Source organism: Coptis chinensis, chromosome 9, assembly GCF_015680905.1.
Source record: "Coptis chinensis isolate HL-2020 chromosome 9, ASM1568090v1, whole genome shotgun sequence".
Classification (NCBI taxonomy): Eukaryota; Viridiplantae; Streptophyta; class Magnoliopsida; order Ranunculales; family Ranunculaceae; genus Coptis; species Coptis chinensis.
In genome coordinates, this window is record NC_141464.1 from 71,193,487 (window position 1) to 71,265,318 (window position 71,832).

Below are 71,832 nucleotides of genomic sequence, written 5' to 3' on the forward strand. Positions count from 1 at the left end.
CACTACCAACTTGCATATTGCTGATTTTCCTTGGATGAAATCCTGAAATCTTATAAAATATGCAAATTTCATCTAAAACCTAATAATCCATCAGAGACACTTTTGTAGTTTCCGTATTGAAAGACGGGTTTTCTTGGGTGATTGTCTGATGGACTGATGGAATTATATGAGTATTTAGTGGAAGGATGCCCTTATGCTGATCATATGTTGTACTTTGTCTTAGTGCTACTATGTGTTCTATATAAAAGGTCCTGCTCACATATGTTATTGGTGAGTGGTGACCCACTTAGGAAGACTAACTTGATTTCCTAAACCATGAAATCGTTGAACTCTTTAACCACGGAAAAACAGTAGCTTGCTAACTGAGTAACATTCGATATTTTAAGAACCTTTCTATTTTCCCATGGAGACATCGGGTATTTATAGTTGTTTTTTCCTCTTTTATTCTTAAAGTATAAGATGGGGTCCTTCTTAATTTTGGGTTACACTTTCGTGTTGGTCAAGCAAGAAATGCAAGGAAGAGCTTCTCAAGCCTGGAGGGGGACCATCTCACCTTAGTGAATGTATTTTGGTCCTCCGCAGAGTTCTTGGAGAAGAGAAAATGTCAGGAAGTAAGGATAAAACAGCTGAAAGAAGCCTAAGCAAGTGGTGCAAGGACAATTTCATCAATGGTCGTTCTCTGAGGCATGCTCGAGACGTTCACAGGTTAGCTTACGATAGGGAAAGTCATTTCTCAACTTCTTCTGTATGCCTGAGAAGTAATAGACAGAAGGCTCGAATTATTTTATGCCTACGCCTTGGAAAGTGGATTATGTCCAATCATCTTTGGTGTATATGTTGTAAATTGCATTTGACAGACCTTACTAAGAACCCATTTTTCATATAAGTTATACCTGATGATATTTTACGGTTTCCATCTGTCGTTTTTCATCCTTATGCACACAGTTTTCGTTCTTGCAGTTAAATAAGAGGGCACGCTGAACAGATGGGTTTGCGTATTACTTCATGTGGAGATGAAATGCTTCAATTCCGAAGATGCCTTGCTGCTTCCTTTTTCCTCAATGCAGCTATGAAACAGCCAGATGGTTCTTACAGGTCTAACTTCACATGATCTTATGCAATTGACAACTGAATTTATATTAACCTACACTTGTGACTTTGGATTTATCCCATATAGATGTTACTTGTTACTTGATGGAGCGAAATGCTTATCGGAGCTCTTTGTTCTTACTCTTAATAATTATTTCTAATATGTCAACCTCATATTGACGTTGCTGTGCCAGGGTACGGGCTAGTGGTCAGATAGTGCGGATTCATCCTTCTTCGGTGTTATTCCGGACAAAGGCATATTGCATAATATTCAATGAACTGGTTCGAACAAATGATGATTACATCCGCAACATAACAATGATAGATCAATTGTGGTTACCTGTTGGCACCTGAATTCTCTGCTGCTCCGAATTAAGATATATGGTATAATGGAACAGGTAAGAACCAGCCTTTGATAGAGCAACCTGGTTTCTTGCATATTTTCTTTCATCATGCTGTAGATTCCGTAATATATAATGTCTATTTAGACTGCCTGCGGCTAAAGAAAGTGCACAGGTGCACATTCTGACAAATAAAACAACCAGTAATAATAAAAAAAACACGGAAAGAAATAAGAAGAGACAGAACTTCGAGGAGTACCTAAAGCTATCTGCTAAAAAAATGTGACGGTATCAGTTTCAAATTCTTGGCTTATTTATTAAACATGGTTATTTGACCTCAAACATTTCATTTGCATTTCTTCAATATAGTAAATATATTTCATCGGTGTCATGCGCAGTTTTCACTGCACTTGTTCAGGTGACTTCCTGAAACATATTTTTTGATGGAGTTTTGACCACTAATGGTTTCCTGAAGTAATCAGCTCAGAGTGTGATTGTGGTCCTTCATGGTGCCATTCTCGCTTTGAAAATACTTTACAGGGCTCTTAGGAGCACCAGGAGTCAGCACACATAATACACATGTCAAACATAGAACGCAAATGAAGAGTTTCTACAACCTTTAATTATTGGATTGAGGATGGCAATGTCCGGTTTCCAAAATAAAGGCCAAAATGGTCGCCCGAGGGAAGACTTACTCCATTAGTTTGTGGAACTTTGCAGAATGGGTCAAGTAGAAAGTATTCTATATGCTACAACTTTCTGATTGCTTGGCTGATATCTACTCGTCTTCCATAAAACGTTGTTATATAAGTGATTTCCTTTGTCTGGTTAGTAGTTACTGTGCTGGATTGCTGGAACTTGTTATAAAAGAAACTTAGATTATCACTTTGGGAGAAGAATTTCCAGCAAACAACTCAATTCTTTGTTTCTTAGTTTTCTTCTTAATCTATAAACAGATACATGAATGGCTTATATAGCCTTTAAAGAACACTCTAGATACTAGAAACCACATTAACTATATCACACATTTTAATTAGACTTTTCATTATCCTAGATACAATTAAACTTTCACCAAGACTCTTTGACTTCTAGAAATTTGGTTTAGTTTTCCAACAATGCCTCCCGTAAACCAAATTTGCTTTTGATTCCCAAACTCTCGAGGTTTTGTTTGAACGCCTGTCCACCAAGTGCTTTCGTAAAGATATCTGCCAGCTGCTCATTTGTCTTGCAATACTCCATACGTATTTCACCTTCGTTCACAAGTTCCCTTAAGAAATGAAACCTAATCCAGATGTGCTTTGTCCTGCCATGAAGAACTGGATTCTTCATGATTGAAATTGTAGAGTTGTTATCACAAAATAGAGTTGTTGCATCCTTTTGCTTGTGCTTAAGGCTTTCCAAAATTCCTCTCAACCAAAGGAGTTGACATCCAGCACTAGACGCAACAATGTATTCTACTTCCATAGTAGAAAGCGCTACAGTTGGTTGCCTCTTCGAGTTCCATGAGATAACTCCACTTCCAAGATTAAAGGCGTAACGTGAAGTGCTCTTGCTATCATCAATGCTTCTTGCCAAGTCGCTATCTGTCACAGCCCGATTTTCTAAACAATTAAAATAAATGAATATTTGAAATATAAATATCTCAAACATCACTATGTTCAATTAGGGGTGGGAATTTGGCCCTAACGACCCTAACCCGGCCCTGACCGACCCGACCCTAAGCCCTATAAAGCCCTCACAACTAAAGCCCTCAGAGAGTTTAGGGCCGGCCCGGCCCTAATGCCTTCTAGGGCAGGGCTAGGGCTAAGATTCTAAAACATAGGCCCGACCCTAACCAAGCCCTAACCAAGCCCTAACCGGCTCTGTTTCACACTTTCACTATAAATACACATACTATAATTGTCCAACTCTTTGTTAAATATTTTCAATTAAAATAACATTGTCCTTTGTAATTTATCACTTACACCCAAGAGTACTTTCAATAACTTGTCTTATATAACAAAAATTGTCAACTTAACGACCATGAAGAACAATGAGCACTAGCCTAATAAAAATAAGACTTTTTATTCCTTTGATCATCAAGTCAAAGTCCATAACTTATTATTCTCAATTTCTTTTCTCACTTATTTCTTATAAATTATATTTTTATTCACATCCAAGCCAAGTCTAAAACTAAAGATTTCCTTCCACACCATTAAAAGCAAAATCTGAGCGGACATTTGTAACATAGAAACCAAAAACAACCTTTGTCGGAGGAAAAATGACATTTGTAATCTCAAACCTTTCTCCATCACTTGTTCAAAAGCCAATATTTTCATTTCCATATACAAAGCTTGAATCACTTTTAAATTAGAAGAAAGGTAATATTATATTTGTTTGAATCTATTATAGAAATAATTTATGATATTACAAATAGTTTAACAACTTCCATGACCCTTAACCAAAACTATTATGTTTCTTCTTTATATATATTACTTCTTCCTTTAAAATGATAATATAATTATTTGTCTATGTATTTCAATTTAAAATGTAATTTTAGTGAGGTTTGAGTACAAGGAATAACAAATTCCGAACTCTCGATGTACTTCAGTTCATTAGATTGTGGATGTGCATTTTAAAATTTTGGACTTATACAAGATTATTACTAGATTGGTTGGACTTTGAGTTTGTAGATTATTGTACATTTTGTAATATAAATGAGTTTAAAACCCGATGTAGTAAATATATATATATATATATATATATATATATATATATATATATATATATATATATATATATAGGCCGACCTAAAAAGCCTTTAAAGAGGGCTTAGGGTAGGGTAAGGGAACTTGAGGTTTAGACTTGTGACCGGCCCGACCGACCACTATGTTGACTTTAGGGCGGGCCGACCGACCCTAATATTTGAAGGGCTTTAAATGTTTAGGGCCGGGGGGCTATGACTTGACCCATTGCCCACCCCTATGTTCAATTGTCTAAAACCCAGGGCTATGATGGGGTGGATACAACACATGTCAAAACCTAAAACCACATCATAAAGAATCTTAACAACAAAAATCATCTCCAAAATTCTCTTTATTACTTTATAAAAGTCTATCTTCCTTCCCGATAAAACATCAAACCACTCTAAGAATAGCAGGTCTTCAACATCATTATTTTCATGTCATATGAAAAGAAAACTACGTTATTACATACTTCCAAAAGATCGGACCTAATAAAATAACCTCCCGGACTGCTCCAGGCAAGAATCCAAATCACACTCCGTAGTTCCACTGCCTTCCACCTGTGTTTCCAAGAACACACCCACGTTGCCAAAACAAAGCAAACATGGGTCAACAAAATGGAATTTGCTGGTATGAGTAGATTAACCACATAAAACCATTTCAAAACTTTTCTTATCCAACTAACATTTTAACTCTATCATAACCTAATCATTCTCAGCTTGAAAGACAGGTAGTTCCGTCATCTCAACCGGCATAGTTCTTCCCAAGCAAAACTTCCATTATCTTAACTCATTTTAATAACTCGTTTTAATCTCTAAATACTTGAATTAAAACTTACCAATATCCACTACTTTATAAGGGTAGGACCGCGTCCCTGCACAAAAATGTTATTAAGTCCTACCCTCCTGCAAAAGAAAGTTAGAACTTCTATATAACATATGTAGATATTATATTAGGTATTCAAAAGTAACCCAAACACTCGCATAAGCAAAAAATACAACTAACCCGCAAGGCGAATACCTTAGTTCCTCTCTAGTGCAGTCCAAACAATCTAGTCATTCATGACACATTCAATGAATACCCGGGTCATTCATGGCACATTCAATGAATACCCATAGATAACGCAAATGGGCCATTTATGACACATTTAATAAATGCCCACCTAACATATGACATCAACAGTCATAAAACTCAATTCCAAAACTTTAGGCGTGGAGAGTTCTAAAAGGTTGCGGTAAATTGTTTACGCATTATTAAACTTTATTGTATATAACATTTCAGAGAACAAATGAGTATCTTGATAAATGTATTTTTGGTTTACGCGTTATTAGTTTCATGGATGTCTAAGTGTCATAACGTTGCGTATCATAAAATACTGCAAAATCACATAGTAGTTAATACACGTACACATGTATATATAGAAAGGTCTTAGCCTAAAGCCAAGCATGCTAATAGCCCTAGACCTATCCAAATAGATCGAATCATAATCCGAGTTAAAAGGTCAAATTGGGTCAACTGGTCAAAATCAACTCAGTCAAATCGGCGGATCAATGATCGACTCTAGTCAAAACCCCAAAGACTAAGGCCCAAAGGGTTTAGTCTTTCACAGGCCCAATCTAACATAACTTTAGCCCAAACTGAAATGTCAAAATTCAAAACACTTAAGCCCAGCCACTAGGTTCGGCCCAAGCACAAGCCCAGGCCCAAACCAAAGAAAATTAGAAACTGGCCCAACAAAACAAAATAGAACTGGTCCAAGCTTAACAAAAATGGTCTGGCCCAACAACTAGAACTAAAGCCCAACCATCTAAAATAGAATCCGGGCCCAAACAAAACAACCAAGGCCCAAAGACTGAACTCGGCCCAAGCCCAGCCGGTCAACAGTCCTTCTTCTCCACCAATTCTCTCCTCCACCAACCACCAAATCGCGGCCACCCACTCCTCACGTCATCAAACCGATTTTATCCCAACTCCAAAACCAAACAACATTAACAAAGGCAACAACCTCAAAAGATAAAATCCAAACTTCACCAAAATAGATCTACAAATTTCGACCACCATTAATGGTTTCCGCCACCTTTCAACAGTCCCCATCCAAATTCCAACCTTCAAACATACATCAACAACCCACAACATCAACCAAAAACAGTTCAAACACGAAAATAAATACAAATCTCAAAACCTTCATTAACCGCGGTAATGGCGATGCGCCATTGCGATTTCTCAAGCTCCTCGCGGCACCTTCAAGTGTTAACAACCTCGCCCAAACAACAACATCCTAACCGTCCCAACAACAAGTTCCAAGCAAACCATGGGGACGTTTTCTCTATTTCGTTTTGGCGACGCCATTAGCGCCTGTTCAAAGCGTGAACAGAGCTTCCACAGGCGATTCTAAACCCACATCAAAACAAAACAACATAATCTATGGGCAGTACAATTCATGGGCTAGCGCCTCCATGAACAGGTTCATAGCTTCAACAGTTTAAACAAAACAGAAAAAATATGTTTTCTTTATCTTGGCAAAGACGCCATTTACGGCCTCGAGTTCGCGAGTCCAACAGAGTTTCAAAAGATAGTTTAACCAATTTTAATGATGACGGGCCGATTAATAATAACGAATAATGAATCGAAAACATGGGCAGAAATCTTTAACGAAGAAAATTTATCGTGAAATAGAAAACTAATCTACTCACCTGCAGCGCTCTCCGATTATCAGCCATCTACCAGAAAAACCTTCATTTTCTTCTTTTAATAAAACCCTTTCTTTTTTTCTGTATAAAATTTTTCTGTGTTTTTCTCCAAAAACTCTACGTGAGAAAACTCACCGAAAAACAAGGACAACCCTTATCTATTTACCTATGGGCTTTTATCCGTAAGCTGATAGTTATCCTATATTATTTTATCTATTATCTATTATTATTATTAGGAAAATAAAGAATAAAATACGGGGTGTTATACTATCCGTATAGCCAACAAGATTAATCGGAACATCAACTTGATAGAAAATGCCATAGTCTACGGTCCCTTTGACATATCGCAATATTCTTTTAGCTGCTTCCCAATGATTTGAGTAAGGCTTTTCCATGAATCTGCTCACTATACTTACTGCATACATTATATCAGGTCTTGTGGCCGTCAAGTACATAAGATTTCCCACCAAACTACGGAACATGGTGGAGTTAACAAGCTTTCCTTCACCATCTTTACTCAATTTCAGACCTGCTACACATGGAGATGAAACTGGATTTGCATTCTCTATCTTAAACTTCTTCAAGACTTCTTTTGCATAACTCTCTTGAGAAATGAAGATACCTTTCTTGAATTGATGAACCTCAATACCAAGAAAGTGATGTAGCTCTCCTAAATCTATCATCTCAAACTCCTTCATCATGGAAAGCTAGCTTAAATTCTTTTAACATCTCCATATTATTTCCAGTGAAAATGAGATCATCAACATAAAGACTTACAACAATGAAGCTTTCATCTGATCTTCCTTTTGTGTAGAGAGTATGCTCATAAGGACATTTCTTAAATCCACTCTTCTCAAAGTACGAATTGATCCGACTGTACCAAGCTCTTGGTGATTGTTTAAGCCCATATAGTGCTTTCTTCAATTTGTAAACTTTACCTTCTTCTCCTTTCTTAACAAAACCAGGAGGTTGCTCGAGATAAACCTCTTCTTTTAGAACTCCATTTAAGAACGCCGACTTCACATCCATTTGGAATATTTTCCAATTGTTTTGAGCTGCAAGAGAAATCATTAGTCTGACGGTCTCAAGTCTGGAAACAGGGGCAAATACTTCAGTATAATCTTCTCCCTCCTTTTGTTTGTATCCCTTCGCCATAACCCTTGCCTTGTACTTGTTGATAAAGCCATCTGGATTCTTCTTTATTTTGTATACCCATTTCACTCCAATGGGAATCTTGTGTGGAGACAGATCTGTGAGCTCCCAAGTGTCATTCTTCTCAATGGACTTTATCTCCTCTATCATTGCTTGCTCCCATGTTTCTTCTTTACTTGCGTCATCAAATGAAATTGGATCCTCTCCCACAAAGAAAGCAAAGTAAACAACATCATCTAGTTCAACTTGCTCAGTCATGTCGTAAAGTTCTCGTATACTTCTCATTTTTCGGGGAGGACTTTCATAGTTATCATCCCTTGATGAAGTCGGGGGTGCACTTTTTGTGTGAGAGCCAACTTCTTCACTTTCTAGCATAGGAAAATCAGTTGTACTTGTACCACCATTATAGGCAGAAGTTTCATCGAACCGAACATCCTGACTGATCACTATCTTTTTAGTTACTGGATTGTATAGCTTGTAGGCCGTGCTCCTCTCACTATAGCCAATAAATATACACTTTTCTGCCTTGTCATTGAGCTTGCTCCTTTCTGCATCAGGAACGTGTGTGTAAGCAACACTCCCAAAAATTTGTAAGTGTTGAACACTTGGCTTCAGTCCATACCATGCCTCATGAGGTGTGTTGTCCATCAAGCTCTTCGTCGGTGATCTGTTTATCAAATAAATAGCACATGAAACAGCTTTAACCCATAATACTTTGTCCAACTTCTTCCTACTAAGCATATACCTCGTCATGTCCATGATAATGCGGTTCTTTCTTTCACAAACACCATTCTGTTGTGGTGTATATCGAGCTGTCAATTGGTGTCTTATTCCATGATCTCTACAATATATTTCAAATTCAGTCGGAAGATATTCGCCACCCCAATCAATTCTCAATGATTGTATACGCAAACCAGAAAAATTTTCAACTTCAGCTTTGAAATCCTTAAAGGCTTGAAAGGCATCTGATTTTTCTTTAAGAAAATAAACCCACACTTTCCTTGAATAATCATCAATGAAGGAGATAAAATATCGATTACCTCCGTGAGATGTAACTCGCATTTGACCGCAGAAATCTGAATGAACAAGTTGTAGTGGCTTCTGTGCTTGCCAAGTGGACTGCGAAAGGAATGGAGATCTATGAAGCTTGCCAATCTGACAATCTTCACAAACATCATCTGTAAAGAGAAATTTGAGGCAGTCCTTTGACCCATCGCCCGTTGATAACTGCTTCAAGCTTCCATAGTTCAAGTGCCCAAACCTATCATGCCATAGCTTCGAGTTCCCATTATCAACACTAGTGAAGCAAGACAAATTCGAGGTCTGAAGTTTTAGAGGGAACAAATTATTTTCAACAACGCCAATCTTTGCAACAAGCTGACTTTTCTTTGACAAGAAACAAGCATTGTCTCGGAAATGGATATCAAATCTTTTCCTTAAAAGATGACCTGCACTTAGAAGATTACTTTTTAACCTCGGGACGTAGTAAACATCAGCCATCGTCTCGATGCTCCCTGACTTTGCTTTGAAACATATTTCACCAACTCCTTCGATTTTGTATGCTTTATTATTACCAATCTTTACTTGGCCACAATCAGATTTTGTTAAGCTTGTAAACAAATTCTTGTTTCCTGTCATATGTTTGCTAGCACCGCTATCAAGATACCACACATCATCCAAGTCATCACCATGACAAGCAAGCAACAAAGTGTCTTGAATACTTCTTTCTTCATGTTTCGTTTCATGTACATAACTTTTGCCTCATTACGCTTGTCTTCCTCTTGCTTATGCCAACACTTTCGTTGATAGTGTGTCTGGTTTGTGGCAATAGTAGCATTCAAAGTAGCCACGACCCCTGCCTCTTTGATTTCCACGACCTCTACCTCTTTGGAAGAATCTGGAGTTATGATTTTCTTCTCCTTCATCTTGGTTATTGCTTGAACGACCTCTTTCCTCTCCCACAAAAAATTTGAACCTCGTCCTCTATAGCCGACCTCTTCCCGTCCACGACTATGAGAAGAGCCACAGCCTCCCATGACATTGGATTTGAGAGTCCGTCGGGTTGAGAAGGAGGGGAGGGTTCCTCGATTAATTCTGACTTCTTGGGCCTTCAAAGTACCTTGCAACTCTTCAAGAGAGTGTGGACAGATCTCTTGACTCTTCGATAGCAACCACAACATAATCAAACTTTGGGGGCAAACTACATGAGAATTTTTCAATAACCCTTTCATCTTCTATGATTTCTCCATTCGATGCCATTTGGTTTACAATTGAAGTTACTTTTGTGAAGTACTCGTAATACTTTCTTGATCTTTCATTTCTAATTTTTCAAACTCCGATCTTAAGGTTTGAAGTCGAACTTTTTTCACCTTTTCTTCTCCTTTGTATGCTGTTTGGATGACCTCCCAAGCTTGCTTTGCATTTCTGGCTTTGGCAATTCTCTCATACACCGGCATTTCGATTGCTTGATAAATCTGGAAAAGTGCCTTGCTGTCCTTCTTCCTATTCTCATTCAAAATGTTTCTTGGTCCTTCCTCCAAATTTACTTCATTTTCAGGCTCATTGTACCCTACTTCAACAATATTCTACAACTCCATTGATTTTAATAGCACCTTCATATTGTTGCTCCAATAATCATAGTTTTCTCCATTGAAACGGGTAATGAGAGAACCCATGTTACTTGTGTTTGCCATCTACACAAGATTGTTTCAGCTCCGATACCACTTTGTTATAAAAGAAACTTAGATTATCACTTTGGGAGAAGAATTTCCAGCAAACAACTCAATTCTTTGTTTCTTAGTTTTCTTCTTAATCTATAAACAGATACATGAATGACTTATATAGCCTTTAAAGAAGACTCTAGATACTAGAAACCACATTAACTATATCACACATTTTAATTAGACTTTTCATTATCCTAGATACAATTAAACTTTCACCAAGACTCTTTGACTTCTAGAAATTTGGTTTAGTTTTCCAACAGAACTGATATACTATGGCAAATTGTGAGAATCGTATTGTTCAGAATGTAGCAACATTATTTCTTGTAGAATGTAAGTTAACGTTTTGGAAAAGAAAGAAATAGAAACTCTTTATAACGTTGTGTCAAGTGGTTTTGGGGTCTTCTTTTAGGAGTTCAAATTTGCAAGAAGGTTGAGTAATGAGAAAAAATGTCAGTGTGGTTGCAACTTTTACAGCTATTTGGTCTACTAATTTGGTCAACTTTCTGTTGAAGAATGCAATAGCCTTGTAGTCTACCATTTCTTCTTCGACATTATGCGCTGATCCAAAGAAGCAATTAGAGTTGCTAAACTGTTAATAATTCTTCATAGGGGCTCAACCGCTCAATGTTTAATGAAATTAACTCCTCCTATATCATTAGGCTCGCCAGATGCAAACTCAAACCTGTTTTTCCAATAAATATTAGTTAAAATTTTCCATGTTATGATCCCTTTTTCTTAAGAACTGAAAACGACGTATTATGCCCAACTTGGAAATAATTCAGGTTTTGAGAGAGCTTTGATGACATCCCTGTTGTCTCCTACAATGCCAAAATGGCTGCTACTTCAGTTGCCAAGAGTTCAGCCCTTTTTAGAACTCCCTGCTTTGAACTCTCTGACCATCCTGCAGAATTTTGCCTTCCTTGTATCGTCTAATATCCCATGCAGATCCCTTAACCAGCAGACCTGTCATAAAGCAGCATCAAAATTTACATTAGTAACTGAACTTGAGTCTGATAAAAAAAAATTAAAATCATTAGATGCGGATTAGATCTTTTCTCAAGAAGTGTAGCCGAACGAAACACCCTAATGCAGTAATGCCCATACGTTGTGTTGGTTGGGTTTGACCGAGTTCGTATGGACGAATTGCCTACATATAAAGTTCACTCTGCTAGGAGGGAGACATGAATCAGGTCAGACGTAGTTCTTCATCCTCTTTATATAGGCAAGGTGCCTGCGCCTCCTGCTTTCGCGCGTCTGGTCATGTTCAGGTCGCTGTTTCATTGGCAAACCATGATGGCGAGTTAATGAGAAGCATGCCCAAAGCTTCGGTCTTGAATACTATAATAAAGACATATGTTTCAAGCCGTTATGGAATGGGATGAGCGAGAGATGTGGAGGTCGCTTTTGGGCGAGATCAATCAGGCATATCGAGTCACTTTGAAGCGAGCTCGCATGACGAACACCTGAGATCGGTTGGAGATCGCTTGGTTAGTCAAATCATTTGCCTGAGTTGACTCACTATGAAGCGAGCTCTGAGGACAAGGATCGGAGGTCGGTTTGTAGTTTATGCTTATGCTGGACACGTGCTTGATATTCATTAGATGTGAATATTATTCCCTCACATAGCCCCATCTCAGTAGGTCACTTTGTACGATGGAGCGATCTCTTGAGAGAGAATGATAGCACGTGTGAGGATGCGAGCGGTTTGTGAGCAGAAATAGAAACTGCCTCATTTTGTGGAATTCAAAAAGACGCTACATAAAGGGACGTGTCAGTCTAGGGTTTTAGCGTAATCATGACATGCGTTGGGAACTGAAAGGTTTTTTCTTGGACAAAACCGCATCTAGAGAATTGGAGAGGTACCGTTTTTCATTTTTCAGAACTTGCGAAAGGTTTAGGGTATCCAGGTTAGTCTCTCTGCCATTTTCGCTTTCTTTTCTTGCTTTGAAGGTTCTTTCTTTGTAGTCTTGTTTAGATCGTTTGTTTTGTAACAAGAGAGAGAAAGAAAGTAAACACGTCTGATTCAGATGACACCCGTTCTAATGAGGTAATAGAGGAGTCGCTAGGGTTTGAGAGTGAGGAGGAGGTGGTAAAATCCAATTATGTAATTGTTGTAGCAAGTAGTTCTGGTCGTGATGAGGTTTCTGTGTCCAATGGGTTGCCCCCTAAAATTGTGGACAAAAAAGCTATGAATAGTTTTGTAAAGTTAAGGGAAGCTAGTGGTATAACCGTTAGCGAACTAGCAATTCACGACCTGAACTCTGTAGATAACATTTTTAGTACGAAGTTCGTTCCTAGAGAATATGTGGTTGTTGTTTGTGAGGGACAGCTGAGGGCTGGGATGAGGTTACCGTTCTCCTGGTTAACCTGTGATTTTTTGAATTTTTGTGAGAAAGCGCCCTACCAGTTCATTGGCAATACGCGGCGTTTGTTGAGGGTATTCAACCTGTTGAATGAGAGTGGCGAGTATCGCATTGAGGTCATTGATATCGTGGAGCACTTTGCTTTGAAGCAGTATGGGGCCAATAATTTTAGTTTACAGATGCTGACGAAGAAGTTGAGCATTTTGGATAGGGTTAGTAATGAACCCCAGGAGAAGAGGTCGTTGCTGGTGGTTGGAAATTATTGTGCCCCTGCATTTAGTATTTAAACTAGTGTTTGTAATTTTGCTAGTATGTTTCTATTTTCTTTGTTGTGTGATTGAAACATATGCGCTATACTGAACTGACTTGTGATCTTGTTGTCTTGCAGAGGTCGCTATTTCCAGATGAACTAAGCGTGGAGTGATTGAGAAGTTTGCCAAGCTAAGTCGAGCTCAGAAGCAGCAAGGTTGGCCGAAGTAGTGAACTACTTTGTGGAAAGGGGAGGTCGGGAAATTCGGCTGAAGAGGAGGAATCAAAAGAAGCAAGTTCGTGGTCTAATAGACAGTGAGTTGTCAACTGAGTCAATAATGGAGAGGGGAAACGGTGACCTTGTTACAAAGGAGGAGAGGAATAAGAACCGTGGTGGGTATGGTCGTTCTGTGGGGGAAGCTGGGACCTCTGGGTCCGGGGGTGGGTCGGTGAGGCGACCTGTCCAAGGAGGAGGTGGTGGTTTGGGGGTCGCTCCACAAGAGAGGACGAGGGAGGGCTCTCCTCTGGACCTAGAGGAGATCGGGTTCGTGCTTCGTCGACCAAGCAGCCTGGCCAAGCGAAAGGTAGATGCACCTAATCCTAGGGGCGCCAAGGTGGCTAGGATCGTGGACCGCTCTACTGGGAGTGGTTCTGGTGCTCTGCCCGAGCGAACTGGGGGTAAGGGGGTGAGGAGTTCGCGGTCTAAGGGCGGACTCGATCTGGCCATACCCGATCTGGAGAGTTTTGAGAAGGGTTTTTCTTTGACTGGTGCTGGTGTAGGCGGTAAAGTTAAGGGGAAGGTCCCTGCCGTTGAAGTAGGCAAGACGACCTCCCAGAAAGGTGGAGGGGATGATCTGGAGCGGAACCTTGTATACGTCAACCCGAAGTCTGGCAAGAAGCATCTGGTGAAAAAGTTAGATTGTAGTTATAAATCTACGCCTATTGCTGCATGCTTGCTTGATGGTGTTGTTCTGGACGGTGACCGTAGAGACTTGGATGGGAAAGAACTTGATAAAAATTTGAGGGTGATGGATTTGGCCCACTGTTTGGTACGTCTTTAAACTTTTGTTGTAGTTGGTTTTCTATGTAAGTAGTTGTTTAACGCTTGTTGTCTTTATGTAGCTTCTAGCTGGTTATCAGAAGCTGAAACAAATGGCTCAGATAAGCGAATTTGAGAAGGGCGAGTTGGAGAAACTGAAAGACAAACTGGTTAATGTGAGGAACGTTCAGATGGCAGAAAAGAAGGAGTTGGATGAGCTTAAGAGAGTGCACAACGATGTCATTTTGGAGAAACTTACCATGAGCGGCTCGGTTGCAGAGCTTGAGGAGAAGATAGCTTTTGTAACTGAGTACGCTAAAACATGGAAAGCAGTTGCTCGGTGGGCTCAGCAGGCCTATGATGGTTTGGGCCAAGACTATGACGAACTGGAGCAGATGCATTTTCAGTTGAAAGAAGAGCATGAAAGTGGGGCTCTAGGTACACTAGTGATCAACGTACCTGGAGATGCTAGTAATGCTCCATCTGCCATTATTGTTGTCCCTGCTGAGCGAACTGAGGAGGTTGTCACTACTCTTGCTACTGTCATTCTTCCCTGTGATGTTGATGTTGCTACTCTTGATGAACTGGACCCGTTGCAAATTGAGTCTTTGACCAACTTTGCTTGATTCCTTCCACATCTTTGAAATTTGTGATGTTTTTTTATTGTTCTTTGAATTTGTAATGTTGTTTGGAAGTGGTGGAGATACAATAGAGCTGGTTTCCTGGGCTTGCATGGGCAGTTCGTTTTGTTTTAAATTGTGGTGGCATGGGCCGGATACATTAAAAGCTGATAACCTGGGGGTAACTTGGGCAATTTGCTTTATTTATTGAGTAATTTTTTAGAATTGAACGAACTGGTTTCGAAGTCGTTCAGCAGTTCATTTTCTACATTTATAAAATGCATGCGTATTCGCTTCCTTCCTTTTCCTCATGTCTTGAATGCAATTTGCCTGATGTTGTGATATCTGCATTTGACTTGAACTTAGAAGTGTTTGTTTTGCAAAATCAATGAGATTGTGGTTCGTAGAGAGTCTTGGGCTCGAGTGAACGAGTTATTGCGCAACTCTTAGGGCTGGCGTGAGTGTTTTTCTCGGAGTTGACTGTAGAATTGTAGGTCTCCAACTAGTGAGAAATACTGAGGCTATGTGGCTTGTGAGCTCGAGTGAGCATTTTGTCATAGAAAACGTTTTAGCTCTGGAGAGCATTTTAGTTCACGTAAGCATTTTACTCTTAGAAGTACTTTGAACTTTGTAGCCCTGGAGCTAGGGGACTGGAGCTCAAGTGAGCGTTCTGGTATGAAGAACGTTTTAGCTCTAAAGAGTGTTTTAGTTTGAGTGAGTATGTTGCTCTTAGAGAACGTTCTTCACTGAGTTGACCCTAGAATTGTGGGTCTTCAACTAGTGAGAAGTGTTGGAGCTAAGAAGCCCTTGAGCTCGAGTGCGCGTTTTAGGTTGAGTAAGCGTGTTGCTCTCTAAGAGCATTCTTACTGAGTTGACCCTAGAATTGTAGGTCTCCAACTAGTAAGAAATATTAAGGCTATGTAGCCTGTGAGCTCGAGTGAGCGTTTAGTAATGGAAAATGTTTAAGCTCTAGAGAGCGTTTTAGTTCACGTGAGTGTTTTGCTCTTAGAGAGTGAGCTGTGTGTATGTTTGTTAACATTGAGAGACTGTTGTGCATTAATGCAAGCAAAAACTATATGTACAATGTTTAGAGTAAGAACTCATGCAAATGGAATTTTTTATTCATAAAATTTCTTTAACAAGAAAGTATTCCAAGGACATGGTAATGTTTGGCCGTCTTGCATTTTGATCCAATATGCTCAATGACTCATTCCACTATGTAAGGGTCTTCCCATGTTGGTGTCAGTTTCGAGTCATCCTTAGTCTTTTTCAAAACTAGGTTGTCAGGTTGGAAACTTCGAGGGTTTACTCGCTTGTTGTATGTCTTCCTCAGAGTTTGATGGTAGGATGCCACTTGAATGGCTACTAGGTTGCGGCGTTATTCCAGTAAGTCGATCTCTCGAGCAAGGATGGAATCGTTCTAACCAGTTTCAACGATCTCAGAGCGAGTTGTTGTAATTGTCAGCTCGGACGGAATGACGACCTCAGTGTCGTAACATAGTGAGAACGATGATTCCGACCAACACAGATAATTTGGAATATGTCATATATGATACTTAACAACCACCTCATCAGCCTCCATAGCCACCACCACATCCGCCTCCACAGCCACTCCCCCCCCCCACGACGATGTTTGTGATGCTTATCTGGATCATGAGCTTCACGGCCACATGCCAAGATAACCATTGATATTATTGAGATAGATGCAACAATCATGCAAAGCAAAAGCAAGGTCCCTAGAACTTGAGACAAGGAATTCCCACCACCTCCAATACTAATTACATGAAGAATCCTAGCCATCTGTACTTTGGTTAACGATTTCTAGCCATAGCCAGTTAGGTATATATATAAGCCTAATTGTCTTCTTTTATTTATTGAAACACGTTAATGACAGTTTTCCACGAAATTCCATTCACCGACTTTGAACTTTTCATCTAGCTGAATTTGGCTAGCTGATGCCTGATTGAGTGTTAAACAAAGAAGCAATCAAGGCCCGTATTTGCTCGGTTGCTCCTATGAATTTGAGTTGAGTTGACTTGAGCTTATCCATAATTCATTTGCAATACAAACTATACATAATAAATGAAAAAATGACAGTTTTTAAATAGAGTACGTGGGGGTATAATGCCGAAAAAAAAATAATGTCCATTATGATCTAAAGGGTTGCAAGGGTGGTACGCTTCCAAAATTCATAGTTCCATGTAAGTATCTCGGTTTACCTTTGGGTGTCAGTTTTAGACATTTAGTAACAATGCAAGGAACGAAGTCTGGACCACCACCATTTATCGGTTTAAACTTCTCTCTAAAGGTGTCGAGCCTTCCTATTGTTAAGTGTCTGCGGCTAATCTCTGGTTATGTCTCGAGTTCATTACTTGGAAATTAAAATTCAAAAACATGAAATATTGTCCATAAATTACTGATTGATTGTGTGTGTGTGTTTTTTTTAGGGTTAGTTTGACTTACTCCCCCATTACTAGTTGCAATTAGTGTTACCCCCCATTTTCAAAAATATTAGTAATACCCCCCACTACTTTTTTCATATGAAGAATCATCACAGTTGGATCTTACAAATGGGTGGGGAGGTTATCACTAATATTTTTGGAAATGGGGGGGTAACACTAATTACAACTAGTAGGGGGGTTAAGTCAAACTAAACTCATTGGATGCAAGTGCCTTCGAGGTTCAACTCCTCGCATTCCCTTTTTTTTTTAAAGAATGCAATAGAAGCCATTAGAGTTGCTAAACTGTTAATAATTCTTCATAGGGGCTCAACCGCTCAATGTTTAATGAAATTGACTCCTCCTATATCATTGAGCTCGCCAGATGCAAACTCAAACCTGTTTTTCCAATAAATATTAGTTAAAATTTGCCATGTTCTGATCCCTTTTTCTTAAGAACTGAAAACGACGTATTATGCCCAACTTGGAAATAATTCAGGTTTTGAGAGTGCTTTGATGACATCCCTGTTGTCTCCTACAATGCCAAAACTGCTGCCACTTCAGTTGCCAAGAGTTCAGCCCTCTTTAGAACTCCCTGCTTTGAACTCTCTGACCATCCTGCATAATGTTGCCTTCCTTGTATCGTCTAATAGCCCATGCAGATCCCTTATCCAGAAGACCTGTCATAAAGCAGCATCAAAATTTACATTAGTAACTGAACTTGAGTCTGATTAAAATCATTAGATGCAGATTAGATTTTTTCTCAAGAAGTGTAGCCGAACGAAACACCCTTGATGCAGTAATGCCCATACGGATTTAGCCCATCTACCAATTAGGCCTTGTACAGAGTTCATAACTATGGTAATACAGTTTACCACCTACACTTGCACAGAGTTCATAACTACAGTAATACAGTTTGCCACCCCCTATATACTTCAGGGGAATTAGAAATTTAAGGATGATATTCATATTTCAATTTTCACTGTTGTTGCATGCGCATGTGTGATCCTTGGTCATGATTATTTTAGAGGCGATTTATATAGTGAGATAAACCACATTGTCATGGATGCCAATATTTCGACGAGAAAATCTAGAAAAGGACAGTTGTTTCATGGAAAGAAGGAAGATGAGCGTGAAAATGAGATCAGTTGCTTGCCTGACAATATTCTGCATTACATCCTCTCTTTTCTCTCTACAAAGTTTGCAGTTCGTACAAGCATATTTGTAGAATTTAACACCTAAATAAATAGACAAGACACAATAATTTATAGTGGTTCGGTGCCAATGCGGCGACCTACGTCCACGGGAGAAGAAAGGTTTTTTATTTTGCTTGAGATAATAGGAGTTTAGGTTACAGAGAGTTTATATAGCACAACATGAGTGCATATTCGTGTTTATATGTTTCTATAAAGGATTGCAGACTTTCCTTTATAGAAAACATAAGAATCTGATAAATCTCTGCAAACACCGACTAGGGCGCACTCGGCTCCAACTAGTTTTAGCCAAGGGCCGAGGCATCTTGCCTTTCTTCTCCCACACTCCCCCTCAAGTTGGTGCGAAGATATCCAGCGAACCCAACTTGGAGAGAATATCATGGAACTTGGAAGTTGGAAGTCCCTTGGTAAAAATGTCTGCAAGTTGTTGGTCACTTCGAACAAAGGAGGTAGTGACAATGTTGGACTGTACTTTTTCACGCACAAAGTGACAGTCAATTTCGATATGCTTAGTTCTCTCATGAAACACTGGATTTGCCGCAATGTGCATAGCAGCTTGATTATCACAGTAAAGTGTAGTTGGCATATGCAACCCAAAACACAAATCCTTCAGAAGAGCGTGAAGCCATATGATTTCACTGGTGGTGGAAGCCATAGCCCTGTACTCAGCTTCTACACTAGAACGAGCCACTACATTCTGTTTCTTGCTCTTCCAAGTGACTAAATTACCTCCCACAAAGGTACAATAACCGGAAGTAGACCTCCGATCAACTGGACATCGCCCAATCGGCATCCTGGTACGCAGTTAATAGATGTTGGCCCATTTTTCCGCATCCAAATACCTCGCACGGTGACCCTTTCGATATCGAAGATTCTAGAAACTGCATTCATATGTGGAGTCCTTGGAGCATGCATAAAACGACTAACCAAGCTCACTGCATAAGAAATATCTGGTTAGGTAATAGTTAAATATATTAGTTTACCAACTAATCGCTGATACTAACCAATGTCAGTAAGAAGATCACCAGTGTTGTCCAACTTGGCTCCACTATCAGTTAGAGAATCAGATGGTTTTACCCCCAGCTTTCCTGCTTCACTCAAAATATCCAACACATACTTTCTTTGATTCATAAATATACCTTTTTTTGAATAAGCAATTTCGATCCCAAGAAAGTACTTCATAATACCCAGATCCTTGATGGCAAACTTCTTGTGCAGTAACTCCTTGAGCTTAGAAATCTCGATAAGGTCATCACCTGTGATAACTATATCATCAACATAAATAAGAACTATAACCAAGCCTGTCCTGCTAGATTTAACAAATAAGGAAGGATCAACATCACTTCGCTTAAGACCAGTCATAGCTAGAATAGAACTGATCTTGGCATACCACGCTCGTGGAGATTGTTTAAGTCCATAGATAGCCTTTTTTAACTTGCATACTAATCCGACCTTAGTCTCCTTCGGATGTCCAGGTGGGATGCTCATATACACTTCTTCTTTAAGATCTCCGTGTAAGAATGCATTTTTCACATCCATCTGAAATAATTTCCAGTCTTGATTCACAGCTAGAGATACAAGAACTCTAAACGTATTCATCTTTGCAATTGGTGCAAAGGTCTCCTTATAGTCCTGACCATACGTTTGGGTGAATCCCCTTGCAACAAGTCGAGCTTTAGACCTCTCTAATGAACCATCACTGTTGAACTTATTTCTGAACACCCACCGACAATCAACAGTTTTCTTTCCATACGGTAGCATAACAATATCCCAAGTGTTATTCTCGTCTAGAGCACGAAGTTCTTCTTGCATCACCTTTCTCCATACTGGACGAGAGTTAGCTTCTCTAAAGTTCTTGGGTTCTTGCACGTCATCAACTGTACTTAGGAAAGCATGATGAGATGAAGTGATATTAGCATACGTTATATACTCCTGTAGAGGATATGTAACGTTATGCAAAGAATAAAAAATTCCCGTGAGTTTTGGAGGATGCCTTTCTCTATCGATTTATAGTAATCCTTGAGAGTTACCGGAGGTCGTTTCTCGCTCGATTGTCTAGAAACCGGAGGAGCTGGAGGGTCGGAGAATCACCGAGCGCACCTTGCGGTTTTGCTCGATCTCGCAAGTTTACTGCGCCCACCGAAAGCACACATGCGCCCCATCTACTGGAAGTCGTGGATCACTTTGCTCAATCTGCAAGCGCACCTTTGCCCCATCTACTGGAAGTCGTGGATCACTTTGCTCAATCTATAAAGCGCTTCACCCGAGCGCACTGCGCCCCATCTACTGGAAGTCGTGGATTACCAGGCACTCGCCAAGGCCGCCCCGCAGCTGCACCGCACTTTGCTTCATGGCGCCCAATTCTTTAGTGGCGAATCGTACCTTCACCAACCATTGGGGACGGGGGCAATGCCTTCACCAACCGGCTGGAAGAGGAGCCAACTCAGCCGTAATAATAATGGGAGAGGTGCCAAATCTGCCAAACACTCCGACAGGACCGATTCGGGCATAGTGAATCATGAAAGAAGGCTTCAGATTCCACAAAGCGGACATCACGAGAGACAACTAATTTCCTTGTCACAGGACTGTAACATATGTAGCCTTTCTGTGTGGTGGAATAACTAACAAACACACATTGAGTAGCCCGAGCATCAAATTTATCTCGATGAATGGCTTGCTGATGCACATAACAGACACACCCAAACACTCGCAGGTGAGAGAGATCCAGCGGCCTGGCTTTGAGCACTTCCAATGGTGATTTAAAACCAAGGACCCGAGTGGGAAGACGATTAATCAAATATGCAGCAGTTAAGACGCCATGAGACCAGTAGTGCTTAGGAACATTCATGCCCAACATAAGAGCACGAGTGGTCTCCAAAAGGTGTTTGTTCTCTCTTTCAGCCACGCCATTCTGTTGAGGTGTGCCAACACAACTAGTTTGATGAATTATCCCCTGGCTACGAAGATACTCAGGTAACATACCTTTACAAAACTCAGTGCCATTGTCATATCTAAACATCTTGATATTAGCACCAAACTGGTTAGTAATCATAGTATGAAAATCCTTGAATACAGTCACAACCTCAGTTTTCGATTTCAATAAATATAACCATGTAGCACGAGATTTATCATCAATGAACAACACAAAATACTTATAGCCATCATAGGAATTAATGGGAGCAGGTCCCCATAAATCAGAATGAATTAACTCAAACAACTTATTTGACACAGAATTCGAGTGTGGAAAAGATAACCGAGTTTGTTTAGAAAATTGACAAACATCACAAACATCATCAGAGTTTAAAGAAACATGCGGAAACAAATTTGAAAGGACATGACTAGATGGATGCCCAAGTCTTTTATGCAAAATACGACTCTCAAGTAAATCACTAGCTTGATACGCCTTTTTATGCGACTTCAACAAGTAGAGTCCATTAGAATAAATTCCTTCACCAATCGTCCTCTTCGACTTTCGATCCTGAAATATGACAGAGTTAGGAGAAAAAATGACATCACAATTTAACGAATTGGTAAGTTTTCCAACAGATAGAAGTTAAACAGGGAATGACGGAACGACTAGAGCATCACTCTTGAGATTTTTATCAAAAAAATTCACTTGACCACTACCTAGAATGGGAACTGCGGAACCATTTGCTATGGAAATATTATGTTTTCCAGGTTTGGACACAAAATTATGGATGAGGCAGGCAGTTAGCCATATGATCAAGAGTCCTTAATCAATTATCCATGAGTTCTTGTTTTTACGGCATAGTAAAATAGGCATGTAAATTACCTGACACATGAGTTGAGGCAAACTGACCTTTGCTAGAAGACATGGACTTAGTGAGTTGTTGGAGAATTTGACTCAACTGATGACTAATATCTGAGTTGGACATTGATGTCTCGGCAACAGCGGCATGCTCTTTCTTGGACAATTCCTTTTCCTTCTTAAGATGTGGATATAATTTCCAACAACGGTCCTTGGTGTACCAGTTCTTTCCACAATGATCACAGTGAGATGGTTCCCTTTTTCCTTTACCCTTTTCAAATCCCTGTGACTTCTTCCTAAAATCGTTTTCTGCAAACAATACAGTAGATTCAGAGATTGAGGACTTTACCTCGGAGTTCATGGTTTTCTTTCTTGTTTCCTCCCTTTGAATAGTTGCACAAACAGCAGCAAGTGATGGAAGAGTTCTTTCCATTAGAATGTTGCTTTCCAGATTTTCATATTCTGGTTAAGACTACGAAATACTGTGAAGATTTTATCCTCCTCAGCCCATTTCAATAGAGTCTTCGCATTAGTGGTGTGGGGACGGTAAATGTTTAACTCATCCCACAATTTCTTCAAATTCCCAAGGTGTTCTGTAAAAGTTTTCTCACCTTGTTGCAAAACACCGATTGCGAGTTGAAGTTCAAACACACGGGCAGAATTATTCTGGTTTCCGTATAAATCTTCAATTGAATCCCACATCTCCTTCGCAGAATCAGAGAAAGTAAAAATCCCAACAATAGTAGACTCCATAGAATTTAGTAACCAAGATCGAACAAGCTGATCATTGGAAACCCAATTCTCATATTCGGCATCATCAATGGCAGGACATACCTTTGCACCATTAATGAACCCCAATTTCCTCTTTCCACCAAGCGATAGAGAAACCGCTCTAGACCAAGGTATGTAGTTTGTTCCATTCAAAAGAACTGATGACAGCTTCCAACCAGGATTAGAATCAATCTCTGTAGTAACAGCCGACTTTGGGTTTGGATTTGGATCTGGCATAATGTATTGTGTTTATCTAGATTGATTTAGAGAGAGATTATGAGCTCCGCTCTGATACCATGTAGAATTTAACACCTAAATAAATAGACAAGACACAATAATTTATAGTGGTTCGGTGCCAATGCGGCGACCTACGTCCACGGGAGAAGAAAGGTTTTTTATTTTGCTTGAGATAATAGGAGTTTAGGTTACAGAGAGTTTATATAGCACAACATGAGTGCATATTCGTGTTTATATGTTTCTATAAAGAATTGGAGACTTTCCTTTATAGAAAACATAAGAATCTGATAAATCTCTGCAAACACCGACTAGGGCGCAGCTGCGCTCCAACTAGCCTTGGTCAAGGCGCGACTGCGCCCTTGCCTTTCTTCTCCCACAGTATTGTTAACAAGATGGAAGCAAGTTTGGATTGGAATCTCAAATCTTGTCTTTCACGGTGAGCCTAGTACCGATGCATATGATCCAATGGCTAAGTTGATTTTCATGAATTTTGTGGACAATGTGCTTCTTCACCATGACACAACGTTTATAGACAAGTTCTGGATCACAGGTACCCTGATTCTTGATGATATTCGCGTTATTGAATGGATCTCTACTGTATCAGGTTGTCAAGTTCAAGAACTTGTTCTCGACATTATGGTGAAACGTCCTCTTCTGTTCCCCTGTACACTTTTCACTTTTGAATCATTGAAGAGACTAAAGCTTCATGTGGACTCAATTCTCAAATTTCCTGCTCAGTTTTTTATGTCAAGTCTCAAGGTCTTGCATCTTGATTTTATCACATCTTGCTGTGACGAAGCGATTCTTCAAGTCTGTTTAAGTTGTCCAGTTCTTGAAAAGTTTTTTTCTGATAAGTCGTAAATGGAATATCAAGGTTGTCAACATCTATGCTCCTGCACTTAAGAACATGACATTTGATGATTTTTATGCAGATGATGATATTTATGATTGTGAGATAAAGATTCATGCAGAAAGTCTCATAACCTTGGATTGGAAAAGCAATTTTGCCTATAAGGTCTCCCTACACAGTCTATCCTCACTATCCAAAGCATCTATTGACTTTTATTGTGAAGCTGACATTAACGATAATCGATTGAGTAAGTTTATCCAAGGCATTGATGTTGTAAAGAATCTTACGATATTTACTGATGCCACAGTGATAAATTGTTTGTGTTTATTAGGTTTCCAACTTATCCAATCTATATCAAAGTTTGTGAAAAGGTCATTCTTGTTTCAACTATTACCGATTACTGATACAATGTGATTTATTATTTGAAGACTCTCTCCAAGAAAAACCTCACCGTGAAACTTCTTGCCTTTTCAAACTTGAAAAGTGTGAGTCACTGTAGTAGAGGAAAGCATATATGGTGACTATTTGACATAATTATTCAGTTACCTACCTAATATTGAATCTCTTCAATTTATCGTAGTAAGTTCCCTTAATTGTACCATAATCTTCTTTTCCTTCCTTTCAAATAAATTGTATGTTGTAATTCCCATGCTAAACTTTTGAATTTCGCTTTTCATATAGGATGCCTACCATGGAGATAGGTTTGGAACTAATGGTTCTTGGACACTTGAAGCAATTCCTCAACCTTTTCTGCCACACTTGGAAGTCAGTTGAGCTTAGCAGTTTTGATGAAAATGAGAAAGAACTTGGTTTGGTTGGGTTTCGGCTGAAAAACGCAAGAGCCTGACTGAAAGTGACTATTAGATCTTCTTCAACACTATCTGCAAATCCAAAGAAGAAAATTGTGGTTTTAAAGCAATTGCTAATGCTTCCTAGAGTCTCGACATGTGTAATCAACATCTCCTGAAGAAATTGAAGCTATATCTGGCTTGTAAGTGCGAACTACATTACCAAATCAAGTTGTTCATTCCTATTTATTCCAACTGTCAGTCTTCATATCTTATATTTCCTGTCATATGTGAATGGTGGAAGTTTGACATTTTTCCTATTACTTTTCACAATTCTATGACATATATCTTGTTATGGTACACTTCACATGCAGTTCATACAGAGTACTAATAAACATGTGGATCTTGCTTGGAGTACTTACTGGTAGAGATTCAACGTGATGCCGTAATCTTCCATCTTTTCATTTAACTGAGAAAGTAGCCTGAGAGCCTTCAGTAAAGTAGATTTTCATTCAGTATGATACGATGTTGTGGAGGGAAGGCATATAATTTTATTCCCATCTCCTTATTTATGTGAATATCTCGTTCACACTTTAGCATTGAAAGATTGGGACGTTCCATGCTTATTGAGGCGAATAATCATGATTGCTTATTGCTGGATGAAGTTATTAGTCCAATTTTTTTGTTCTCATTATCAGTCCTCATTAGCCTTCTTATTTAACTCCTTAATTGTATTTAGAAGCAGAACGTAATTAGATCTCAAACAACATATTTTTCTCAAATTCTTGTTTTGTTTGAATAACTAAAAATGTGGAATATTTGGTTACAGACCTTGAGGTTCCCATTTCTTTTTATTGTTAGACATTTTTCATTGCACTTGCCGACTCTGACATTTCTTTTTGTACATGCATTGCTTGCCAGGAACATTGAAGGTTTTATCAAGGCAGCGAACAGCTCTGAAGGTGCATTTATGATAGCCGAATATCGGGCAAATTGAAAAAACACTCTGATTTGAGGCTGATGCACATTAGTTGTGAATACTATCTTGCAGACTTTCTTTTTTTGGGGTCATAATCTCAATTTGCATTACAAAAACAAACATTTCGGATCTTTGATAGTTGGAAATTTATCTCTATTTGTTATGGATGACATATCAACTACATTTTAAAGTATTTTCTTTAATTTAAATGTTGCAATCTTGTGCACGGCCTGAATAGGTTAATGTCGATAAAATATTCTTTCTACAATTAATTTGTTCTTGTTGATGTGAGGACATATTGAGTTAAGAAGGTTAATTATTTTTTTTCCCTCGAGTAATAGTTGTTTTGTACTTACTGTCGACCAGGTATCTCTTAGGGGAACTCTATGGAAGCTTCAGTGGATTCTTATAATCAAGGGTTTAACAAATCGTATACATGCGTCAGCATACATTTTCCCTGTGTATGCCATATGGTATAGTAAGCATAGGTTCAAGCAACTACTTAATGAAGCAGTAGGAATAACAAATTCTTTTGATCTCTAAAGAGAGTTTGCTGTAAGAAAATGATCCCATCGAATTGGCTGGTGTAGAAGAGTGTTGACATGCCCCTATTTTTTTTAACATAGTAAGCCCAGAGTTTGTATGGACGAACTGCCTACGTCTCAAGTTCTCTTCAATTTATCGTAGTAAGTTCCCTACGATAATCTTCTTTTCCTTCCTTTCAAATAAATTGTATGTTGTAATTCCCATGCTAAACTTTTGATTTTTGCTTTTCATATAGGATGCCTACCATGGAGATAGGCTTGGAACTAATGGTTCTTGGACACTTGAAGCAATTCCTCAACCTTTTCTGCCACACTTGGAAGTCAGTTGAGCTTAGCAGTTTTGATGGAAATAAGAAAGAACTTGGTTTGGTTGGGTTTCTGCTGAAAAACGCAAGAGCCATACTGAAAGTGACTATTAGATCTTCTTCAACACTATCTGCAAATCCAAAGAAGAAAATTGTGGTTTTAAAGCAATTACTAATGCTTCCTAGAGTCTCGACATGTGTAATCGACATCTACTGAAGAAATTGAAGCTATATCCGGATTGTAAGTGCGAACTACATTACCAAATCAAGTTGTTCATTCCTATTTATTCCAACTGTCAGTCTTCATATCTTATATTTCCTGTCATATGTGAATGGTGGAAATTTGACATTTTTCCTATTACTTTTCACAATTCTCTGACATATATCTTGTTATGGTACACTTCACATGCAGTTCATACAGAGTACTGATAAACATATGGATCTTGCTTGGAGTACTTACTGGTAGTGATTCAACGTGATGCCGTAATCTTCCATCTTTTCATTTAACTGAGAAAGTAGCCTGAGAGCCTTCAGTAAAGTAGATTTTCATTCAGTATGATGTTGTGGAGGGAAGGCATATAATTTTATTCCCATCTCCTTATTTATGTGAATATCTCGTTCACACTTGAGCATTGAAAGATTGGGACGTTCCATGCTTATTGAGGCCAATAATCATATGATTGCTTATTGCTGGATGAAGTTAGCAGTCCAATTTTTTTGTTCTCATTATCAGTCCTCATTAGCCTTCTTATTTAACTCCTTTATTGTATTTAGAAGCAGAACATAATCAGATCTCAAACAACATATTTTTCTCAAATTCTTGTTTTGTTTGAATAACTAGAAATGTGGAATATTTGGTTACAGTAGCAGTAGACCTTGAGGTTCCCATTTCTTTTTATTGTTAGACATTTTTCATTGCACTTGCCGACTCTGACATTTCTTTTTGTACTTGCATTGCTTGCCAGGAACATTGAAGGTTTTATCAAGGCAGCGAACAGCTCTGAAGGTGCATTTATGACAGCCGAATATCGGGCAAGTTGAAAAAACACTCTCTGATTTGAGGTTGATGCACATTAGTTGTGACTATCTTGCAGACTTTATGTTTTTGGGGTCATAATCTCAATTTGCATTACAGAAACAAACATTTCAGAGCTTTGATAGTTGGAAATTTATCTCTCTTTGTTATGGATGACATATCAACTACATTTTGAAGTATTTTCTTTAATTTAAATGTTGCAATCTTGTGCACGGCCTGAATAGGTTAATGTCGATAAAATATTCTTTCTACAGTTAAATTTTTCTTGTTGATGTGAGGACATATTGAGTTAAGAAGGTTAATTTTTTTTTTCCCCCGGGTAATAGTTGTTTTGTACTTACTGTCGACCAGGTATCTCTTAAGGGAACTCTATGGAAGCTTCAGTGGATTCTTATAATCAAGGGTTTAACAAATGTTATACATGCGTCAGCATACATTTTCCTTGTGTATGCCATATGGCATTGCTGAAGTTTCTTCATAATAAGTTCCCCGATATAGTAAGCATAGGTTCAAGCAACTACTTAATGAAGCAGTAGAAATAACAAATTCTTTTGATCTCTAAAGAGAGTTTGCTGTAAGAAAATGATCCCATCGAATTGGCCGGTGTAGAAGTGTAGAGAAAATTTCTGTTTCTCACGATCGGCGCCAGCAGAGTGAGCGCGACTTCGCCATGACTCGAGAATTTAGCGACAATTCTCAAAAGCTAGCCGCGCTAAGTGCTCCAGTGATTTTGGCGCGACCCGCGCCAGTCCTTTTATGGGCCTCGCTACAAGAATCGCGATTTTTGGTTTTGGTATAAAAACAAAATCGGTTTTGAAAACCTAACTTTTCCAAAACCAAGAAAGAGTGATTACAAGAGAACAATTCTTTGTGAGTTGAAAGTGTTCATTCTTTGTGAGTGAATTGAGAGAGACTTGTAATCGTTACTCGGGACATCTAGTAAAGCTTGGAACTCGCAGGTGTGGAAGTAGGCAAATTCGTAGAACCACGATATATCTCGCCTTGTGGTTTGTTCTTCTTTTACATTGATTGTTTTATTTCATATGCTTGTTATTTGATATTGAGAAGTGTTGGGATATTGCTTGGAGGGTGTCAAGTCTTGTCTATCGAGAAAGATCAATCTTTGTGTAGGATTGATCCGCTTGTGGGTAACGTTGTTTTCCGCAGTTAATTATTCACAACAATTGGTATCGAGGCGTAGGTATACGACCTAGGATTTTGAGTTTAGTACTAAAAATTTGTGTAGACAAGGTGTTCGATTAAATTCGAGGTGAAACCGTTTCTTTTGGGTTATTGTGTGTAACTTGAAAGATGGCTCCCAAGATGTCAAACGCAAAGGTTTGAAGTAGAGAAGTTTAATGGGAAGAATAACTTTGGGATTTGGCAAGTCCAAGTAAAGGACATCCTCATCCAACAAGGTTTGCCAAGGCTTTGAAGCGGGGATTAAATCTAAGGCGGCGAGTATGAGTAATGATGATTGGGAAGAGTTCGATCTTCGGCTTGTTCATCAATCCGGTTATGTCTTGCTAATGAGGTCATGTATAGTGTGATGGGAGAAAATACCGCCGCGGTATTTGGCTCAAACTAGAGTCTATGTATATGACCAAGAGCATGACGAACAAGATGTACCTTAAGAAGCGTCTTTTTATCGGTACATGATGGTCGATGGTTCAACGATGCAAGAGCACGCGTTAGTGAGTTCACGACGCCTAGCGGATTATTTGAATGTTGGTATGAAGATGGATGATGAGGATCAAGCGGCATGTTTAATATTCTCCTTGCCGTAAAGCTATGAGCATCTAATGACTACATTCATGAACAGAGAAGTCGCCGATCTTGACGAAGTTCGAGTGCACTTCTTTCTTATGAGTTGATGAAGAAGACGTGCAGAGAATAGCATTGATGCAAGTCGGGGCTAGTGGCAAGAGGAAATTGGCCCCAACGTAATTATTCAAGTAATGATAATTCTAGGTCCAAGTCAAAGAAGCCTTTAAAACATGTACGTATAAATGCTACAATTAATTGTCGCCACCGAATTTCTAAACAATTAAAAAAAATGAATATTTGAAATATAAATATCTCAAACATCACTATATTCAATTGTCTAAAAACCCAGGCTATGACGGGGTGGATACTACACATGTCAAAACCTAAAACCCACATCATAAATAATCTTAACAACAAAACTCCAAAAAGTCTCTCTTCCATTCAAAAATCATCAATATAAAATTCTAAGAATAACAGGTCCTCAACATCGTATTCTCATTCCATATGAATATGAAACTACACTATTACATACTTCCAAAAAGAACAGACCAAAAAAATAAACTTCCGGACTGCTCCAGGCAAGAATCCCAATCACACTCCGCGGTTCCACTGCCTTCCACCTATGTTCCCAAGAACACACCCACGTTGCCAAAAAAACAAAGCAAACATGGGTCAGCAAAATGGAATTTGCTGGTATGAGTAGATTAACCACATAAAACCATTTCAAAACTTTTCTTATCCAACTAACACTTTAACTCTATCATAACCTAATCATTCTCAGCTTGGAAGACAGGTAGTTCCGTCATCTCAACCGGCATAGTTCTTCCCAAGCAAAACTTCTATTATCTTAACTCATTCTAATATCTCGTTTTAATATCTAAATACCGGAATTAAAACTTACCGATATTCACTGCTGTATAAGGGTAGGACCAAGCGCCCCTCAAGACAAAATGTTATTAAGTCCTACCCTCCCGCAAAGAAAGTTAGAACTTGCATATAACGATATAGATATCCTATGTATTCAAAAGTAACCCAAACACTCGCGATAATAAAAAAAATACAACTAACCCTGCAAGGCTTAATACCTTAGTTCCTCTCTAGCGGGCAAATCCAAACAATCGGTCATTTATGGCACATTCAATGAATACCGGGTCATTCATGGCACATTCAATGAATACCCATATATAACGCTTAACGGGCCATTTATGACACATTCAATAAATGCCCACCTAACATATGACATCAACAAATCATAAAACTCAAATCCAAAACTTGAGGGTGGAGAGTTCTAAAAAGAGCGGTAAATTGTTTACGATTATTGAACTTTATTGTATATATTATTTCAAAGAATTAATGAGTATCTTGATAAATGTATTTTTGGTTTTTTACGTTATTAATTAGATTGATGTCTAAGTGTTATGGCGTTGCATATCATAAAATCGCAAAATCACATAATATTTAATACACGCATAATACGTATATATAAAGGTTCTAGCCTAAGGCCAAGCATGCTAAAAGCCCTAGACCTATCCTAATAAACCGAATCATAAACCGAAGTTAAAATATCAAATTGGGTCAATCGGGTCAAAGTCAACCCCGGTCAAAAGTCAACTCGGTCAAAGTCGACCGCTAAGGGTCAACCCTACCCCAAACCGATTTATCTAAGTCGACCGTGTTCAATAACTTAAGCCTTAACCCGCCCATACACCGGTTTGGCCCAACTTGAAGATCCACTTAAAATACTATGGACCTGACCCAAAAACCAAGGCCCAAAATCGAGGGCCCAAAAGTCTAAAGTCAAAACAAATAACTTAATCCCACATAAGAACCTAAGCCCCAAAATAACTTAAGCCCACAAAACTTAAGCCCACAAAAAAAAATAAGAAACCCACCCAAAGTGATCAAACCGGGTGTGGTCCGCCCAACTCAAATGAAGCCCAACCAAAGCATCGGGAGTAATGGCCGATCCCTTCTTCTTCTCCAAAGACTTCAACCCAAATTTCCGCCACCCAAAAGCCTTCACACACCACCCAAAACTAACCAACCGAAATTGGTTGGGATGTAAACCCCAAAACTTTAATTCCTCAAGAAACCCCAAATTCTTAGTTTTCAAATCGCTTTCAAATCATCCGGATCCGCCGCCATTAACATATGTTCAAAGCTTCAACCCCCACAAACTACCAACATTCAAACATACCTCAACAACCAACACAAAACAACCGAATCCCGGTTTGAATTTCATTCGAAGACGCCCGGGTGTCGCGCCATTAACGCCTCAGGATGAGCTTCGACAAACCCGGTCAAGATGACACCAACAAATTGCCGCCAATACCAATCAAAGAAACGATAGATACTTATCTAGTTCCACTTACGGTAATCAAAACAAATTATGTATTCGTTTTTATTTCAAAGGATTGGGGCAGATTTTCATGTCGACAATGTCGACAATCTCGAACCAACGATAACAGCTAGGTTAAACCATATAAAATTTATCATGTGAACACAATAGGTATTCTCCAATTCCTCTACATAGATACATAGGGAGTAAACACGAAACTTAACATGAGCAAGAAAGCGTAAAACCGATAGCAAGATAACTTTGTCGGTAAACCCAAAACATCTCAGAAGAGTAAGAAATTTCATGTTTAAATGAATTGAGGTATTCTCTACTCACCTTTAGCTTCAACCAAACTAGATGTCGAATAAAACTTTTCCTAGCCCGAATCGTCGCGGTGCTCTACCTCTCCAAAGAAACGGTTTTCTTTCTGTGCCTCCATTTTTTATATTTTATTCTCTTCTCAAACCCTATTCTCTAGAACAATGTGTTTATATACTTGGGTCCGAAACCCAAGCCCAACACCGACTCGGGCCCAAAACCAAGCCCACGTATCCCGAGTCCAATCCGACGAATTTTTAAAATAAACAATTAAATTAATTAATTAAATAGAAAAATACGTATAATAAAAACACGGGGTGTTATAATTGTAATGAAAAAGGACATTACGCAAGTAATTGTCCTCACCCGAAGAAAGAGAATAAGAGAGAGGGTCAGAAGAAAGGTAAAGGCAAAATTTGAGGCAAATTATGCTTCGTGCTCAAGAGGATGAGTTCGGATCTGGTGTCCACACAAGACTATATGACGGAGAGGTGGATCCTTGATTCGGATGTTCCTATCATATGTGCCCGAATAGAAAGTGGTTTACTTCTTATGAGAGCATTGATGGTGGTTCTGTTTTAATGGGTAATGACGTTGCTTGTAAGACGGTAGGAATTGGAACTATAATGGTCAAGATGTATGATGGTGTAATGAGGACTCTAACCGATGTGAGACATGTCCCCCTGAGCTAAAGAAAAGTCTTATTTCTCTTGATACCTTGGATTCCAAAGGCCACAAATTTGTGGGCTTAAGGTGGAGTCCTAAATATTGTTAATGGCTCTTTTAGTTGTTATGAAGGGTCAAAAATATGGAACCTTGTATACCTCGATTGGTAGTACGGTTTGGAAGGCGATGAAAGATGGGTGCATGTAGTAATGATTCCGAAAGTGCACTAAGATGTGGCATACGTTTAGGGCATATGAGTGAAAAGGGTTTGTCCGAGTCAGGCAAGAGGGCTCTTGAAGAACTTGAAGAAGCCAAGTATGGGGTTCCGCGGAGCATCAAGGCCTATGGGAAGCAAAGTCAGAGTCAAGTTCAAGTCAAGCAAGCACACGACGACAAATGCATCCTTGATTATGTGCATACGGATGTTTGGGGACCTCCGTGGTGGCTTCCAAGGGAGGTAACCGCTATTATGTCTCATTCATTGATGATCATACTCGCTATGTGTGGGTGTATATGATGAAATCGAAAGATGAAGTGTTTGAGACATTTAAGAAGTGGAAGGCAAGGGTTGAGAATCGCATGGATAGGAAAGTAAAGACATTACGGCCCCGACAATGGTAATCGAGTATACCTATGGACCTTTCCAAGAGTTTCAGGCGCGAACAGGGAATTGCCGCATTAATCGATACGATCAAAAAGCACGCCACGCCAGAATGGAATGGCAGAGAGGATGAATAGAACTTTGCTTGAAAGAGCAAGATGTTTATTGTCTAATGCCGGTCCAGGCAAAAGAGTATTGGGCGTGATGCTGTTGTCCATGGCGTGTTACCCGTATTAATAGGTCACCGATTACCGACCATAGATTGCAAGGACACCCTATGAGGTGTGGTCGTAACCCGGTGATTATAGTATTTTTATGAAGTGTTTGGATCGACAAACTTACTACCATGTGAGGGGATGCAAGTTAGATCCTAGAGCTAAGAAGGCCATATTCTTAGTTTCGCAAATGGGGTAAAGGGATACAGATGTGGTGTCTAGAAGACCACAAGTTCCCCGGTCACAGAGAGATGTTACCTTTGATGAGACTTCCGCGGTTATCTTTTAGTGTTTCCAAGTAGTAGGGCGTAATGGGCGAAGTCCATGGGTTCAAGCCATCGAGCTTGAGTTGTCCGATGCGCCAGATGATGGTTAGATCATGATGAGGTACCAAATCATGGAACCACACAAAGAAACAGGAAGAAGAGCATGAGCATCCGCGAACTTGTAGTGGCCGACCCCAGCCACAGAGACAAGTTAAAGAAGTGCACAAGTATGGGCATGGAAGAAGCGGTGAAACACTATGGTCGTGGATTTAGTGGCATATGCATTTGAATATCGAAGATGATTGAGCCGATAGCTTCAAGGAAGCCGTTAGAGATGCTCATTACGTAGATTGGTTGGTAGCTATGCAAGCAGAGATGGAATCTCTTGATAAAAATCACACATGGGACCTAGTTTTATTGCCAAAGCGGCAAAAGGACTATCGGCAAAGAAATGGGTGTTTGAAAGAAAGAGGTCCTTCCCGAGTCCGACAAGATCGGGTACAAGGCAAGAGTGGTAGCAAAGTGTTTTTCACGTAAGGAAGGAGTCGACTACAATGAGGTATTTTCCCGGTGGTCAAACATACGCCCCATTCGGTGTTATTGAGTCTAGTTGCTCACTTCAACTTGGAGTTAGAGCAACTTGATGCGGAAAAACCGCTTCTTGCATGGGGACTTGGAAGAAGAGATCTATATGAGACAACCTAAAAGGGTTTGTCGTTCTGAGAAAGAAGATTATGTATGCAAATTGAATCGGTCAATCGTGCGGGTTAAAGCAATCGCCTGTGCAATGGTACAAGCGCTTTGACACATTCATGATGCAACATGAGTACAACCGGTAAGTATGATCGCTTTGGTCTACTTTAGAAGGCTTCGTGGTAATGACTTCATCTATCTCCCGCTTTATGTGGATGACATGCTTATTGCTTCCAAAAGCATGGTGGAGATAGACAAGTTGAAATCTCAACTTAGCTCGAAGTTTAAGATGAAAGACTTAGGTGGAGCCAAGAAGATCTTGGGCATGGAGATTGAGAGATAGGAAGAAGCGACGGATAGTTGTATCTCGTAAGAAATACATTGAAAGTAATTTCTCGATTTGGTATGGAGAATGCAAAGTCGGTTTCTACTCCTTTAGTGGGCATTTTAGGCTTTCACTAAGTTCTCTCCTAGTTGATTGGAGGAACAAAAGCATATGGCTAATGTTCCTTATGCAAGTGCCGTGGGTAGTTTGATGTATGCTATGGTGCGCACACTTGCCGCACATTTCCACAGGTGCGTTAGTGTTGTGGAGCGTGTATATGGCAAATCTCGGAAGCAAAGATTGGGAGGCAAAGATGAAATGGGTACTAAGGTACTTGAAGCGGTACTTTGGATGTGGGATTAGTTTATGGTGGAGGCACTTGTTATGTCAGTGGGTTTGTGGATTCCGATTATGCAGTGATCTAGATAGACGACGATCGACTACCGGTTATGTGTTTATGATGCATGGTGCAATCGGTTAGTTGGAGGTCTATGCTATGTGCTACAGCTTGCTGATCTATCTACTAATCGAGGCAGAGTATATGGCGCTGGCGAGAGGCAAAGGAAAGAGGCACTATGGCTTCGGAGGTCTTCTAGATGATTTGGGTATCGAGCGTAACGTTGTTGTTGTGTATTGTGATAGTCGAGTGCTATTCATTTGGCGAAGAACCAAGTTCATCATGGTCGGACCAAGCATATCGATGTCCGATATCACTTTATACGGGATGTCGTTGAGGATGGTGATGTAGCACTTGAGAAAGTAGACACCCATGACAACCCCTGGCGATATCGACGAAAAGTTGTCACCGGAGTTAAGTTCCAACACCGTTTGGACTTGCTCCAAATCCTACATGTTTGAAAGAGCCCCCTATGGGCACGACCTTCGGGGCGGTTGATCGCGAAGTCTTCCTTTGGCCGGAGGTGTTCTTATTGGATGTGATCTTGTTGGATGTGTTGGCTTGGTTTTATGTGTTAAAACCTCACCGAGGTGGAGAATGTAGAGAAAATTTTCGTTTTCACGATCGAGCGCCACCGCCAGGCCAGAGTGGGCGCGACTTGGCGCCATGACTCATAATTTAGCGCCGCGGCCGGCCAGAGGCGCCGCTTAAGTGCTCCAGTTGATTTTGGCGACCGACCCGCCAGTCCTTTTATGGCCTCGCTACAAGAATCCGCGATTTTTGGTTTTTGGTATAAAAACAAAATCGGCTTTTTGGAAAACCTAACTTTTCCAAAACCAAGAAAAGAGAGTGATTACAAGAGAACAATTCTTTGTGAGTTGAGTGTTCATTCTTTGTGAGTGAATTGAGAGAGACTTGTAATCGTTACTCGGGACATCTAGTAAAGCTTGGAACTCTTGAAATATGTGGAAGTAGGCAAATTGCCGAACCACGATATATCTCGCCTTGTGGTTTTGTTCTTTTTTACATTGATTGTTTTATTTCATATGCTTGTTATTTGATATCGGAAGTGTTGGGATATTGCTTTGGAGGGTGTTGAAGTCTTGTCTATTGAGAAAGATCAATCTTTGTGTAGGATTGATCCGTTTGGTGTGGGTAACGTTGTTTCCGCAGTTAATTATTCACAACAAGAAGAGTGTTGACATGCCCCTGTTTTTTTAACATAGTAAGGCCAGAAAAAACAGGAATGTTACTAGGGAAGATAGTACATGAGAATATGAGCAGAGACCCATGACCAACAACCGGTGTGTGTGTGTGTGTTGGGGAGAGAGAGAGCAGAAAAAACCAACTAAAGAGTCTATACTTTCATTCCTATTTCATTATCAAGGAGTATGGAGCAGATGAGGAGGGAGGGGAAGAAGAGGACTAGACTCTTATACTCTTGCTTGCAGGGCTTGGAAAAATTATTTAATTTGCAGCTTGACTGTATTCTACACATGGTTTAAACTGATATGTGTGCAGTGATGATGTACTAAGTTATGAGATTTAAAATAACAATTTTATCATAACGGGTGTTGTCAAACCCCAGAGAGTAATTTTGTTTTACAAGTGGCTCACTTTCTCCCCCATCCATTCCTGGTTTGCATAACGGGTGATATGTGGCATTCGTTAAAGGGGTAGTAATCGAAAATAATTGCCAACTTTTCTCACCCCAAAATGGTCCTCTTGAGAATCAAAGATTTCTGAAGAAAAGAAGAAAAGAAAAGCTTCAAGTCAGAGCTTGAGAAAAGATTGATATCTGTTAGCAAAGATGACGAAAGATGTTGTGGAAGAGGGACAACCATGGGAAAGACTACACAGACCCCCCACCAGGGCACCTCCAGGCCTCCGGCTATGGTCCTTTTACAGCAGTTTGATAGTTGAGTGCATAGCCACTCTTATCTTTCTCTACATCATAGGAGTCACTGTTATTGGTCACAAGAAATCAACCATTTCTTGTGGTTGCTCTGTCTTTGGTGGCATGATTTTTATCCTCGTTTAGTGCACTGCAAGGAGGGTTCTTTGATCAGAGTACTGTGTACGTGACATGGTTGGTCAATGTCTGGAGAAATTTGTACTATAGCTAGGTTTAGGGAAAGGAGTCGTGAAACACACTTGATGTTGTTGAAAATTTTGAAAGTCCTGGGCAAATTATTGAACTGGGTTAAGAGCCGGGGTTATTGACACCTCCATGTTTGTTAAACCGTCTTCTCTGCCACTAACCCCAATAGAAGTGCATGTCATTCCCACGTCCGTGTGTTAGCTCCCTTGTCTATTGCTTTTGTAGTGATGATATCAGTTCTTGATCAGTTCTGCTATTTCTGATGTTTTCATTTATATTTATATCTATAGGATCCTGGATCCCTATATCTATTAATACTTTTTATTGGCTCTTCCAATTTTCTTACGGGGGCTAATTTAGCATATTTTTTATGGACAAAAAGTGGGAAAGGTGACACCATGGAGTCTGTCAGGGATTTAGAGATATACAGTCCAAGAGGAAGGAGACTGGCTAGGCGCTAGTCTAAACATTTATACACTCCACAAAAATAGAAATGTTTATGGTTTTTTTTCTTCCTGATTCCACAAGGCATAATTGAAACAGATAGGCCAGAACTCAGATTGGATGCCATGACTAGTTGCAGACTGCAGTGTGTTACAATTAGGTCATACTTTCAACAGCGTTGCTGATCTTCAGGTTATCAAAACTTGGAATCTTAGGGTCGTACTACCAAGAGCCCCAAGAATTAGGAAATGCTGTGGACTCCACCCCAAAGACTATCAAGATTAATTGTGATTGGTCCTCTTTTGGAAAACCTGGTATGGTTGCGTATCATAATTGTATTGTATTATTAAAAAAAAGTCAATACGAATATTTTTAGCCAAAAAAAAAAAGCCTCGGATATTTAACTCAACAAGGAAAAAAATACAAGAAAATAATGTGAAAAAACCCAATATAATTTTCTTATCAATTTATCATGAATCAATTATTCAATTATTTCTTGATTTAATGGGTGCACTGAACTCAAACAAAATTGCAATAATTGGATATCATCTGGCAATAATTCCTAATCTTGGACTTGGTCAGTCGAATATAACCAAACAAAACAATTTAATGCGCCTGACCTGCCGCATTCAACCTCAATGCCCTTCGCTACTACCAATCTACCACACAATCAGTGCTGTTCCAGCACCATCTATAAAGCATAACTTCACGTCTATGATATCACGTAGCTAAGACAGTTAAACTCAACCCCATCACAAGTTCATGGCTTCGTATCCTTCTCTTGTCTTAGTAGTTTTATTGTTGTTTTCTTCTTTCCATGTTAACTCTTCTTCTACTAGTCCTAGTGAAGAAGCCCATGCACTTCTCAAATGGAAAGATAGCCTCGATGGTGAAACGCTTTCTGCACTATCTTCATGGGTACTCCCTCCTAGTCATGGCGATGCTGCCAATTCTTCCCAATACTGCGGCAACTGGTTTGGCATTTCTTGCAAGGCGGGAAAGGTTCTTGACATTAACTTAACAAATACAGGCTTGGTAGGTACGCTTCAGAACTTCCCCTTCTCAAACCTTCCAAATCTTAAAGGTTTGAACCTCAGTTACAACTCACTCTATGGAACCATTCCAGTCCAAATTACTAACCTTTCCAAACTCAATTACATTGACTTTTTCACCAATAATTTCTCTGGAGAAATACCAGTGGAAATTGACCAATTAACAAGTCTACAAACCCTTGATCTAGGAAAAAACCATCTTTCTGGCTCCATTCCTTCTAGTTTGTGTGATTTTAGTAACCTAACATTTCTAGCCCTCGCTTCAAATCGATTTTCAGGTTCAATTCCACCATCTTTAGGTAATTTGACAAATCTAAAATTTTTGTACCTCTATGACAATGAATTTTCTGGATCCATTCCTTCAGAAATTGAAAACTTGAAATCTCTTGTGGAATTAGATCTTAGTGTTAACAATCTCATTGGTTCGATTCCAAAAAATTTACGTAACTTGACTAATCTAAACATCTTGTCCCTCAGTACCAATCAACTTTCTGGATCGATTCCTTTCGAAATTGGAAACTTGAAATCACTTGCCGAATTATCTCTTGGCCAAAATTTTCTTAGTGGTCCCATCCCCTCTTCGTTAGGTAACTTAAACTCTCTTAATCTCTTCTCTAATAACCTTTCTGGTTCTATACCTCAAGAATTAATAACGAAAATGAAACTGGTTAGACTTGCCTTATCTATTAATAATTTATCTGGTTATTTGCCACAACAACTATGTGATGGCGGGCAGTTTCAAATTTTCACTGCTAGTTCTAATAATCTAATTGGTCCCATTCCAAACTTAAAAAACTGTCGAAAATTTATTCGACTTCGTCTCGATGGAAACCAACTCACTGGTGACATATCAGATTTATTTGGCATACATCCAAGTCTTGATTTCATTAATTTGAGTAACAATAATTTGCACGGTGAACTTTCAAGTAATTGGAGCGAATGCAAAAATCTAACAAGTTTTAGAATCAGTAACAACAAACTCACTGGTACCATACCTCGTGAGTTTGGAAGCTTGACTCAACTAGGAAGGCTTGATCTCTCTTCAAACCATCTCACAGGAGAGATTCCAAAAGAAATAGGAAACTTGGCTCAGACGATGGTGGATCTCAACTTGAGTGATAACAATCTTTTTGGCAATTTTCCTATTGAAATTGGAAGCTTAAGTCTTCTTGAGAAATTAGATTTGTCCATCAACAATTTGAGTGGACCAATACCAAGACAGATTGGCAATTGCGTCCATTTGTCATATCTGAAGTTGAGTAAAAATAAATTCATCGGAAGAATACCATCTGAATTAGGCAATTTGGCTCACATTCAAGAGTTACTCGACTTGAGCCAGAACATGTTTTCTGGCTCCATCCCACCTTTGTTTGCTCAAATGGGTAGCTTAGAGAACTTGAATTTGTCACACAATAAGTTCTCTGGTTCAATTCCATCTTCATTTGCACAAATGCTAAGTTTGATTTCCATTGATGTATCTCACAATGCATTAGAAGGTCCGGTTCCTAATACCAAAGCTTTTCGCGAGGCTTCAGCCAAATCATTTGTTAACAACAAAGGCTTGTGTGGTCACGCAAAAGCTTTGCCTCCTTGCAAATCTTCTAAAATAAGCAAAGGTGTAAAAGAAAGAGTTAAACCAATCAATATTACCATTTTATGTCTTGTGGGATTGTTTTCTCTTTTGATTGTAATCGTTGGAACTTGGTTGATATTTTACAAGAAAATAAGAGTTCAGGAGGAAGAGACAATAGTGAGACATAATGATTTATTTTGCATTTGGAATTACGATGGAGGAATGGTATACGAGGACGTTATTGAAGCAACGGAGGGGTTTGATGACAAATACTGTATTGGAGTTGGAGGATATGGAAGTGTCTATAAAGTGGTTTTGTCAACAGGACAAGTAGTGGCTGTAAAGAAAATTCATCCATCACAAGATGATGATGAAGTGATCGACTTAAAATCATTTCAAATTGAGGTACACGCATTAACAGAACTGAGACATCGAAACATTGTGAAATTGTATGGATTTTGTTCACATGTTCGACACTCTTTTTTGATATACGAGTATCTAGAAAAAGGGAGCTTAGCCCAAGTTTTGAGCAATATAAAGGAAGCAACTGGTTTGGATTGGAAGACGAGGATAGACATCATCAAAAGTGTAGCTAATGCCTTGTCTTACATGCATGGTTGCACACCACCATTGATTCATCGAGACATTTCGAGTAAGAATATTTTGTTGAACTCAAAATATAATGCTTATGTTGCTGATTTTGGTATTGCTCGAATTTTAGTACCTGATTCCTCCAATTGGACTGCACCTGCCGGAACATATGGTTATTTGGCCCCAGGTAAATCTTTCATTCTCTATTGTTCATTGTTTGCATTCGTAGGCGAATGTATAGTTTTTTAATATGCAATTTAATTCTTTAAAAAAATCTAATCACGTTTACTTAAACTTTTTTCATTATAGAGTTGGCTTTCACAATGAAGTTGACTGCAAAATGTGACGTGTATAGCTTTGGAGTGTTAGCACTTGAAGTGATAATGGGAAATCATCCAGGTGAATTTTTATCATCTCTTGTTACATCCTTTTCAACAAGTGGATCAAATGCTTTGATGATGGATATATTGGACAAACGTCTTCAACCTCCCACTACAGAGCTCGTCAAGGAGGTATTAGTAAGTGCAAAAATGGCGTTTTCATGCATAAATGTTAGTCCTGAATCTCGACCCACAATGGATTGTGTTTCCCGTAAACTAGAAAGTTGCGAGTTTTCTCTTGTGGAGCCGTTCCACATGATAACTGTTGAACAATTGTTGGGTGAAGAAGTCTGATAGTATTTGAATTTTGATGTACTTGCTACAATCGTATTTCCTAATATTGTGCAGTGTGGGGATTATTGTCTTTGGTCCAATATTCATGTTTTTTTAGTATTTGAAATGTCTAGTATTACATTAAAATTGTACAACACTATCTTCTGTGATGAAATAATAAAATCCCGCACTCGTGTTCTTTGATCAAGATCTAGCCGCAGATTTTAGGAACCATGCTATTTTTTTTTTCCGAAAGTTAAGTAGTTGGGATTATAGCCTCCCCTGCTTCCATTAATATAAAGATCTATAGTACATGCACTTTTCCTTCCCTATCCTCCATTACAAGTTTAGAAAGAGTTTCAGTAAGAGGGGAAGGAAACAACATTACACAAGGATCTGTACTAGATGCAGGCACTCAGTTCTTCTTTAATGGCAAGTAACCTTGGAATATAACTGATCCATCAGTATTGAGTTTCATTTTCCCATTAGTTGGCTTGTGCCAGATGCACTGAAGTGGGGTCATATCCTTGTAGTTAGCATATAACCTCAATCTATTAAGCAATACCCTGTTCTCGATCGCGTCAGGTAACTGTTCCATGTTGGCTTGTATGTAGAACCTTGTATCAGCAATGATCCTTTGAACAAGCACTTGTGCTGATTGCCGAGTGTTCTGAAATCTTTTGTTGTTTCTTTCACGCCACATGAAACTGACTGAATCCAGGATATATATTTTGCTGCGTGTTGTGCTTTTATCCCACTGGTTATTTTTTTATTTCAATCATCTTGAAATCCGAAACTTGCCAACATGCTAAAACTGGCATGTACCGAAACAGATGATATTGGAATCTCATGCTTGCTCTGGAAATCCAGAGGGACGTTTTAAAGCACTTATTACTAATGCTTCCTAGACGGCTCAGCATGTCGAATCACATTTCAGTCTAGTAAATGCCAACTACCAAATCAGTTCTTCTTTCCAACTTTTCCCCACTGTAAATCTTCCTTTTCCTGACATGAATCACATGAGAGTGGTGTACCTTAACCTTGAACAGTGTTCCTTGTACTCTTGACCATATATTACAGGACATATATCTGTTAAGGCACACTTCATACAGAATGCTGGTAAACATGTCGATCTTGTTTGGATTAGTGCCAAGTGGTAGTGCTTCAACTTGATGCAAAAATGTTCGATCTTATACAGTGGGATCAAACCTAAACTTCACACATAAAAGTCAACCAAAACCTAATGTAAATTCCTGGCCATTGAAATATTGGAGGTTTGATCAAGGCATCGAATAGCTCTGTGACAACTGAATACTGGGCATGTTGAAAGAAAAACTCTCTAATTTTAGGGTGATGCACCTTTAGTCGAATAGTCGTGAATACTGTCTTGCAGAGAAACAGATAACTCAATTTTCATTAGTAAACCAACCATTGCAGAGGATTTAAAAGATAGACTGTTGGGTCCAACTGAGACAACGAAAAGCCTATATATCCATCGAAATTTCAACCATTAAAATCTCCAACAAGTATATATCAACAGTCTGTCAGCGGATTAAATAATTTTGTCAATGAAATTTGAATCGATAAAATATATTTGCAAAATTGACACATAATAGTCATCGCCTGATATTTAACAATTCTTTATTTTATTTGTTTCTTTCCTATTTTAGAATTTACCTAATATACGCAATACAACCTAATTTACGCAGTTAATCTTTTACTCACAGTCTTTTCAACGTTCTTCTAAATTTTGTCTCTTTTGTTAATGCAAGTGTACATTTAATTTGAGATTAAACGACATTGTCATGGATGCTAGTAGTACCTCGAAGCGAAATGAGGGTGTAGACAGAATCAGTTGCTTGCCCGACAAATACTGCACTACGTTCTCTCTTTTCTCTGTACAGAATATGCTGTCCGTACAAGTGTACTGTCTGTCAAGTGTCAACAAGATGGAAACGATAGTATGGACTGGAACCTCAAATTTTGTTTTATATGGTGAGCCAAAGACGTCTTATTTGTCTCTTCCTATGGATACATTGGTATTCATGAATTTTGTGGATACTGTGCTTCTTCAACATGACACAACCGTTATGGACAAGGTCTGGATCACAAGTAGATACATGGTTCTTGATGATATTCGTGTTACTGAATGGATATCTAGATTATTAGGTTGTCAACTTCCAGAGGTCGTTCTCAAAGTTATGGTGAAACATAATGTTGTGCTCCCTGTGAACTTTTCACTTCAGAATCATTGAACTCAATTTTCAATCTCCTTTATTATGAGAACCAACAACTCAGTGCTTTAATAATAGTAGGAAAATGGAAATTCTCTCTCCTTTATTATGGATGACATGCCAGTATGCCACCTACATGTGAAATCTTTTTCTTTCATTTAGATGTTGCAATTGTGTTCAAGAACAAGTTAATATCAATGGCATAGCCTGTTCACAGTTCCATACAACTATACAAGTGTAACAGTCCACCTGGAGTCCTAGAATAAAATGCTTGTGGCAGTAAGGTTTCTCTATTCGAAATTTAACAGAGCAAACGAAACTAAAGCTGTGAAGCATAACAAAGTTCGTGGGCCTTCAATGATCAAACACGAGCCCTAAATATGCGGGTTAGTCGAAACACCTTTTTACGAAATTTCTACTCAATAGATTCGGTCAATTGAAATAGTAACTGAGTAACACACTTTTGCGGCATTTTGCACTGATATTTCTACTGTTCGGTTAAAAGAAGAAAAGCAGATAACGTTTTGGATATTTTTCACCCACGCAAAAGTAAAGGTTGATAGCTGCGCTTTGTGTGGTTGTTGTACTAACCCACTCGGTCGGGAACACTGTGCACCTGTGTGTAAGTTAGTGAAATATAATGAGGGAGCAGAGTAGCAGATAAGGAGAGCAGTGCTGAAATTGTAAGTAGCAACTTAACCCAAAATTTGAAACACTAGTCTGTATTATTCAGCTTTACCCTACTCAGTAAATAGGTAATAATTATTTACTAATTCTAGGCATTGCTTGATTCTACACATGATATGTGAAAATTTAAGTAATTCTTGCATGGCTTAAGTCACCACACCTACACTGGTTTGCATATGGTGAGTGAAAATACATGAAGCTTGTTAAGACTTAAGATCATAAATATGGAAGTTCACTAATGCTTTGTTACAATTCTGGATAGGTCCTAAGTTGTTAATATCTGACTTTATTAAGTTACTGTGGACACTGCATTGCAGCTTAAGCTCTTAAAATGACCACTATAATAAGGGATGCAAATGCTTCACAAGACTCTGGGATGGAAAACTTGTTTGAAGGACAGAATGATGGAAATGGTGAAGATAGGTTCAGCAATTTGCCTGAGCATATTATTCTTCACATTCTTTCTTTTCTTCATACGAAACACGTTGTTCTTACTAGTGTGTTCTCAAGTAGATGGAGGTATCTGTGGACTTTAGTCCCCAACCTTGGATTTTGTGATGTTCACTTGTTTCATCAGAACATCTGGAGAAATCCCGAGTATGAGAACAAGTTTATGAATTTTGTTGATAGGGTGTTATTTCTCATTGATGTGCCATATATAAGCAAGTTCTACCTCTTACTTACGAAATGCTATGATGAGTATCGGGTGAATTCATGGATAACTACTGCTGTAATGCGTAAAGCAAAAGAGCTTGTAATTGTTGCTGCAGTTGGTTACGTGGTGGTCCCTCGTTGCCTTTTTACTTCTGAATCGCTAACAACATTGAAAATTGAAATGGAACATGATCTTAGAATGCCTAGTTTGATTAATCTTCCAAGCCTTAAGGTTTTGCATCTTGGTCATGTTTGTATTTATGTTGATGGAGATTTTCAAGTCTCCTTTCGTTTCCCGAATCTTGAAGAACTTTATCTAAAGGAATGTAACTGGATGGAGATCGATAAGGCCAACATCACTGCTCCTGCACTAGAGAGATTGATAATAGAAGATGATCCAATTTGCAAGAATGATGGATTACATAATTGTGAGATACACATTTTCGCCAAGAGTCTCATATCCTTCAAGATGAAAAGTAATCTGTCATATCAATATTATCCACACATCTTATCCTCACTAGGCGATGCAAGTGTCGATGTTCTTCACAACTTATCTTCACATTCTGAAGAAATTGATCACCGTTTGAGGAATCTTCTAAAAGTCATCTGTAATGTGAGGGATCTTGCGTTGTCCAATCATACCATTGTGGTAAGCTTCACTGAATCATTTGTCTTTCTGGTATGGTCATTATTTGGAACTCAACTTCTTATAAATAAGACCTACGCTTTAGCTTATCTTTTGTATTAACGTGTCTTCTTTTGGTATTCAAGGCTCTATTTCGTGGAGATCTCTTATCCCATCTGCATAAATTTTTCAACTCGTTCCATTTGACAGTGATAGTTGAGTTCAACGATGGAAAACGAATTGGTTGGACTATTAGGCACCTGATAGAGCTACTTCGTCACTTGCCAAATATTGAATCCCTTCTCCTAATCAACACCGTAAGTCCTTGACCTGGAGACACTTTCCTATTTCATTTCATTACTGATTGAGTTGATATAAAACCTTTGATTTTGATTAGTTTTTTTGTTTGTTTTTTACAGGATGGCGGATGTGCATTTGAAAAACATTTTTTAATAATTGAAACGATTCCTTCCATTGCACGCTTGAAGTCAATTGAAATCCAGAATTTTCATGGGAGCAGGCATGAGCTAAATTTCTTGAGAATTCTGTTGAAGAATGCTAGAATATTGGAGAAACTTACTATCTCGATTGTATCCAGTTTATCGGCAAACCCACTTGTGCAAGTTGACATTTCTAGAAAGTTACGTATGCTTTCTAGAGGCTCGCCAGGTAGTGTAATTATCTTCTCCTATAGCATTCACAAAATTATTATGTTTATGTTTATGACGAGTGTGCTCTAGTTGCCAGGTTATCTTTTTCTTTTACTGCTTTTTCCTGTTTGTCTGATATACATCATGTCATATGCGTCTGTCTTATATATTGCAATGGGAATGACTGACTTATTTCACTTTTGTAACAAGAATAAACTTCATCTATAAGCATTTTCATTGTAAGAAACTGGATCATAGTCTGCATTACTGACAAATGAAATTGCATGCCAAAATGGAAACATGTGCATGTGTCATTGTTACATAACTTTTTACATTTTAAACCATCGAAAATCTTAGTACAACATATAATTAGTAAAACAACTTAAAGCTGTAGTCAAACCTAACATTAGTGAGATTTACATATTTAGTTTTCACTGGGAGTGCCATATGGTTAGTACATAACTCTTACCTCTGTCCATATTTTCTCATTTAAATTAAGCAGTCATGGATGTATTTGCAAGTCGACTAGTCCTCAGAGTGTTTGGGGACGGACCATTGTATTTTCTATGTGAAGCAAACAATACAATAAAAAGAAGATCAAAACTGCTAAAGAACATACAATATCTATGTGAAAAGCCTTAAGATATATAGGAAACCAATGGGAAAATTGGCACCGGCCTTAGAAAATAATGGTAACAATTCAATACTGAAGAGAAATTACACGATAGGAGAAGTGGGATTTCCTGGAAATAACCTATCAATGGTAAACAATTTGCCTCAAGAAAGCATCCAAAATTCCAAACCAACCAAAAGACCCTTTTGGTATAGAGTTGTAGCCACTTGGGGAAAATAATCAGAAGTTGTCAAATTAGAGCACTTGGTAGAACTAATAATAGTCGGGACTCAGGATAGTGGGAGTTGTCGTAATAAGTTCAGTTCTATTTTTCTAGTTAACATAGATGGGAATTTGTCTAACTTATCAATATAAGAAGAACAGATTGATGATTTGTCCCCCCAAAACCTCCATTTGATTTTGTGTACCCATATCATATATTGTCAGTATTCTAGTTTTCTTCCTTTTTCATGTTAGTCAGTTTTATTGTTTAGAAATCATTTTTAAGGCTTCCCCATTTGAGGTACACGCCTCAGAGCATTCTTGAGATATTTCCCTCGAGGCTTAAGAGTTACTAATACTCTAAGAGACTTGTGCCTTGCATTATTTAGGCATAAACACAGATAACAAATTTGGAAACTGAAAGATAGGTAACCTGATATGATTTACCTAAGCACACATACACATTTTTTAAAGAACTGTTATAAAGATGACCTATCTACATGGGAACCGGGATCCCCCCACACCCCAGGCACACACACACAACAAGCATAAACTTTTATCTATATATATATATATATATGTATGTATATTTATGTTTTTAATAGACATAGGCAAAGTTAGCAATTGGTGGACAAGATTTTACCCACACACGTTACGCTGATGTGTGTGTCAACATAAATACATCTGTGTTATCAACTGAAAAAAGGTTACCAACTTTTCTTCTTGTTGACCATTAGAAACTTCAAGATACATGCGGCAACTGCCATTGTCAAACTGGCAATGGCAGGTCACTCCCCCGCACCAATATAAGAATCCTTGGGTCCATTGTGGTGATAAAGAATTTGCAAGCTATCTATGTCCTTGAATGGGACCCAAACATTTAGAACTCAAACAACTGATTCTTCCCAAATTCAAACCATCTGATATGAGTGTCATTTAACTGAATGTTTAAATACTGTCAGACCTACTAGTTCTCTTAGCAACTTTCATTGCTGAAGTCGGATTAAATAATTTTGCTGCTACTTAATTGGTTCATATATAACTCTAGTGCATGTCGTGATTATCAGGAAAGGTTGAAGTGATCGTCGCGAATAGGAAAGACGAGTTCCTGTCGGAAGAGGAGCGCAAGTGGGGTCAAAATACAGGTCAAAGTTGGTACAAACTGGAGCATACCTAATATAGCTTGATGTGTTAGCAATCGTGAAACTATCCTAGGGAAGAACAAATCTCTCTCTTTTGTCATAATCCCACATTTTGTAATATGAGAATTTGAGAACGATACTCATACTCTCTCTTGTAAAAGGGCAGTTGCACCCTGATGAACATGTAAAATGGATGTGATTCTCATGCTAAATGAGGATGCAATGGTGGGACCAGTGTTGTTGTTAATGTTACGCAAGCTACTGCATTTTATGAGTGCTCCTCTTTTGTTTATTTAGTTTCGAAGACAGGGACACTAGTATAGGTCAATTGATAAACATTCTTCAAAAATGTTCTCGTGTTTTCTTACTGAACAAGTTTTGCAATGCCTACCTCTGCTTGCCTGATCAGAAAATGTGTGTATAGAGGAAAATGGATGAAAGTATATAGCTTATAGAATTTTATGGACGCCCCCCTTCGTGATGCACATATACACAAGGTTCATCACCTATAACGTAATGTTGCCTAATCACACGCGCATATCATGTTAAAGAATCTCTGCGCCCCTTTTCCGGAATCTCTTTCTATTCCTAGTATTACCCCTGAGAAGCACAGAGACCTCTATAACGAAACAGGGGCAAAACTATCATTTTGCTGCTGCATTTAATAAGATTCTCAAAACTTGGAAATTGGATAAGGAAACGGAAACGACTTGCATAACATAAGAGTCCTTTTCGCTCCGTCTACTTGTTGTTCTTCTTAAATGCAGCAGTTTCTCTAGACTATTAACGGTTTTGGAACAGTGAAATTGGAATCAGTCTGCTACATAACGAAGTTTGGTTGGTAGTTTCCTTTCACATGTTAATTCTACTTGGTGTGTGTGTATGATTGTTTTTTAGTTTCTTTCTTCTTTTGGTGGTTATGATGTGTTTGAAGATCCTTGGTAAACTAACATGTTCAACTTGTAGAAATACTAGATTTCTTGATTGCATCACTGAGTAGATGCGCATACTACTACAATGATTTTCTAAAACCAAACTTTATTGTTCTGCATGGTGATGTCGTGAATCAAAGTAGGCTCTAAATTGTGCCCTGGATTTTAAATTGCAGATTAACTTGTAAGGAGAATAATGGGGATGGATGAAACTGGTTCAACATCGAGTTTTAAAACGCTTAAACTGTTTGGTGGACAAAGTTGTGCTGAAGGTGAAGATAGGATTAGTAGTTTACCTGATGAAATTCTTCACCTCATTTTTTCATTCATGCCTACTGTTGATGCTGTTCGTAGTTGTGTATTATCAACAAGATGGAAGTACCTTTGGACTTCAATTCCTTATCTCGATTTCTCTAACAGGAAGCGAACGCCTAAAGATAGCTTTTTGAATTTTGTGGATAGAGTGCTATCGGGCCATGATGCATCAGAAATACAGAAGTTCTGCTTACAATATGAGGGCGTTTATAATGTGACACGCATCAATGAATGGATCTCTACTGTGATGAGGCATAAACTTCAAGAGCTTGATCTTGACATTCGTGGTGAAGAATCCTTCACTTTCCGCCACTGTCTTTCTCATTTTGAATCTCTAACGATCTTGAAGGTTAAATTCAAAAGTGTCCTTCCAATTCCCGCTTCATTTCTTTCTTCCTCTTTAAGAATTGTACGGTTTGTTGATGTTTGTTTTTCAAGCGATCAATTGGGTCAGCAAGTTTCTTTTAATCTTCCAGTTGTTGAAGAGTTCTTACTGTCGAGTTGTTTTTGGCCAAAGATCCGTATTGTCAAGATATATGCCCCCTCACTTAAGAAGTTGGTACTTGTTGATTGGGACTATGATGGTGATCCTAACTTTGAAACTGAGATAAAGGTTGAGGCAAAGAGTCTTTCAAGATTATCGTTTGTGAATGACCTGGCTTATGATTATTCTCTCAGTATACCTTCAGTAGCTTTTGCATCTGTTCATGTTGGGATTGTTGTTCATCCTGATAATTGCCGTCTTCTCAAATTTCTTGCAAACATCTATACTGTGAAAGCACTACGCTTAGGTAGCGATACAATTCAAGTAAGACTCTGTTTTTATGCATTTTAGTTTAGTTGAACTTGTGGTTGTTGCTTTTAATTTATATTTTCATCTGTTCATTTATATTTTTCTTTAGCTAATTAAAGAGAACTAAAATGATTAAATTTGGTATTTCAAGACTCTTTCGAGGGCAGATATCTTTGCCGACTTGCAAATGTTTTCTAACTTGACTAAGCTGGAAGTGCTAGTGAATGGACAAGGAGGTTTTAGTGGCAAAAAACTGTTAATCTTGCTGGCTTGCATGCCTAATGTTGAGTCTCTTGACATTGTTGATGTAAGTCTTTTTATTTTCTTTGATCTCCTGTTAGGAGTTGATGTTTGTCGCAAGCATAAACTTGTGTGCACCGCACTACATTGCTATGTTCTGACAATCTGACCTTTGATTCTGATTTTGATATAGGATCTTCAGATTTTGGATGATGCTTACTTTCCTGGTTGGACGCATGAAAAAGTATCCGAGTGTTTTCTGTCACACCTGAAGTCAGTTAAACTCGAGAGATTTGTTGGGAGCGAGAATGTGCTATGTTTGCTTGGATTTTTGTTGAAGAATGCAGGAAGTTTGGAGAAAATGACTGTCATTTCTTCATCGAAATTATCCACATATCCAAAGAAGCAAATGGAGGTTTCTAAACAACTACTCATGCTTCCCAGGGATTCGAAGTGTTGTGTAATTGACTTCTCCTAGAGCAATCACAAGATTAATAAGCAAATGGGGCTTGTGAGTGCCTATTGACTCCATAAATTATTTCCCATTTGCTTTTTTCATTTCTTACGTAGGTCTACACCACAAAGTCCCTTTCTTCCTACCGTTAGTTTAGCTGAAAACATAGTAAATATCGTTGCAGCATTTATGGCATCCTGGACCCAGATATTTAGTTGCTTTTACTTAGTTGGAACTTGTAGTCAAACTGCATATTGATTTTCTAAATCCGTTGATCTCTCTTAGCCAAAGTCTCTTTTACTTCAATGAATTGCCTATCTTGCCTACACAGAATAGAAAGTGAAATCTTCTCTGCAACCTTAACGTTGTATCAAGTTGGAATTATTGATGAATATATGTCTAATATTTATTCAAGATTTTTTCTGTACGAATGATATTTTTTTCCCCTCTGCCAAGATTCTTTCCATGCAAAAGATTTATTGAATGATCTTCCAGAATTTTTGGAAGGTACTTCATTTGGAGGTGTACAAGGAATCAAGGATTTCCACAGTTTGTCTACAAGAGCACTTACTGTTACATTTACGGCAAATCTCGCCTTATCCAGCAACTCTTGTCTTCAGGGCAAGTACTCGAAATTTTTGTTTTCTGTATCTTAGCTAGTTAGCTGCCGTTTTCTTAAAGTTAAAGACGTGATTCTTATTCAGGTAGAGAAAACAATACCCATACCCCAAAGATAGAGGTTGGAGTATTGGACATTAGAATCACTGCCCCAGTGTTCTGTGTTACACCTCAAGAAAGTAGAATGTTTGAAGTTTGATGGTCACCGTATGGAGCTTGACGTGATAAAATACTAGCTGGAGAATGCTACCGTTTTGGAGCAAATGATCCTACATTTTTTTTTTGGTCAAATGATTTTACATGCTTCTGACAAATTAGAACTCCTTAAATCTAAAAGAATACATGTTATGGAGAAATTACTAATAATTAGATGAAGATAAACAAGAAGTACAATAGTTTGCACTATACTGCTTGCATTATGGAAGATATCTTGTGCGCTTTTAATTTTTTTCATTGTTCTCTCTGTTCTTGTTAATGGATTTTAAGTTTCGTACTTATGTTACCCTTTTCCTTGGCCTGTACAAGTGATTTCTTAGTTTTTTAGCATTTCCAAGAACTAATGAGTTTGTTGTTGCCGGGTTCGACGCTCGTTGTCTCTATCTCTTTTCTGTGCAAAGAAATACATACAACACTAATCAAAACTGAAGTTATGTAAGGGGTAATTGCATCGTTGTATGCACTGCCACCTTAGGAACAAGCTAATCAAAGCTACACTACGCCATAATAAGGGGGTCTCTAATTTATAACAAATGTGATCATCCTTCATACATCAAAAGTGTCTACCAAATTGAACTTTTTCTATGAGAATCAGTTCCCTTCCTTATGGTAAACTCCATAGATGAAATCAAAATTCCCTAATTCAAACTAATTTATCCAACACCCGAAACTCCTAACTACCAAGCCCTGCTTTTTCATTGCAGGATATGCCATGATCTGGAAATTGTCCAAATGAAATGATAACTTGTCTCTTCTATAAGCTTTCGTTGATGGAATGTAGGCTTCCCATTTCTTTTCTTACGTGGTAAAAGAATTATGACAAAATTGATGCCAAATCTTGTACTTATTGAAAGCTTGTGTTTCCAACTTTCCAAGGTCATTCTCAAACAACTTTGTTTTACACTTTGTAAGTTGCAATTGAAGAAAACTAATGTTTCAGGAAACGTTGAACATTTTTCTGCTGACTTCTATGTATTTGTTTGTTCAAAACTTCAAATTGGTGGGATGAGTGGGGATCCTGAAGTTTATACTCTATCGATAATTATTGGGCATAGGCCATTATTTTCTCTATTAAGAATGACATATACTCACACTAACAAACATCAAAAAACAAGTTGTTGCGTGCAATATTGATTTAGGATGCACCTATACCCTGAACGACATTTGAGTATTGCTCAAGACCGGGATTTGGGAAAATATTATGTAGATCGCCTGAGTAAAAGAAAAGCTTACAGAACACAAACAAACAATCAAACTAAGGTTTGTATGTAATTCCTTACTCTCCGTGCTAGAGATGATTGAAAGTTCACAAGAAAAGAAATTCTAAGTTTCTAACGAGTTACTCCCTCAAAGCAAGAAATATCCCCCGACACATCTTTTCCTCTCATTGCACACACACCGATGGCATAAGAGACAGAGAAGGTTAAATTCAAGGACGTGGAGACTTACCCCCTTTTGGCGGGTTTGTCTCGATTCTATCTGTTCTATGGTATTGGATGGCAGGTTCTGTATCGAAAAGGAGATATTGTTTTCAGACTTTGATTCAGAATTTGGCAGACATTTCCAAAGGCAACTGATATATGTTGAAGACAGCAGCTGGCTCTGCATTTGTAGAAATACTTGTATTTTTCAGATATCTTAATTAACAAACAAACTTTAAAACTGGACACTATCAAAGGAAACAGATATTGTTTTCAAACTCCGTAACAAGACACCTATCTGACATGCCCATTTAGAAGAAGATAATAGATAATCAACATAGAACTTTGTTAACAGAACATCAGAAGTAAAGTGTTTGTGAAAAAGTGGTAAATAAAAAGATGAACAAACTAGTTGTTTATGGGATGTTCAATGTCTCTGACTATCAGGCTCATCCTAATTTCATGGAATGCAATGGTTAAGATTTCTGTCAGTTTTTCTGCAACTCTACTTTACTGCTCCCAAGACCTGAAGGGAATTGGACTAGCCCAGGATATAGGAGATGTGAGTTCAACTGGCTCTGGACAGAAACTTAACCTACTTTTGACTGGTGTCACTCAGTAAGAAACCCGCAAGTTGCACGTTAACTATGGATGTGATCAAGCTCATGACAACATACCATCTTCTATATATTACTCGTCCAAATGACCAAAGTTACTGATGGTAACCATAAATTTGTCATTGAGAAATTACCACATCAGATGTCATCTCCATTCAATGAAGAACTCTTTCAACATAATCATCATGGAAGGTTCTTAAATTGTTTTATTCCCAAACATGCTTGATCATTACAGTTTAATAAGACAGCCTGGAAAAAATAAGCCATACACAACACAGCAATAGACACTCAAGAAGACGACAATAAGAAATAAACAGATCGATCTATATCATCCTTTCCTCTAAATTGTGTTAAACCCAATACAAAAACATTGACAGCGTATCTATGCAGACAATGAAGCAGAAACTAACACGGTAGAAAACACTCACCACTACGAAAGCAACCAATAACACTACCAAGTGAAACAAGAGTACTGGTCTCTAATGATAAATACAAGTGCAGTCACTGACATGGTAAAAACCAGGGAAACATGGGTGCAATAATTAGAAAAAGGCATAGAAATAACAAAGGCAGATCTGGACCTGGACTGCTCCAACTGTGTGACACATACAATATGCGGAGAATGACAACGTTGTTAATTACTGGACCGCAAAGGAGATGATCCCTTGTCTGGGTTAAAATCAAGCTTTCAAAACTGACTTTCGTTTTTTCCCCTGAACTTGAATTAAAGTTCATAGAGAAGCGTTGAGCAGAGCCATCCCCTGAGCTCTTCAGTGAAAACTTCTTTGCCTCTATTCCTGCAGAAACACTAACTACAAACTGTCCAACACAAAGGTTTACGTAGAAAACTTATTCCAAAAATATACTTATTGTTAAGTAAACAAGAAAATCAAATTGATATAACAAATATATTATGAACAAACCTTTTAGTTCAACTAATGAACTTAATTTATCAATGATTAAATCCGAGCCTAGTGAAGATTCACTATGTCTTTAAGACAGATTTTCCCCCTCACGATGCTTCAAGGTTGGTGGGAAACTGTCTCCCAAGATAGAACGGATTTCATTCTATAGAAGGCTAACACTTCAATTCTATAGAATCAGCGAACACAACATAGTGTTTGACTAAGAACGGAGAGAGAAGAGAAAGATCAGAACTCTGTGTGATCTGGTGTGTCTTTCTCTCCAAATTCATCTACTATTTATAGGTGAGTGGTGCCTTGGAAATAACACAGTGACTCTTGAAAAAAAGTAAGCAACTCTTTGAAAAATCACATGATTCTAAAAAGACACACCATTTCGGCATAAAACACTGTTTCGAACCAGTGCCTATTTCGAAAAGTCACACATTTTCAGCATGATGCACTGTTTTGAACCAGTACACATTTCGAAAGGTTGCACCTTTTCGGTATAATACACTGTTTCGAACAAGTGCATCCTTTTGAAAAGGTTTTTCTCACTTTACGTACTGTTTCAAGATAAACCCATTTCATCTCAAGTGGGGTAACTTGGGAGACAAATTACTCATTTAAATCTCAGTAGACTTCATTTTTCTAACAATCCCCCACATGAATGAAAATTTGGCTTCTTCTATCATAAACATCAGATTTCTGTTCTTTCACAAATGAAAAGATACCGCATCAACAGAGAATCAACATACTTAGGTCCTATTAACACTTGTATCAACATAGATTTTTTTTTCACAAACGTATCAATGTACTATGCCCAATTTCACAAAAATAGCAATCTGTTAGCATCCGTCAGTTAAGTGATGATGTGTCATTGTTTTTCCAATTTTGTTTTATTTGTATTTTCCACTCGGCATACCACCTCAGCATTTCTACCACCTCAGCATTTCCACCTCAGCATTTCTACCAACTCAGCGTCGCACCCCCTAAAACACGTGACATATAAACAAAACCTTCTCCCAAATTCGAAACAAAACCTTCTCTCAATCAATGTCTATCTAATGAAGAAAACCTTAAATTGAAAATTTGCCCTAAAAAACGTGATATTCGTTGGAATTGATAAACTCGATTAATAATCGGACGAAATTGAAGACTCGGATGAAGAAGTAACACATTTTCCTTGACCAAGTTTTTTTTTTTTTGGGTTTTGACTGATCCTAACCTGTATTAAGATTGAAAATAAACTTTTCCTATTTTGTCCTCCTCAACATATCATGATAGTACTGAACTCAAAGGAGGTACAAAATAATAACATCCATTACAAGATTCCAAACCTGCTAGATGGTCTGCTACCCTATTAGTTTCCCGAAACACATGAGAGAAGTCGACACTAGTAAAACTAGTAGATAGGTGAAGGATAGAATTTGCCACGTTCCTATAGTACCGAGGTGCTCTCTTTTTTCCTTGTAAAATCCATATAGCACTCAGGGAGTCTGAAGCTATTATGATCCTGTCAATCTGTGCATCTCGACAGCCTTCTAAACCTTGTAAGATCGGCGTCATTTCCTGGAAAAGGACTGATTTCAAACCTCCAGATCCTGAGAATCTAAAAATCACTTCTCCATATGCATCTCGAACCACTCCTCCAGTTCCCCATCTTATCTCTGAAACTGCTCCATCAGTATTCAGTTAAAAAACTCCTCTTTCAGGTTTTGCCCAAATGCACTGAATTCTCTTCTTCCTCTTGTATTTGACTTCCAAACCAAGTCTATCCACCAAGACTCTATCTTGAATCTCTGCATGTACTTCGCTGATTTGCCCCTGTAGAAATACTTTTACTTCATTGATCAATCTGTTCTTCACATTTTCCCAAGGTTGTGTGGTGTTTTTAAATCTTTGATTGTTCCTTTCCTGCCATATATAGCTCACTGATGCACAAAGGAAAACTTTGATGATCTTTGTTGTCAATGATTTGTTTCTACACATCCTCATGAGTTCCAACCATTCACTATTTGAATCCGATGAGCTTGTGTGTAGTCCCAAAACCTGTTTCACGTTTTTCTAGATTACTTGACTGTACGAGCATTCAAAGAACAAATGCAATGAATATTCTCTAGAGTAAGGGTGGAATTCGAGCTAAACAAGCCGAGCTTTACAATGCTCAAGCTCGTCTCGCTAATTATACGAGCTTTAAATTGAGCTCGAGCTCGGCTCATATAGTTAAACGAGTGAGCTCGAGCCGAGCTTAAACGAGCCAAGCCCAAGCCGAGCTCCGAGGCCTCGGTTATTTTACACTATAAATATGTTATTTGAACTAAACGAGTCGAGCTTCATCAAGCTCATTTGTTACACGAGCTTTTATTTGAGCTCGAGCTCGGCTCATATAGTAAACGAGCGAGCTCGAGCCGAGCTTAAACGAGCCAAGCCCAAACCGAGCTCCGAGCCCTCGGCTCAAATTCCACCCTTACTTTAGAGTTGTTGTAGAGGCAGCAGGAGGAGTGTTGAAGCACCTTCTTCTGAACCAACCTATCTTGCGTTGGTAGATTGTTGGACAATAATTGCCAAGTTGTGAAAGAGTGTTTGGGTAACACATACTTCCCCCAAACCAGGCTATACCATCTGACCCTTTCTCGTGGAACTCTGAGGACATCATAAGCTGTCTTGGAAGTAAATGCGCCAGAGGGATTAGGTGTCCAGACCACATCATCTTTTGGTAAGTAACAGCTGATCTCAGTTTGAAGGATAGCACTTTTCAGTGGAGATGTAGGTAGATCACGCACCATGTGGTTCCATTCGCCATTAGTGATCAAGGCACTAACCTTTGCGGTGAGAGGTAGATGGAGAGTAGCTTTCGCAAACCTGTCTTCTATTAGAGGCTTCTCACCACAGCACAGATCATACCATAAAAAGGTGTCAACTCCTGTAGCAATAATGTATCGGATAAACCTCCTTGCTGTTTTCCTTGCGTCCAGTAAATTTCTCCACACCCACGAGCAGTCTTTTGGAGTAGTCATAACCTAGAAATATTTGTCCTTGATGTGATGATTCCAAACCCACTTTACCCACAGGCTGTTTTCTCTTGAAACAATCTTGTACACTAGGCCACAATATGATGCTTGGTTCCATAGCTTTAGATTCAAGATTCCCAGTCCTCCCTCTTTCTTGAGAAGTGCAGTGTGACCCCCACTAGCATGATGCATTTTATTTCCCATGTCTTAACCATTCCAAAGAAATTTGTTACATATTTTTGTAACTTGTTCCAACACAGTGAGTGGAAGCACAAAAGTTCTAGCCCAGTATACATGAAAAGAAGATAAGACTGAATGGATGAGCTGTAGCCTTCCTGCATGTGACAAGCATCTATTTTTCCAATTCTGAATCCTTGCAATGATTTTTTCTATTAGAGGTTGGCAATCTCTAATCCCAAGTCTTGTGGACGTAAGTGGCAGTCCTAAATAGATTATAGGAAATGTAGCCAGTTGAACTTTTAATGTATCTGCTATAAGAGTACTTTCATCTTCACTCAGTCCTCCTGTAATGAGGGTAGACTTTTGAGTATTGATCTTCAGCCCAGTACCTTCAGTGAACTTGTCTAGGACCTTCATGATCTCTATGGCTGATCGAATCTCACCTCTGAAGAAGAGCATAAGGTCATCAGCAAAACATAGATTGATAACTTCAAATTTCTTGCACTTTAGATAAGCTTTGATGATGTTGTTATTCAATTCCTTTCTGAACAGACAACTCAAGGCTTCCATGACCAGGACAAACAAGTATGGCGATAGGGGGTCCCCTTGCATAAGGCCCCTTTGAGCATGAAAGTAACTCCCAGACTTTCCATTTATCAGAATATAGAAGAGAGTAATTGAGTAACATAGCTTAATCCATCTGTGTATCTTCGGAGGAAAATTCAGTTTGCTCAGCATAGCTTCCAATGCCATCCAACTAACGGTATCATAAGCTTTACTTATATCCACCTTTAGGGTACACCTAGGAGAAATATACTTCCTATTGTAGCACCTGAGAAGTTCATGTGACAAGAGGAGATTATCTCGAATAGACATTCCTTTAATGAAAGCAGATTGGTTTATGTCCACTAGAGATGGCATGATAGGCTGTAGTCTATTCGAGATGATCTTAGCAACACACTTGTAAGTGGTGTTACACTAAGCTATAGGGCGGAAGTCTGAAATCTTTGACGGATTTTGGATTTTGGGGATCAAACAGATAAAGGTAAAGTTGAATCCGGGTGGTAAAGTGTTTGTGGAGAACACATGACTTATCGCCTTTACAAAATCTTCCCCAACTATCGACCAGCATGACTTATAGAAGAATGGGTTAAACCCATCTGGTCCCGGGGCTTTCAAGTTGTCCATGGCGAACAAGGCTTCTTTGATTTCTTCTGCGGTGACATCAGCATCCAAAAGAGTTGCATTGTCTGTTTCTAGTGTTTCTCTGACTTGCACCTCCTCAAAGATGTCTATGTTTACATCAGCCCTCTGTCCCAGCTGCTTTTTGTAATGAGTAATGATGAATTCCACCACTTCTGCATCAGTGATTTTATCTCCATTGCTATCATTGATAGACCATATCTTATTCTTCATTCTTCTTTCCTTTATGATGTTATGAAAGAACGATGTGCATCTGTCTGCTTGTAAAGCCCATTGGCAACTTGCTCTTTGCTTTATGTCCTCATACTCCATCCTCAACAGATCTGAATATTCCTTTCTTGCTTGTTTTTCTTGCGTAAACAGATTTGAGTCCCCTTGATTTGCATTCAAATCTCTTTGTATTGCAAAGAGTTTGATTCTTGTCGTCTCTGTTCTTTGACCAATATCGGAGAAGTTCTGCTTAGACCAACTCTTCAAAGTCCCTTTTAAGTTCTTCATCTTCTGGGCTAAGATGTAAAGAGGGTTGCCCGCTATCAGAATATCCCAAGCTGCTTTCACTGTATCAGTAAAAGTTGGATGTAGAACCCAAGCATTGCAGAATCTAAACGGATGGGCATACCTCATTGGAGTGTACCATGTCACTATCATGTGAGTGTGGTCTGACACTCCTTGAGGCAAGAACTCAGCTTCAAATGCGGGAAACAATGATCCCCAATGCACATTTACTAAGCATCTATCGATCTTTGAGCATTTCCTTCCTGTTCCCTCCGAATTATTTGTCCAAGTGAAAAAGCTCCCTGTAAAAGTCATGTCCACTAGCCCGATGGAGTTTACACAGCCAGAGAAGTCCCTCAGTTCTCTAGGATGCGCTAGTTCACTTCCAATTCTTTCATGTGAAAATAAGATGCTATTGAAATCTCCACTCACACTCCATGGAGTACTAATACTATTACTCAGAGAGATTAAATCATACCACAGAGTCTGTCTTTCCCTAGAAGAATTGCTGACATATACCACAGTCAAAAGAAAACTATGATTCGTAGGGAGAATTGTAACCTCACAATGGATCATCTGGGATGATTCTTTAATGGGAGTCACTTGTATGAATCCTGGATCCCAGCAAAACCAAATCTTTCCAGCAGGATCCTTATTATAGTTGTTTAGAGAAAACCAAAAGGGGCAGCAAGTACCTCTAATACTGTCATATTTGTCAGCTCTGACTTTTGTCTCCAGTAACCCCATCATACACAACTTATTCTCAAGCCTAACTTTATTAATTTCCCTTGCTTTTGCTATATCATTGATGCCTCTAACATTCCATATTCCTAATTTCGACATTGTTAATAAAAACATATTTATTTCCCCTCAACCCCTTGTAAAAGAGAGGTTACTTCCTTCCAAGGCCTTTTGATTTCCCTCTCCCCCTACCCCTTGTTGAACTTTGAAGGAGTTGTTGCTCACTCTGCTTACCCTTTTGTCCTGAAACTGATGCCTTTTCTGCTTGCTGTTTCTGTTGATTTCTAGTAACAGGGGTTGATGCTATAGCTACAGGTGGTTCTGTATGTTTTTTCGCAATGTGATCATTGAATACTTGCTTAGAAGCATTGTTGAGTTCTTCAGCTGGAACTGGTTCCATGTCCTTGTAAATTGCACATTCTTCGACAAAAGAATTCACTTGTTCCGATGAATTTTCAAGAGCATCAAAGAAGCATGAATTTGGTTCTACATAGGGAACCAGTTCTGTACTTGTACTCATTGCACGAATGTCCTGCTCCTCCCTTATATCATATTCTGGAACATTATCCGAAAGGTTGTTTTCAGTTTCCTGATTTTCCTTCTCATCCAGCACCGAGAATGGATTGTTCACCACTACATTACTCTCAGGGTAGTAGTCCAAGTTTATGACCCCATTACTGTTTTCCCCATCCAGCTCAGCCACTGATTGCTCAACATTATTTTCTTTCTCTTGTAGTACTGCTGCTCCATCCACATTTCTCATACAACTAGTTCCTGCCACATTTGTTTGGGTGGTTGTATTTCGTGGAACCCACACAAAGTTTACTCTATTAGGGCATTTGTTGGGGTTATGCCCAAATCTCTTACATACTGTACATGTGGGAGGTGTCCAAGGGTACTCAACTCCTACAGTAGCAATTCTATCTCCACCCAGCTTAAATCGTAAGGATTTGGGGTACTTACATTGAACATTTACCTCAACACATACTCTTGCAAAGTTGAGTCTTTGCCTATTCTTAGTTGCTGCATCCCAGCTCAAAGGTTTCCTAATTCCGCTCGCAATCATACTAATTCCTCGACGTGTCCACAATTGCTTAGGTACTGCAAAGAATTTAACCCATATAGGAATAGTATTAATGAGGCTTCTTTGATATTCCAATTCTTCAGACCATTGTCTGATCATGAAAATTCTACCCGCCATAAAGACTGGTCCCATTCAAGCACTCTCTTCCTGTCTTCATCATTTGAGAACTTGAAGTAAAAAAGGTCATCATTAGTTGAGATCTCATATGATGCTGTTGTTTTCCAGGTTTTCTCCAAAATCCTTTTCACTAGAGGAAAAGGTAATCTTTTATCAATGAAAAACCCCACCACATAATCGTACCAGATATTACAACCCTCTTGAATTATTGAGTTTGGAACTTCAACAACTCCTTCTTCTTCAGCGGTCTCTATCCATTCTAAAGTATCATCTACAGCATTATTACTTTGATTTGCAAAAAGGGAGCTCCAGCTCATAGGTGCCTCACCTCGAGTATTGGTTAAGGTTCCTGGATGATTTGCCATTCTCACAAACCTTTCTTCATCTACTTCCTGTGGTTTGTTTTGAATTCTATACCATAAAAGGTAAAAAGTGGAGGGAAAGGAAGCGATAAGATGGTCTCACCAACTAATATTAGCTAAAAAGAGTAAGAAAAAGTGCACATGATCAGGAGGTTGTTTAAGCTTAAGTTACTCCTGTTCGCTCACATAAGGTCCCCATTGTTGTAATTTAATATTCCTTGTCTTGACCAAGTAAGTTGATTTAACTGATTGTCTGTTTAAAATTATTTGTTCATTCATTTTATTCACTCAATGCATTCATTTTATTGTGCAGTGACTAATTATGTGTTAGAAATACACCATGGGGGGGGAGTTCTGTAATACCTCTATTATGCATTATAAAAATGGAAAAATGGAGTATTGTTATGATTTGAAATTGGAATTGTACACATTTTCTAGGCTTTGTAATGTGGTCAATAGTTTCGGGTATACATAAATTATTTTAAAATATTTTATTGCATGCCATGGAAGACTTTAGAGTCGGGACTTAGGTTGATTGAGTCTGACAGTGATACCAATGTTATGCTTTAGGAGGGAAAGACACATGGTGTCATACAGTTGTATGTTGTGGGTGGAAATTATGTGTTAGATGCTATTGATAAGGATTCTGAGGAAGATAAATTAAAGGAGGGGATTGATGAGGAGAGTGATAGTGGAGACTCGATATTGCTAGCTTGGATCATATTAGTGATGATGATGTTGATGTGGAACTGATAGAGGTTAGGAAAAAGAGAATTGAATTTAGGAAAAAGAGAATTAAGTTAAGATAATAGAAGAAGAAGGAGAAAGGTTCAACTGGGGGTGATATAGAAGTTGAAGTTGAGGCTAATGCAAAAACTGATGGGAGCCAACTAACTGAGCATGGTCATATAGAAGCAGATAATGTTGAGGCTAATGCAGAAACTGATGGGAACCAACCAAGTGAGCTTGGTGATACTACTGGTTTTACATAAAATGATAGTGATTATGCTAGTGAATCAGATTATGTAGCCTTATAATTGATGATGATGGAGGTGGGCTTAAAAGAGTTAATTCTATGTTTCCTAGCTTGCCTCACAGTTGTGATTTGTTTCAGGTTGAACCTGTTATTGGGATGAAGTTTGGGTCCAAAGAAGAGCTTAAGGAATTGTTGAAGGCTTATGCTGTGACTCATGGGGTATGATATAAGGTTCCCTAAGAATGGTACTAAGTTATTGGAAGCTGTATGTAAGGGTTGTGATTGGAGATTGCGGGCCACTTGGATGCAGTGTGAAAAAAGTTTTCAAATTAAGAGTTTGAAATCTAAGCATGAATGTTCAAGGTCTGTGAAACTTATAGCTATAAATGTTGCATGGTTAGCTAAGCATTACATTGACAGGATCACTACAAATCCCAAATGAACACTGAGAGAGTTCCAAGAGAAAGTGATGCACAAGTTTGGTATTAAAGTCACAAAAAAGTAGTGCTTAAGGGCAAAGAGAAAAGCAATGGGGGAAGTTGAAGGATCTTTAAAAACCCTTTATGGTAAACTCTGGGACTATGGAGCTGAAGTGTACAAGTCCAACCTAGGAACTACTTGCAAGATAGCTGTGGATCAAGGTAGGTTTAAAGGGTTTTATGTTTGTTTTACTGTACTTAAAAGAGGGTGGAACGAAGGCAGGATGCAGGCATGTAATAGGGCGTGATGGAGCTTTTTTGAAAAGATTTTGTAAAGGGGAGCTTCTTACAGTTGTTGGGAGAGATGGGAACAATCAAATGTTCCCAATAGCTTGGGATGTTGTTAGTGTGGAAAACAAGGAAAATTGGATTTGGTGTTTACAACTGCTGATAGAAGATCTTGGAATTGGTGATCGGATTGGGTTGACATTGATCACTGATCAACAGAGGGACTCATTCAAGCAATTGAATTGTTGTTACCATTGGTTGAGCATAGATGTTGTGCCAGGTATATCTATGCCAACTTTAGAAAGCTTCATCGTGGAACTCAGTTGAAGAATTTGTTATGGAGAATGGCCAAGAGTAGGACTCCACAAGAATGGGATATTGTCACTGATGAGTTGAAGAAAGCTTCGCCACCTGCATATGATACACTCATGAAGCAAGACCCACAATATTGGTGTAGGGCCTTTTTTTATTTTAGATCTTCAAGTGATTCAGTGGAAAATAATATGTGTGAGACTTTTAATGGTGTCATACTTGATGCAAGAAGAAAGTCCATCATTGATATGCTAGAAGACATAAGAATCAATCAAGCACTTAGGTGTCAGAAGAAGAGAGAATTAATGGAGAAGTGGAGTGATGATCTTTGTCCCAAAGCTAGAGGGAAACTGGAGAAGAGCAAAGTATATTCAAGGTTTTGGAGAGCACATTATATTGGTGACTCCGAGTATGAGGTGAAGAGTAGTAACACTAGTGCAGTACTTGATTCATGTAAAAGGTTTGTAGTAAATGTGAAGGAGAAGTCATGCTCATGTAGGGGGTGGAATTTGGGAGTTGCTACTAGGTCACTGAAAGTGGGAAGGCAAACAAGAACTGAAGCTGGAACAAGAAGAGTTGCTACTAGGTCACAGAAAGTTGCTACTAGGTCACAGAAAGTGGGAAGCCCAACAAAAACTGAAGCTACAACAAAGGATTTGGGAGTTAGACCATCTCCAAGAAGAGTTGCTACTAGGTCACAGAAAGTGGGAAGCCCAACAAAAATAGAAGCTGCAACAAAGGATTTGGAAGTTAAACCAGTGGCAGCAGGAAGAGTTGCTACTAGGTCACAGAAAGTGGGAAGCCCAACAAAAACAGAAGCTTTAACAAAGGATTTCGAAGTTAAACCAGTGGCACCAGGAAGAGTTGCTACTAGGTCATCATGTGCACTAGTGGCAACTCAGACTAGGTCTAAGACCAATAATAATGGGGGTAGTCAGAAATGATTGGAAGGATTTCGGTCTTGTGTAATTTTGTTCATGTTTTTTTTTTCTGTCAGATGCTATTGTTTTTTGTTCATGTTTTTTCTGTCAAATGCTATTGTTTTTTGTTCATGTTCATGTCAAAAATCCTATGTTCTTGCAATCCAAATGCTATTGTTTCTTGCAGTTAAGACTTAAATTCAATTGTTTCTTGTACTTAAATTGTTTGTTATTGCACTCCAAATGCTATGTACTAATGTAGGTAACATTACAGTCTAAATGCAAAAGAATTCAGGTGCACTCTAAATGCACAACAAATTTAGTTGAAATCAACGTGCACTCTAAATGCAACTATAATGCGCACAATCAGAAAAGACAACAAAAATCCAACCAAGCAAAATACACAACAAGAAATTTAATTAACATTACCAAATTCACATTACACATTCTTTAGTAGCTTACAAGAAATTTTGAACACAACAAGTAACAAATACACAACAATAATAGTCAAGAAGAAGCTCTTCTTCGTATCAGTCTTCTGATGGTTCTTCTTCAACTCCTTAAACTTCTTCTTCAACTCACCCAATTCAATTTTCAGTTCCAAGTTCTCATCTTTCAACAATTTATTCACCCTTCACAACTCATGTTCTTCAATTTCGACAGCCCAAATAAAATAACCACAATGATTGGGACCAGGAAAATAGGGACAACCAATATATTTTCTCCCTAGATTTTTTACACTCCTAGAAACTTTCATGATCGCAGGATGTCCACAAAAACAAGTGTAGGACGTAATTGAATATGAAGAATTTGGAGAAGAAGTTGAAGCACACTTTGAAGAAGACATTTGACTTTGAACCCTAATCACAAATTTGATTTTGATTACTAAACACACAAATTTGATTTTGAACCCTAATTTGAGAAATGAGAAAGAGTGGAAAATGCACAAATGGAGGGGATTGGGAGAAGATTTTGTTTCGAATTTGGGAGAAGGTTTTGTTTATATGTCACGTGTTTTAGGGCGTGCAACGCTGAGGTGGTAAAAATGCTGAGTTGGTAGAAATGCTGAGGTGGAATTGCTGAGGTGGTAGAAATGCTGAGGTGGTATGCCGACTGGAAAATACAAATAAAACGAAATTGAAAAAACAAGGACAGATCATCACTTAACTGACGGATGCTAACAGATTGCTATTTTTGTGAAATCGGGCATAGTACATTGATACGTTTGTGAAAAAAAAATTTATGTTGATACAAGTATTAATAGGACCTAAGTACGTTGCATATTTCTATTTTTAAGCCTATGTGTAACATCATCGATGAATGGATTATTTTTTGTCTCTTCTAAATTAGCATATAATGGTGGAATGTGATATAATTAGCAATATGGGGGTGATAAGCCTGATTTTGTGATTTACAGTGGGTGGTAACACTAATATGATAATTTTGAGTATGATACTTGTTTGGTTTGCATTGTAAACTTGTTTACTTACTGGTATAACTTTTAACACAGAAATGGACTGTTTGGCTATGGAAAACTTGATGGTCCATTATCATGGGTCATTTCAAGAGGCTCCTGATGGGTCATTGTTGATAATTATAAAGGTGGTGTTTTGGAAAGCTTGAGGAATGTGGATGGGGATAAGTTAAATATAATGGATTTAGTAACTGACCTTAAAGAGAACGACTTCTTTGATGTTAGCTTAGGTTTTTCACTGTTGTACTTGCTTAATGGTGAGAAGGTGTATGTCAATACTGACAACGACTTATTAGAAATGTGGGAAAAGATTGAGGAAGATTTGAGGGGTTGGAGTCATATATTTGTAGAGTTTGAAGGGGAAGTTAGTGAGAATGTTGAAATGTTAGTGCTACCAATTCTAGAAGTTACTGAGAATGTTGAAACATTGGTGCTACCAACTTCTAAAGTTAGCAGTCTAAAGGCAAGGGTAGGAAGATAGCCAACCCTCTCAAATGTCTCCACCTAGCCAAAAAGGGAAGAATACAAAGAAGAAGACCACAAGGACAAAAAACAAAAAAAATAATAATAGTTATAAGTCAATTATTAAAGATGGTGAGAACTTTTATACAAGGAAGTGTCTTGGTACACTAGATGAATCTGATAAAGACATGAATGATGATCTACCACCAATAATCCCAGTCATGTCAGACCCACAACCACAAAACAACTCATCTCCACCACATACAACCAATAAATGTTCACTAAATATATTAGCCCCACCACCACATATTTCATCATCTCCACCACTACAAATTTCATCTCCACCACCACCACCACCTCCACGACCCATAGATGACATTGAGGATGATGAGGGGTATAGAAGTACACATTTTTCTGAGGATGAGGAGGAGTTTGAGATTGCAAATAGACTGGACTTCAATGACTTTATTGCAATGACTGATAATGTGTATGATAGAGATGATAGAAGTGAGCAATTTGTTAACAAACCACAGATATGGAAGGTAGGAATGGAGTGGCCAAACATTAGGGTTTTGAGGGATGATATCAAACGTTTTTGTTTAGCAAATAGGTTTGTTGGTGACTTAGTCAACAATGAAAGAAAGAGAGTTAGAGTGGTTTGTTTAGGGGAAGACAAGAAGAAGGTGCAATGCCCATGGTTTGCTCATTTCAGGTTACAAGATGATGGCTTCACAATGAGATTGAATACACTTAAGGAAGAACATACTTGGGAGGTTGATTGTGATATGTTGAATAAAATGGCCAATGCAAATTGGGTTGTAAGAAAAATTGAAAAGGAAATGAAGGTTAGTTAACTTGTATAAGTCTTAAAAGTTCATATATTATGATGTTTAACATTTTTTCTAATGTTCTTTCTTTGTTTTTTTGTTTTATTTTTGTGCTAGGTTCATTTCAAAATCATAAGTCCTGCATTCATAAAAGAAGTTATGAGAGTTTTCCATGTCAATATAAGTTATTGGACTGCTTGGAATGCCAAATTTAAGTGCATGCAGCAAATTTATGGTGATTATGGGGAAAACTACAATTTCATACCAGTGTTATGTGATATGGTATGTTTATTTTTATTTTTGACTGCTTTCTTATTACTATTTACATTACAGTTTTACATTATTATGGTATGTTTATTACTATTTACATGATTATGAGCGTTTGCATGTTTATGTTTTTGTTGAAATAGTGATTGCATGGTTATTGCTTGTAGATTCATCAGAGTAATGGTCTTTCTACAATTGCAAAGTATTCAAGAGATGCTAATACACATGAGTTTGAAGGATTGTGTATTGCCTTTAATGCTTGTATAGAGGGTTTTACTATTGGTTGTAGGCCCTTGGTAGGATTGGATGGGTGTTTCCTTAAAGGAAAATATGGAGGGCAAGTACTTAGCATGGTGGCATTAGATGGAAATAATGGTCTATTTCTATTGGCTATCTATATTTGTAGAATCTGAGTGTAAGTAGTCATAGGGTAAGTTTCTGAGTATCATGGCTGAGAAGCTAGAACTACACCCTTGGCCTGTTACCTTCATTTCTGATAGGCAAAAGGGGTTAATTCAAGCTGTGAAAGAAACTTTTCCTAGAGCACAACATAGGTTTTGTTTTAGGCATATGTATAAGAATTTCAAAAAAAAATTCAAGGGTAAGTACATGGAACAACTTGCATGGGCTACTGCCAAATCATATAAGAAAGAAGATTTTGAGAGGTGGATGGCAGTGCTAAAGAAAGAGAATGATTTAGCATATAAGTGGTTGCAAAAGGAAGAATATGAAACATGGGCAATTAAGGTCTCACTTTGCTGAAGAAATCAAAGCTGAATAAGTATGCAGTAATTTTTTTGAATCTTTCAATAGTTGGATCTTGGATTCTATCCAAGCCAATAGAGATTCCATCCAAGCCATCAATTAAGCCAGTGGTCAATCCATGTGTCAAGGCAGCCATCAGCTCAGTTATTTGTCAGGCCAGCAGAGAAGCCATTTGTCAAGCCATGTGTCAAGGCTGCAGTGAAGCCATTTGTCACTCCGACAGTTCTGACAAGGTCTAAAGCTACTGCAGATGAGCTTCCACAGCTGAAGGCACTTCATAAGCAAGTTGCAACCAAAAAGAACATTCCTCCACTTGCACTTAGGTTGACTGAAAACTCAAGACCAAAATTCAAAGTGGTGAGGAAATGATTTGGTGTTTTGGACATGATTTTATGTTTTGGTGTTGATTTTGGACTTTAGCAGTCTTTATGTTTTGGTGTTTTAGACATGATTTTAGACTTGACATATAAGTTGATGTCATTTTGTTATGTAATGTCACTTTGGAAATGATTTTGGAGTTTTGCATATTGTACAAAATGAATTAGGTGCATAATAATATAGTGTGTTATTCATTGAAAAATTCTAATCAAATTGTAGTATAGTGTGCTTAATAGTTACATAGTGCAGTTGAAAAGACAACAAAACAAAATGTCAAAATGTCAAGTCTAGTGCATAGATGTTGCTAATGGAAGGGTGAAGTACACTGCCAAAAAAAAGAGCAAAGGGGTCAACACCTCAGTTCCACAAAATCCACATCTCTTCCCTAGTCTGAAACACACATTCCCTACTCTGAAACACCAATTCCCTACACCCCAAACATTGAATACCAAAAATCAATTCTTATGCTATAAAACAAGCCAACCACTCCCTCTCTAATATCACACTCTTCTCTAATTTCACACACTCTACAATATGGTGAAGGGGAAGGTATCTATGAAATTAGTTTACTGCGAAATTGGTAAATTTGATAATGGATATGTTATGGTGCGCAATATGATGAAAAGTAAGCAAGATAGGAGGATTTTTGCTGAGGTAATTATGGAGGATGAAAACTTGTGTTTACGTGTTTGTAAGGCTTGTAGCGAAATGTGTTTCATGGAGATGGTAGTGCTAGAGGGAGGAGAGGGAAGTTCATCTACACACACAGTGGATGGTCCACCACCTAGATTTGAGCATGTTAGGAAGACTCCACCATCTGGTCCACTACCAAAATTTGAGAATGTTAGAATGACACCAAAGCTCTCTAAACCGACACCCCCCCTAATAAGCTCCACCAACCTTTGACCATGTTAGGAGGTCAATAAGGCTCTATACATAACCACCACTAACACCACCAGCAGGTCCAACTAAGACTCAAGTTAAGGAAGTGGTGCTTGCTTTAGCTATTTCTGGTGTGTGCATGCAAAGTAAGAATTGATTTATCGAATTGGTGTTGGATTGGTGTTTTAGTGTAATGGTTTAAGTCAGTATTTGTTAGTAGGGTTGAATCAAGTGTTTGTTAGTAGGGTACGTTGAATCAAATGTTTGTCAATGCCTTTTAATGTTCAGTACTGTTGAATGTATATTAAAGTTTTGTTTGTTTTCGTTTCTGTCAAATATAACAATCAATACTGCATAACAATTGATTAGAAAATGCTAACCAAATTGATTGAAACTAACACTGAAATTAACATTACCAACATTCAAATTAAAAATACACTTAAAAATAAATAAAAATTACATATGATTTTTGTCAGTAGAAACACCCCCTTTGACAATAACCTTGGCCTCAAACCCTTCACACAAGTTATCCACTTCTACTTTGAGTAAGGTATATCGTCATGCTATTTTGAGTACCTTGTCCAATGAAATTTTTTATATTTATTGTTCAAATAAGAATGCACATGATATATGGGAGAGTTTGAACAAAAAATACATAATAGAGGATGCTGGTACTCAGAAATATGATATTGGGACTTTTCTAAAGTTTCAGATGAGAGAGGATAGAGATGTAACGTCTCAAATCCATGATTATCATGTGCTGATTAATGATTTGAAAACAGATGGTATTAATTTACCCGAAACCTTTGTTGCTGGATGTTTGATTGAGAAACTCCTCGAGTCTTGGAAACACTATAAAAATAGTATGAAGCATAAGCGCAAGCAGATGACTCTTGAGGATATGATCAATCACATTCACATAGAGGAAAAGAACAAGACTCGGGATGATGTGTTGTCTAAGGAATTCCATTCTAAAGCCAATATCATTGAAGGTAATCCCAGCAAATCTAACAAAACCTCTAAAAAGCAGAAGTACAACAAAAATAAGAATTTCAAGGTCAAAGGAACTTCTTTTAAAAGGAGTGGTAATGGCAATGGAAATTGTTATGTTTGTGGTAAACCTGGACATAGGGCTTTTCAGTGCAGGCACAAGAAAGACACTGATGATCCTCCCAATGCTAATATGGTTGAGGGAGATGATATTATTGCTGTTGTGGTGTCACAAGTGTTCATGGCCACTGGGAAGAAGAACTAGGTACTAGATTCTGGTGCCACCCGCCACGTCTGTGGTGATGTTGAAGCCTTCTCAGACTACATACTAGTGAAAGATGAAAAGGTCTATATGGGTGACTCAAGGTCTGTTCCTGTTGAGGGAACATGCAAGATTCTTCTGAAGTTAACTTCAGGGAA

The 71,832-nt window shown here is 38.4% G+C and overlaps 3 protein-coding genes, 3 long non-coding RNA genes and 1 pseudogene across 10 annotated transcripts; 6 read left to right on the forward strand and 1 right to left on the reverse strand.

The window, feature by feature from the left end:
• Positions 1–536: 536 nt before the first annotated feature.
• LOC147477791 (uncharacterized) lies at positions 537–2,133 on the forward strand. Of its 2 annotated transcripts, none has more exons than XR_015207830.1 (4): positions 537–705; positions 961–1,095; positions 1,284–1,487; positions 1,849–2,133. It is a non-coding gene; the product is annotated as an uncharacterized LOC147477791 (long non-coding RNA). The 2 variants fall into 2 exon arrangements; XR_015207829.1 differs by having other exon boundaries at positions 538–705; positions 1,829–2,133.
• Positions 2,134–21,246: 19,113 nt separating this feature from the next.
• Positions 21,247–23,298, reverse strand: LOC147477792 (uncharacterized; annotated as a pseudogene). Its single transcript, XR_015209099.1, has 2 exons — positions 22,462–23,298; positions 21,247–22,119 (listed from the first exon to the last, which is right to left on the reverse strand). The product of XR_015209099.1 is annotated as an uncharacterized LOC147477792 (transcript).
• An 806-nt stretch (positions 23,299–24,104) lies between these two features.
• LOC147477793 (uncharacterized) lies at positions 24,105–26,269 on the forward strand. The gene is made up of 5 exons (XR_015207831.1): positions 24,105–24,177; positions 24,351–24,515; positions 24,697–24,847; positions 24,950–25,259; positions 25,978–26,269. It is a non-coding gene; the product is annotated as an uncharacterized LOC147477793 (long non-coding RNA).
• Positions 26,270–27,136: 867 nt separating this feature from the next.
• LOC147477794 (uncharacterized) lies at positions 27,137–27,894 on the forward strand. Its single transcript, XR_015208596.1, has 2 exons — positions 27,137–27,368; positions 27,851–27,894. It is a non-coding gene; the product is annotated as an uncharacterized LOC147477794 (long non-coding RNA).
• Positions 27,895–38,745: 10,851 nt separating this feature from the next.
• On the forward strand, positions 38,746–42,129 carry LOC147477795 (uncharacterized). Of its 2 annotated transcripts, XM_086582176.1 has the most exons (3): positions 38,746–41,329; positions 41,399–41,455; positions 41,578–42,129. In XM_086582176.1, exons 1-3 carry the CDS (start codon positions 38,815–38,817, stop codon positions 41,940–41,942), a joined length of 2,937 nt encoding a protein of 978 aa, XP_086438302.1. In that variant the 5' UTR covers positions 38,746–38,814; the 3' UTR covers positions 41,943–42,129. The 2 variants fall into 2 exon arrangements, with proteins under 2 accessions (XP_086438302.1, XP_086438301.1); XM_086582175.1 differs by having other exon boundaries at positions 38,751–41,455.
• A 2,568-nt stretch (positions 42,130–44,697) lies between these two features.
• LOC147477796 (F-box/LRR-repeat protein At4g14103-like) lies at positions 44,698–49,029 on the forward strand. Its single transcript, XM_086582177.1, has 5 exons — positions 44,698–44,838; positions 45,160–46,145; positions 46,268–46,438; positions 46,541–46,790; positions 48,674–49,029. Exons 2-5 carry the CDS (start codon positions 45,174–45,176, stop codon positions 48,781–48,783), a joined length of 1,503 nt encoding a protein of 500 aa, XP_086438303.1. The 5' UTR covers positions 44,698–44,838; positions 45,160–45,173; the 3' UTR covers positions 48,784–49,029.
• A 408-nt stretch (positions 49,030–49,437) lies between these two features.
• On the forward strand, positions 49,438–51,764 carry LOC147477797 (putative F-box/FBD/LRR-repeat protein At1g78760). Of its 2 annotated transcripts, none has more exons than XM_086583543.1 (4): positions 49,438–49,585; positions 49,857–50,803; positions 50,940–51,095; positions 51,222–51,764. In XM_086583543.1, exons 2-4 carry the CDS (start codon positions 49,877–49,879, stop codon positions 51,504–51,506), a joined length of 1,368 nt encoding a protein of 455 aa, XP_086439669.1. In that variant the 5' UTR covers positions 49,438–49,585; positions 49,857–49,876; the 3' UTR covers positions 51,507–51,764. The 2 variants fall into 2 exon arrangements, with proteins under 2 accessions (XP_086439669.1, XP_086439668.1); XM_086583542.1 differs by having other exon boundaries at positions 49,442–49,589; positions 51,222–51,651.
• Positions 51,765–71,832: the final 20,068 nt, after the last annotated feature.

Bases quoted from the DNA above. Each gene is read 5' to 3' on its own strand.
- LOC147477795 (XM_086582175.1), top strand. From the start codon at position 38,815: ATGGCTTCGTATCCTTCTCTTGTCTTAGTAGTTTTATTGTTGTTTTCT. The intron at 41,456-41,577 runs GTAAATCTTTCA...TTTTCATTATAG, and splicing joins ATATGGTTATTTGGCCCCAG to AGTTGGCTTTCACAATGAAG.
- LOC147477796 (XM_086582177.1), top strand. From the start codon at position 45,174: ATGACCACTATAATAAGGGATGCAAATGCTTCACAAGACTCTGGGATG. The intron at 46,439-46,540 runs GTAAGTCCTTGA...TGTTTTTTACAG, and splicing joins CCCTTCTCCTAATCAACACC to GATGGCGGATGTGCATTTGA. The intron at 46,791-48,673 runs GTAGTGTAATTA...CGTGATTATCAG, and splicing joins GCTTTCTAGAGGCTCGCCAG to GAAAGGTTGAAGTGATCGTC.
- LOC147477797 (XM_086583543.1), top strand. From the start codon at position 49,877: ATGGGGATGGATGAAACTGGTTCAACATCGAGTTTTAAAACGCTTAAA. The intron at 50,804-50,939 runs GTAAGACTCTGT...TGGTATTTCAAG, and splicing joins TAGGTAGCGATACAATTCAA to ACTCTTTCGAGGGCAGATAT. The intron at 51,096-51,221 runs GTAAGTCTTTTT...ATTTTGATATAG, and splicing joins AGTCTCTTGACATTGTTGAT to GATCTTCAGATTTTGGATGA.